Below are 62,555 nucleotides of genomic sequence, written 5' to 3' on the forward strand. Positions count from 1 at the left end.
TAAAGAAAATTGTTCTTTTTTCAAATTGATCTGACTGAAAAGCATTGATGCTTGAGTCAATGAAAATAAAGGATTTATTAAGAGCATCTGATACAGGCAGATGCCTGACATATTCTTTTAAACTTGGAGAAATGTGATAAATCAATTTTATGGATGAAATTTGTTTTCATTTAGCATAGCTTGTAAGTTCTAATACCACATAAAAAAGAGTTTAGTATCAAAATATAAATTCCAGAAGGAAGAGTACAAAAGGGGAGACAATAAAGTCTAGGAGAAATTCAATAAAGAGGATGAGAGATGAAAGAAAAGAAACAAAACAAATATTTGGTCAACAGGGTAGAGCTTGGTTATGCAAAAAAATCTAGAGATAGATTATTTTGTAAATGAAAATAAGAGAAGAAAAAGAAATAACAAAATCAATTTGATAGAGAATTATGTTTGATGAATTTTAGATTTGTTGGGATATCTTGAGTTCAAGGTCAAAGGATAATAGGAACTAAAAGATGATAGAGGAAAACTCATTAAATCAACAGAATCAATAAAAATATTATTTTTAAACCCAAGAGAATCTATTAGGGAATGGTTTTCTGATATCTGTATCCGATAGCTGACATCCGATATTCGATATCCGGAAAAAATAGGACGGTGTTTGATACCGGATACTGGATATCGAAGGGATATCGATAGTCATGTGTAAAACAGATATCTGACAGATATCAAATAGGTAAGGACGCGGTGGATATCAGATACTGGATATCGGCTTTGTATATCCGGATATCAAAACTGGTATCTGCATATCGATATCCGGTAGGCATTTTAGATGTTTAATGTTAACAACCCCCAAATCTTTGGCTAATATTATTACCTCATTCCATATATACGATTCCAATTTTTCATTTTCTTCCATATGGGGTAATAGGATTTGCAGTTGAAACTCCGAGTCCTATTATCCCATATGGAAGAAAATGAAAATTCTGAAGCGTATAATAAGATAATAATTAAAAAAATTATCTTCTTGCCTCGAAATATTATTCTCCCATATGGAAGAAATTTGTTTTTTGAATTGTATATATTAAATGAGCTGATAACATATTAAAAACATTCTCTCCAAACCATTCCACGATGGCAGATTCAAAGAATAAATGTAATTTTACAACCATTCCATGTTGGATATCGAAATCGATATCCAACTTTGATATCTGATATCGTCATCCTTCCCGAGAGACGAAGGTGGATGACAACATTGATATGGATAACGATATCGGATATCCATACTGTAGCAACCGATATCTGATATCGTTATCCGATATCCAGGTATTGGTAAAAATGGATATCAAAAATGTGATTTCCAATATTCGATTCAGCATACGTCCCGATACTATAATCCGATGTCGGTACTGGGACGAGCGAACACTAAAATCTATGGATTTGATTTTTCTTATTTTTTTAATTTTTAGGATGGGGATAGATTTTGACATAATTTCTGGTAAATTTAAGGATAATGGATAAAATTAAACTGGATAAAAATAAGGAATCAAACTTAACTATATTTGTGATGCTAATCCACGAAATGGTGAAGCTTTAGGATCCTCTCCTAGATTGTGTTGAGGTTGGATTTGGATGAATTAGCATGAAGCTTCTTGTTGTCTTTATATATATTCCATTTTAGACATGGCACACTGTGCTGCAATCTCTTGCATCCATTTTGGCCCAGCCTAACAACATCTATAATACAAATATGTTAACTTCATATGAAAAAATCAGAATAGTGGTTGTTGGATGCTTGAGTGTTGTGCTTGCTGACCATGACTACTTTAGCATTTTTTCTGCCAACCGTAGTAGCTAGAGCACTTCACTTGGTCACTATGGTTGCTAGAGCAATGTGGCTACTGGCCTTAGCTGCTTTGGCATTGTACCTATTAGTCACGGCTGCATAAGTGATGTGTGTGCTGACCACTGTTGCATGGACATCATGACTACTGGTCATGGTTACTTGAGCATCATGACTGCCGGCCACAGTTAAAAACCTGTTTTCAAACTTTTTGTTTTCCTCATACCTGAAAATCTATAAATTTCTAGAAGAAAATTATTAAATAATGTAATTAACCTGAAGAATCAGTCATTACCATTGAATCTGCTGCTATTAGAAGTAAGCTGTAATGTTCTTTAAAATATTGAGACTGTGTAAAAGTAGTTGATTATGAAATTTTAATGGTCGCGTTAAAAAATATTTATGTATAAAAACATGCAAACAATATATTGAAATAATGCCTAAATCTTGATACATCAAAATGTGACTGGGTAGAAGGGAGGAAAGGCCTTTAGTGGCATCTCACAATTCCTTGCACCTTAAAATGATAAAATACTCAAATTATTTGTCCTTATCTTTTCTTATCTTTTTTTTTCTCAGCAGATTTGTTGAGGACAAATAATATAACGTGAATGTCAGCTGACTGATCAGATAGTGTCATTTAAAATTAATCATAAGGCCCAATACAATCCAGTTAGCTATGAGGAGGAGAGAGAAATTGATGGAGAATCCGAAGGCTCAGATTATGTCTTATCAAAGTGGTGATATCCATTGATATGGCCTTCTCATTGGGCCAAAGTATAAGGACATTTTTGCATTTGCACTCAGTATTCAGAAAGCTATAAAAAACCAAGGAAGCTCAGCCCAATTTACTTGGCCAAGAAGGACATGGTCTGCTTGTGGGTTCAAAATTTATTATATCTTGAGCTCAAATTTGTAAGTCCCTTCTTTATTTTAGTAATTTATTTATCGATTGTTACAAAAAATCAAATGAATGGAAGGATTTTAACTTCATTAAAACTAGTCTACCATGTTTATTTCCTGCAATAATAGCTTAGATTCTTAGATATGTTACTCATTCCCCATAAAACCATTTCCCCCATGTTTTCTACTTTTTCTCTACATTAACTTATAAATTCTCTCTCTAGATTAATTCCTTGTATTTTTTTTTCTATTTTCCATGTTCAAATTTTTCCTATATTAAATCACATGAATTACTAGTTTAATACTATGCAATTAACATATTTCATATAAATAAATAGTTATATGTCTGTGTTCTTAACCCTAAAATGATAAAACCTATTTTTTGAGCGGATTTATTAGTATTCTTAAGAAAAATTTCAAGCTTGTATTTCTTAATGAAAGTAATTTTCGGATTGAACATATATTTTTGATTTTTTTGACATTACATACAAACATAAAGTCATTATATGTATTATAATTTTATGAACTAGTATTTATTCAATGGGAATTATTTGATATTTATTTCTTATTTTTCAGCATGTATTTATTGTGACTGATCATAAATTTAAATAATGATTAGGGAAGATAATCATTGTGAAAATTTTTCACTATAGATCACAGATCTGTTTGAAGCAAAAATTGGCTTATGCAAAACTAACTTTTAAATCTGTTTGATGAAATGGACCATTAAAAAAAGAAGCAATTAAATCACAATAAATGCATCGAGAGCTCCATAGAATAACTATTTAATTTTGATGCATTTTTTAAGTTGAAAAGGCAATGAAAACAATGTGTGTATGTGTGATCATGGGACTGAGTAAAAAAAGTGAAACACGTTTACATAGCATTATAGTCATCATCGCCAAATTAGACAATAACTGTGATCTTCTTTGTACCTTTAAATGAGAATGACACACGTCAGCATCTCATTTAATAAAAGAAATGTGTACTTATTTATCTTTTTCTTTCGTGCAATGCATGTGGGACTCTCGAAGTTGTCATTCGTTGAAGATGACGAAAATGAGCCAGGTGTGCTTGCATGGCAAATGGCATCCATGGAATCGGGTGGCCAATCGGGTCAAGTCAGTCAGCTCAAACTAGCTTTGGTTGTATATGGGAGATAACCATCCAGATTTTAATTTGGTGATGTGGGACTTATATGCATGGACTTACTACTGTAGGATGTTTTTGTGAGATAACCATGCAAAAGATTGAATGATTTTTTTGTTAGAGTTCAACAATGTAGCTTCCCTGTTGACTTCGTTATGGAAGATATTAAAATTACAATAACTTTGTCTTTAATACAAATATAACTTGGTTTTTAACACAAGTTATTTTAATAAACATATAAATCACTTTTTTAAGTTGGCCAAACATATCTCAACTGAATTACCAAAACCCAAATAGCCATCCATAAAAATCTCAAGGAAATCACCAACTAAATCAGAAATAATTTCATTTATGGATCTTTAAATGTACCAGGGGCATTATATAAACTATATGGCATTATTTTAAAAGAAAATGTACCTATTGGACATGTAAATATATTTTACTCTGAATCATTATGATGAATGTTTTCTTGATTATAATCTGAACCATTAATAAATATAAATAAATTCTCACCTGAAAGTGTCTCCCAAATCTAATCAATAAAAAAAGGACATTGTTCTTTCTTGGTCACTCAAATTAACTTTATATAATATAAGCAAAATCTCACACTAGTGATTATTAATTTCAATACTCAAGACAGGCATTTTTAGGAACCATATGAACAGGACTAACCCAAGATTTGTCAGAAATACGGTTAATCATTCCACCATCCGACCATTTCAAATTTTCCTTTCTTTAAAATTCAAGCATACGAAGGTTTAGCCTGCATTCAGTATGCTTGCATGGTTTTTTATCATTCATCAAGAAAAAATATATGTTCACACATATGAGAAGGAATATTAGTTATGTCATTGAAGGTCCAACCTATGGTTTGTTTATGATCTCTAAGATCTTTTAAAATATCACATTATTGTTTACTGGTTTATTTCGAAGATATGATGACAGTATGTGTTTTGTTACAATCCAAAAAGACATATTTCTGTGAAGAAGGCAATGATTTGGGTTCAAGGCCTAATGATAGGCATTTCCCTCAAGTCCAAAAGAATCATTTGGGTCTTCGCTGGAATGAAAACATACACAACTGATTAGTTACTATCATCATCAAATAGATCATATGTACCAAGCTCTTCCTGAGATCCCTTAAGGTTTTGCAATAACTTAGTCATATTTAATTCAACTTTCTTCTCTCCAACCTTGAACCCAACCAATTACTTTTTCTGTGGCCAGGAATCCCAAAATATAGTAGATTGACTCAAATTTCTAGTCGTATTAATATTTTCCATGATGAAGTCAACAGGTAAGGTAAATTTTTGAACTCTAAACCAAAACAACATTCACTCTTCTGCATGGTTTTCTCACGTATACATCCTAAAGTTGTAAGCCCATGCATATAAGTCCCACATCACCAAATTAAAATCTACCAGATATAAATTTTTTCATATTATTCACACCTAACAAATTAGGAACAATCATGATATTAATTTTACATTTAATAAATTAACCTTTCAGCCCATCCTTGAGATGAAACGTCACAGTTGCACCTTTAAATGCTTCAATCATTTTTGTTTTGTGATCTGAAGAGGGCTTAGAAGATTTCACCACACTTGGAAAAGGAATAGGAGGCTGACTTTCTATCCCTTTAGTTTCAACCTTTTCATCTTCATTTTCTCCTGGTTCCTTTTCCATTGTCTCCTCATTTGTATTTTTCTTATGAGGATCAGGAGTTTCTTGGTATTTTGTAGCTTAGAAAGGCCATGAAACTTCTCCTTTTTGTATGAGTCTAGTTCATCACAAATCATGTCACAACAGTTTTCACTCACATTAAATGAAGGATATTCTCATAGGGTTCATAAGAGGTTGGGTTGGGGATCAACCTTTAGAGAAGTTTAGTTCAACCTTTTTTACTTCATCCTTGATCAGCATGTCATTTCTTTAAGCTCTCAATTTGACCCTTTATTTCTTACATAAAGCTCACAAGCATACTTTTTGCCTTTGTGGCATCTTCTAGATAAGATAATTTTGATTAAACTCATAATTGAGTGAAGATTGAGAAGGTAAAGATTGATAGGTTGGGGTAGCTTGATAGTATTGCTGATGTTGCAACTGCATAAAAATCATTTTTGGTAGGACGGGAGCTTGTGTCCTATTGTATCTTGAAACTTGTTAATTTCCTTGTTCTTGACATTCTCTCCTATTCTTTTTTGAATAATAAGGGCATTGACTTCCTCTTCCCTTCAGCATTTCCCTCCCTCATGATCTCATTAATAAAAAAATGAACATAAATAATGCTCCATATTAGAAATACTAACCTTTGAATCCATCTTCTCAATCTTTTCCACTATTCTTTCAAGGCCTTTCTTGGTGAAGTTCATTCTATTTCTCAAGGCTTCATGCCTGACTTCTTCTTCTTTTCCTTTAAATCCCTCTTTTTTTTCTCTGATTCTCTACCATTGTTACGCAACCCATTGCGGTGAAGGTCGGTTTCAGCCCGGTTTTTTCTTTACCTCAAATAATTCTTCATCATAAAAATCAGGGATGGTCACTCCACAATATAAATCAACCCTGCTCTTAAAAACATCATTCGCACCTTTGTAAAAAGAAAAAATAGGTTTACTCTAGTATGACCATGATAAGGACATTTCCCAAGAAGAACTTTGCACTTTTTATGTGCTTCACTAAAATCCTCATATCCTTGATTAAAAATGATATAATTTATCTCATATAAATATTAGTTTAGTATTTATTCCATGATTTAAATGTCTTACCCAAATTTTCTGTACCATATTTTTCTTTGTCCATCAATGTGTAAGAATGTTTATTTTCGTGACCTCTTGGAAGATCCCTAGATTGTGATTCATAGAGAAAATATATGTAAGTGCTTCAAAATAAATGTAAGAATCTTGAACGGCTGGACCTCTAAAATTATGTAATTTTTTAAGGATAACATTATCAATTTGAAAAACTACTCCATCAGTGAAGGAGCATAAATTTTATTGTTAGTCTTATTCCCCCTAGGTCCTTACAAAACCCTAACTTTTTTACCTCTTTTCTTGAGGAAATTGTTGGGTTCTAGGGGCCTTGACTTGGATGAATAAATCTAAAACGATGCGCATCGGAAGTCTTTTGCGAATCGAACGGCATCAACAAAAACATTGAAACGGCGTACCTTGCACGAATCTCATTCGTGATTTCTTCGATCCCGGAGCGAGACGAGTCGAGCTGCTCAAGTGTGCAGCCTCTAGACGTATCCACGTGGTCCTCGGCGCGTTGGATCTCCTCCTTCTCCTTGACGAGCCCCATTCTTTCTCCGTCGGTGTCGTTACGTCATCCTAATCACATCAGGGATGGAGAGGGGGTGTGGGGAGAGTGGAGAAGAAGGGGAAAGGCCCCTGAACAATTCTGGCCTGGGTGAATTTCGTTCAGGGTCTTCCCCTATTTATACTAAGTGGGTATTTTTCATAAAAACCCCCAAAACTTAAGTATATCTTCCAACGTCCAAAAGACCATTTGCGTGTGACCCTCTAGGCCCATGTATCAGTCTAGTTAACGACTCCAGCGGTCCAATAACCTTTATTGGCCTTCCAAATTAATTAACTATATCATCATGTAGATTAATTAATGTCGGATCGATTTAACCCAATCGATAGGTCGAGACTCCGACACGTGGGGTGCCAAGCTACACCTCGTGTACTAGAAGATACAAAGGAGTGTGTATCTACTCACTCATGGAACCTGTTCATCATCGGTTACCGTGTATGTATAATCCCTCATCCACTTGACGCTCCTTGGACGACTTAGGGTATGGTCAACTTTCAAACCCTAATCGGTCATCCGAGTTAGTACTGATGCATTCGGAAATCATCAGAGAACTCTTCTCCGATATTTCACTGCCTTGGCCAAGGACTTCATTGCATCGTCTTCCTTGAGTTGTCGCCTCTTATACCGAGGGTGGATGATCCCATCTTGACCACTCCATCGCCTTCGTGTACTTCTTGATGCACCCGAACTAAGACCGTTTAGAATCCCATGATTAGAGACTCGTTGGCCATAGCCAAAGTACAACTGTCCGTCCACAAGACGTCTTTGATGTCTCAGGTCTAAGGACCACTTACACAACCGTGACGTGAATCATCCTGATTGACAGTTCGGTATAATACCATTTAGGGATTCGTACGGATCAATTTAGTGAACTCTTTCCACTAAAGAGCACCCACTATCTATCCTTAGTGTCGCCACACTAATGGCTACGGGACCGGCCATACTCATCATATGAGTGAGGCTAAATAGTGCTATTCTATCCGGATACTTTGATGTCCTTCTCCCGTATCCTTCGAATACGAATGTTTAGAACATATGCTTAAAGACTAGTGATCTCCGTATTACGATCTCATCATAATTCACTAAGTCTGATCATGTATTCATGGACTTCATTATACGCATCACACGTGTACTATAATGAATATGTTCTATTAATGAATATGGAACGAAATGTGGAATGTGTGATTGGCTTGTCGGCCACATATATTTCCATCAGAAATATCAAAGGATTCGATGTTGTGGGTAGAAAATGATGAGCATGAGAGTAGATAGGAACCTTTTCCAATCAAATGGCAGATATCTGATCATGCTCATTTATCTAGATCATTCATTAAATGGAATCTACAGTGGGGTAGCTACTTTCTATTTATCCTCTACACACAATTATCTGATACCTACACGTCACCCCCTTACACTACATATTTTATCAGTTATAAGAACCTTATGAGTCTTCCCTTGTTACTATCGATGTCGTTATTGTGATGTGAATCTTCTTTTATTTGATCTATCAGATTTCACTCTTGATCTTCTTACCTAATTATTATGTATTTTACACTTTTGTATGAACATCTTCTCGTGTTCTCATCTAATCATATTCTTGTCCTCTCATTTTATAATCAGATATTATGTATATTTATTTTGATTCAAGATTCCTTGATTTTCATGATTATTGATTCATTTTTATCATCATGTCCTATCATGACAAAAGAGGCCTCTTCTGTGATACATATTCATCCTTTCAGCAATATATCTTTTGGTTTCACATCTTTTGTTGAATTAGTATTTCTTTAAGTTCATCGTACCCATCAAAAAAATATTATGGACATTCTCAACATCAAGAAAAAATCCAAGGAGCAAAACAATCTTAAATTACAAATAACAAAATAAATAATGAAATGCAATGATAGGGACGCTTTAATGTTATTTATTCTTTTTTGCTTTCTTGAGAATGATGTTGAACTCTTCTTTATTTTTCTTTTACCTCCCCCAACTTTGATTTAAATTTTCGGGAGTAGTCTATTGATCGTAATATTTTCGCTCACATGTGTTTATCCTATATCTAACCTCACACATTCTTTTGGGCCATCCTTCCATTCCCTTTTCTCTTTATCCTTAGAGTGTGTAGGTGGCCTACACCCTTGTATCTTTGTTACACAAATTGATATTATATGATTATACATGGAGATAAAAATTTCCCCCCTAGTTTCAACTTGGAGTACAGATATTGAAGATGTCTAGTGCTAAGTAACAATGTGATGTCAGTTTACCTATGCCCATAGCATCCTACATATATATATAAGTAGAATTCTCCTTCTCAACACCAGGAATTCTTTCCAAACAAAGAGGAATCAACTTACATGCCATCAAGGATCTAAGTATTCAAAGCGAAGTAGGTACCCCCTTTAAGATTGTGATGATATCTTTCCTAACTAAGAGGAATTGACTTACATGCCTTCAAAGAGAAGGGCTCAAGGGGTAGTAGGTGCCCGCTTTTAAGATGGTGATGGTACCTGTTCAAACTAAAAGGAATTGAATAACATGCCTTCAAAGAGCAAAGTGCTCAAAGGGGTAGTAGGTGCTCAAAGAGCAAGATGGTGATGGTATTTTTAGCACTTCACTCATACCTCCCTTGTGTGCAGGAACATTTTGGATTCTCAAGTATAACTAGATTGCATTACTAAGGAGCAAGCAATTATTTAAGTTGGGGGCATTTGATGACTCTCACATAGAGTGCAAGATGTGTGCTTTACAAATTATTTTAGAATTTATATGCATAATTGGAACATAAATTATCACTTATTTATGTTTAAATGAAATTAATATCAATTTTTTAATTTGGCCCTCATTATTGGAGTTTAATAAATTATGAACTAGCTTCACTTGATCTCTTGAATCAAGTGGCTTTTTCTCATCATTTCCATGGGAGTTCATTGGATTACGGAATTTAGGGAATTAGAATAGTAATTTTATACTAGTAAAGGAGGAGAGAGTGAGCCAAATCACAATTAATCCCACTATGGAGCAGGCCTAATTCTGATCCAAAAAGGAGCTTATGACCAATCAAAGGGGGGCTATTTTCAAATAGAAATTCAACTGGGCCGTAGATTCTTTTTCGTAAAGAGGGGCACAGAATTTGGCTGGCCAGATTGCCAAATCCTGGTCTCACATTGTTGGTTATCATATTGAGGATTGGGGGTCCTATTTGTGCCCCTCTGCATCCTCATTATAAACATCCCTAAACTTCTATCCCAGATTTTGTTTTGGGAACCCTAAGTGCATCAGTTTTTTCTTGAATCCACTCTGATTGTATGTCACGTTGAGTAAAAAAGGGGAATATATCATACGCTTTGGAGGAAATTGGACATGATAGTCAACACCTTCTATTCCAAACTATATTTCCCTTCCATTCCATCTGATATAATGTTATTTATACGACATATTTTTTAGAACAAAGGTTCATGCGTTCTGTGAAGTTCCGGCCCTCCACTCTTGACTATTCTGACTTTGCTATGATTAGACATGATAGCCAAGACCCAACTCTTTCTCACGCACAAATGGCTCTAAAAAATATGTTGTATAAATAGTGTTATCTCATTTTATGCGACATATTTCTGTACTAGAGACCCGATGTGCATTTTCTGGCACCGCCACAACAAGTAAGGGTGATAACACCCTAATTTCGGTCTTTATTTCATGTTATTCGCATGATTTATGCATTTAAAAGGCTTAAAATTGGGTTGTTATCATATATTTACACGAAAATAATGTTTTCAAGTAATTTCTGATTTTTCCCTAATTTTCTGTTAATTATATGAATTTGTAAGGATTTATTGAAGCTCGAAATAATTATTTTTGGATGAAAATGGCACATTAAAAATTTTATTTTGACATTTATCAACATGGGAATGAATCAGGGAATTTTCTAGAATTTTCTAGAATTTTTTACAAATTTTTAGGAATTTTCTGGGATTTATTTCAAGAAGAAATGCATTTATTCTATTAAAAAAGGGCATATTTATAAGAGAAAAAATGTATTTATGCAATTTATAGACTTTCCGGGGCCTTTTGCAACGTTTCGTTGCAAAAAGACCCTAAAAACAGCTCTCGGTCGCCATGGCAGGCGTAAAGATCCAATTTAAAATCATTCAGGGTTTATTTGCAATTGCATTATTAATTTTAGAGAAAATCGGAGGAGAGAGAGTGTCGAAAGGACATATATACAAATACCTCTGGGCGGCGTCAGATATCAATAATCTGTTTTATGAAGGGCTTCGTTGAAAAAGCGCGCCGGTGCCTTTCGTCGCGTCGACGTGGCGAAATCATAGTCGTTGGATTAAAATCCAACGGATATGAGATGTGCGCTACACGCAGGAGGTAAGTACGCAGGAGGCAGCGCATACAACGCACGTGCACGGGTGGTGACGTGGTGACAGTTTAATGGATAAGGTATAAAGAAATGCACTGGTATGTACGTAGCGATGCATATGCAAATCCCATTTTTCGATTTTTCTTTTGTTTTTCTTTTTTTCACAGGTGGGGTACGTGGCGCGATGAGAGAGAGCCCGCCAAAGATATTTGAAATGCGGCAACCAATAGGCTGCCGACACGTCATTGCATGAATTAAGAAATAAATCAATTTTAATCCAATGGTTAAAATTGGTTAAAATTGATTTATTAATAACTTTTGATCCTGAAGTCCGATTGAGATAATTTTTTATGGATTTGCTCGTCTTGATCCCCTCTTTCTATATGTATGGTTGGATCATTCAGATATAGCATACATTGATAGATAAATATTAATTACTAAATGAGGGTAAAATGGTGATTTTCACCATGTAACCTAGGTATAAAAGCTGAATTTCGAGAGGAGGGGCTCATTCTTGATGGTTCTCTATCACAGCTGCAAGACAGAGAGGAGTCCCACCCTAGATCAAGTTATCTGGTACTTTTTCCTTGATTGTATTTGGATTTGTGCATTTTGAATGAGATTAGTTCAATTTCTTGTTTCTTCTTCTTGGTTTTGATCTGAAATTCTAAATCGCTTGGCTTGAGCGGCATGTACAAGCCCTGATTAGGATTGAGAGGATAATTTGAGGGATTCAACTAAGCATTCAACTGCATTCCAAAGAAAAACTCTAAAAAAATTTAGTTTTAATTCTTAGGAGATTAAATTACCCCTATTTCAGTTCTAAATTATCAAAGTTGCAAAAAACAAACCAAACTCAAATTAAAAATTCCCTTTTAACCTCTCTAATTGACCTCTTGGATCCTTTTATTAGGATCAAAGAAGCCAATTTAGAGCTCCATATTTCTTCTATTCATCTCAACTCTTCTACCCCCCTTTCTAAATTCTCGTCTAATTAGGGTGACTTGATCTTCATTGAAGATCAAATTCAGTTTAATCAGAGTGAAACGACCCATATAATCACCAAATCGAATTCCTTACTAGCTTCCCTTGGACGACACTCGTACTTATCACTATACGTCTTAAGTGGAGTTCTTATAAATTTTATTGCATAAGCCAAAATCCACAACGACAAGGGCTAAAAGTTGCATAGTTTTTACTCCTATTTTCGGCTTATCAAAGGGGTTCTCCCACTTTTATCAAGAATCGCCATAAGAATTTTTAATTGACTTTACTATGGTTTTATTAGCATTAAAATATTACAAAAGCTCTTCAAATATTCTACTCAGCAGAATTTATGTTTTCCTTCATTCCAGTGGTTTAGGAAAAAAATTTCTCTTGGAATTTGTTTTTATTTTTATCTATATAAAATTGAAAATATATACAGTTCTACCCACTTTTAAAAATTATCTATTTGATTTATGGATCTTTCTGGTTTGACCCTTACACAAGTTTATACTTAGTATTGTTAATTTGAACTTTCATCCAATAATTAACAGCCATTGATACCTTATTTTCTAGCTTAGATATGTAATTCAAGTCATGAATTATTTACTGCATATTTTCCTGTATTCATTGATATATATGCCTACCCTCACTTGACTTGTTCTATTAAAGTAGAAGTATTCCCACATTTTTTGAGTCTATTTGAATTACAGAACCTACATTAATCAAATGTTAGTTTGTGGTTGTAAACTGGTGACGATGTAGGCACCACCCCACAATCTGGATCATAATTGGTGGTCCTATACTTGAAGTTAAGAAAAGGGTGAAATAAACCACTTTATAGACCATATATAACAGCCACTTTTTTGTAAAACTAACTCCATAATTTCACTTTGGAGCTGCTTTATTATTAGAGTGTGAACCTAGATCAAGGCTAAATTCAAGACATATCAGTCTTCTAATTCCCTGGAATCATATAAAAAGGTTTATAATTATATTTATTTTATATTTAAACTTTTCTCTCACCTCTTTGTATTTCATCCTGAGATTTTTCTTCATCATTCACTCGTTTAGTGAAATAGTATTCTTCTCAAGGTCCTATTTCATTATACTGTGAACTACATACTGATAATCTCAATTTTAGGGTTAAAATTCATCGTTGGTGATTGAGATTATTCAATAAAATATATTTGACCGTACTTGAAAATACTTAGTTAGTGATGAGTACGGATCGTCTCCACAGGGAACGATGATTAAGGAATTACTTTCTTAAGCTAATGATGATCAATGAGTGATCGACAAAAGCACAATTCAAGGATATGAGCGAGTGATATCGATTAAGAAGTACTTAATTTATATGTTAATTTAACTTTAATAAAAGAGTAAGTGATTGTGACAGACACGATAACGAACAATGGTATGAACGAGGATAGTGGTTGGATATGGAATGGTACGATGGTAAGGATGGAGAGATGAGAGAGTGGGGAGGTAAGTAAGTGAAGTGATAAATGAAAAGTTGATAAAAAGACTATAACTATGATAACGATGATGTTGGGAGAGAAACAACGTAAGGCGAAGACACTTACCTTAGATCCTTACGTTCCACCAGGATCACGGCGATTTGCAAGTGCCGGAAAGCTCCCCCTCTACTCTTTTGTCTCTTCCCATACACCAAGGCACCAAGAACACTCTTGATGGATCTCAAAACTCACTCTCTTTCAATCAGCCCACAAAAGTGTGAAGCAAGTTCAAGATTATTTTTACAATGATCCAGGCTTCTATTGATGGAGGACCATCCTGGAGACGGCACGACGGGACGACATCAGCCACGCTGAGCAGCTCGCGTCGACGCTCGCCACCCGGGGTTTAAGTACCCCACGTAAGCATCTCTATCTTCCCTTGTGTTTGTTTATGTTTTGGTTGTGTGTTTGGATTTCATGGACTGGGCCAATGTTGGGCCTCGCCTTGTTATCTTTTACTTTTGAAATTTTAGTTTTATTTTCAAATTGTAAGGAGAGGCCGAACCACGTCTCACGACGGTTCGTCCTCTCCCTCACGTTCACTTGGCACCTATCCTCACTATATAAGGGGATAGCATGCCCAAGGAACATTTGAGTCATTTGTTGAAAGAATTTTTACAACTCTTGTCTCCACCTATCGTAGTGAGTAGAGTAGATGGAATTGGCTATTCCCGTCCACGTCAAGACCACTCCGTGGAGTAGAGCCCGCGTCCCCCACGTCGAGACCACTCCGTGGGAATGCGTTCAACGTCTTCGTCGAGATCACTCCGAAGAAGCTAAAAGATTCAAGAATTCCTCCCTTCTTGAAGCCAAGAAGCCCTCCGTCGAGATCACTCTGAAGGGTCTCAAGGATTCAAGAAAGCGTCACCAAGGGAGAAGCATCGTCAACCGTCACCATCGAGATCACTCCGGGTACGCGTTCGTCGTTGTCCTCCTTAATATTTCACCAACCTCCTCCAAGAACGCCCTCTCCTTGGGAATCTTGGGTTGTTAGTCCCCAAGAAACGTCCAAGAAACCTCTTCTTGGAGGTTATCATCCCCGCTGCCGCCGTCGTCCACCGCCACCATCGCTCTCCTCCAAGATCCATCCAAGAAGATCAAGAAACGCCCCTCTATCACAGACTTCTTGGGTGGTTATTTTCAAGAACCCTCTTCTTGGAGGCTATCTTCCCCGTCGCCGCCATCGTCCACCGCCGCCATCGCCATCCACAAAGAACCACCAAGATTTCAAGAAACCGCCACCCTCTTGGCATTCTTGATCAACTATCGCTCAAGAACCCCAAGGTTTCAAGAAACCACCACCTTCTTGGCATTCTTCATCTACTACCGCTCAAGAACGATCAAGACTTCAAGAAATCGTCACCTTCTTGGCGTTCCTGATCAACTACTGCGCAAGAAATTCAAGAATCGACACCAGCCACCATCCAGAGGCATTCTTGGGGTGATTACAAGCCAAGAACCCCATCCTCTGCCCTTGTTGTGCCTCACACACGCGCACCGGCTCCTCTCCATTGTTGTCTCTCCGTCAGTGAAATCTCCCATCGCCTTTGATTACGTCAAGACACCATTTCCCACGCTGTGGACTATCGACATACAAGGTACCCTCTCGTCTCCCCTCCGTCATTTCCAGTATTATTACCGCCTTCAGTGTCGTCTTCCCCTATCTCGTCCGCTGCCCTCTTTTAATATCATCTATGGATAGGGTTAGCCACATTCGTCGAGAGATAGGATCTTATTTTTGTGGTTTAAAGGATATTCATTGATTTGAACGCCGAACATCTTAGGGCCGTCACACGCCCCTTACCTCGTAGTCGTCTAGTCGGTCAAGAGGGTCATTGGGAGTTTGATCTAGGATCAATATCTTCCCCTTGATCGGCGAGGTCTTCTTCCCTGCTTGTAAACGACCGAGTCTTGCTCATTCGACGTTTTCTTCATCGTCATATATTCATATCATTCACGAAATTATTCATCGAATTCTTGTGGCGTAATACGAGCCGATCGATCCTGGCTGATTGTTTTACATCATCTATTTATAGATAAGAGGGTATGGATAGAGAGAGGGGAAGATCAAAAGTTATGGCTGTTGGAAGTTAAGAAGTCAAATCACTTGGTATTCTGTGGCTTTTCGTATTCCGTGGCTTTTCATATTCTGTGGCTTTTCGTATTCCGTGGCTTTTCATATTCTATGGCTTTTCGTATTCCATGGCTTTTCATATTCCTTGGCTTTTCATATTCCATGACTTTTTGTATTCCTTGGCTTTTTCAGTTCCTTTCCACATGTACATGACAAAAGGACAAAAAAAACAAAGAAAAACTCTCTTTCTTGACGCTGACGTGGCGGCGCATCAGTGTGCCACGTCACCCTATGCCATAAAAACCCAAATACTTAAACTTTCATATTAAATCAAATAAAAGCCCAAAAAATACGTATAAACATATATTTTGACTCAGAAAAATCATATCTTTCCAAATTTAATACAAATTCCAGAAAAATCATATTCTCTCTCAAAAGTTATATTCTTTTAGAATATACTGATAGAAAAATCCTAAAAAAAACAGAAAATTCAGAATTTTTTTCTAAAAATAGATTTAATCATTTTAAGCTTGATAACATGAAAATATGAGTAATTTAATGCATAAAGACACATAAATATAATAATATAAGGCACTAGAAATACATGTTATCACATACTTCGGCATGCGTGTTCAGGAAGTTGAATAAGATCCAATGAACATGCCTTAATTGGGAGTGATAATAAGGTTGGTTTGGTATTTTCTGTTGTTTCTCCTTTTGAGAGGTTTTCGAACAAAACAATAGACAAGAACTGGAGCTCTCCAATGATATAGTCTTCTTGCATGTAATCTAGGGTGTCACATGCATCATATCACCCACCACATGAACACCCACTGGAATCCATGAAATACATGCTAGCACATATCACTGCCCCTAGACGTGCAATGACCACATGTAATCTGCAATTTCCCACTTTTGCAAGGTCAACTAAACCCAATTGAACCATAGATGTGGTTAACTTTTTTTTATTGTTCTTCTGTAAGAATCAACAGTTAAACAATTTCAATAGTACCATTGGGTAAGGGAAAAACCACAAAGAAGAGGTATGAAGGCCATCAAGTTTTTTGATTTTTTTTACATTTTAAGAAATTGTGTATATTTTTGGGATTTTGGATATTTTCATAAAATTAATTTTGACTAAAGGAAATAAAACTAGTACAAATTATGTAAAATTATTTACAAACTGTTTATTTTAAGTTTTAGACTATCTATTAGGATAAATCCTATTTTATGGACTTCAACCAAGAGAAAGAAATTAAAAGAATATTTAGAAATTCTTATTTAAGGTGTTTGGCAATACCACATGGGAATTTTGCCTCACTTATGGAAGCAATAGTGAGAAACATGCCCACATCTGTTAATAGATTGGGGATAGGTGAAATTTGAGTAAGTTTGGTGAGGTTTGGTAACTTTTCTACCTAGACTTAGTAGCCACCGAAAACAAACTTATTGTTCATTTTGGGAGCAATGATTGTAAGTGAACCAAAATGAACCATGCTTTTTGCATGAGAAAAAAAGGTTGGTGGTGGCCAACGAGTTAATCTTGTTGGTGTGATGTTAACCATAAATTATGGGTATATAATATGTTTTTGAGGTTCGAAGACCAGTCAATAAATGAGAGTTTTAAATTAAATTTTAACTTTGTTTTTAAATAATTTCAAATCTCTTTATATTTATCAATTTTGATAGTTGGAAGACAATTAGTAAAACTGGTATTTTATAATTAAATATTAATGCAATGTATGTTTTAAATATTATAATAATTCATTTTAACTTCATAAAAAATTTTTCTAGATTATTAAAATAAAATAGTTAGAAATAATTGGTCCATTTTGGAATAGTTTTGTACTAAGCTGAGTCAACTGGGGTTGAACCAATTTTTTGAACATCAAAAATCAACAGTAGTGGCAAGCGAATGACAAATTTGGCAGAGGGTGTGGTGTACAAAAATTAAGTAAATTTTACTTGAGTTGTGTTGGAAGTTATTCAAGGCAAAGGGAAGAAAGCGGATCAAGGATATTCATATTTTATATCAAAAAGGAAAATTAATCTGAATGATGAAGATATAAGACAACACAAACTAAAGTGGGGGCAATATCCTGATTAACTTATGCACTTTTCCTCCAGATCTCCTTATCCATGCTACAAACCATTTCATGTCTCACCCTTGATGACTCAATAATTGACCCGAATGATACTAGGATGAGGTTTTTCACTCCCACAATAAGAATTGGGAACAAAATTCAAGGGCCAATTACACAAGGGGGAAAGAGGGATTTGAAATAGAAATATTCAAAGACACTTGATCATAGGTTAATCAAAATATTAAGGTTTTTAGTGGTCAGTATTGCTTAACATCCATCTTTTCACTGTCCTTCAGAAGGCAGGTGACTTTCCTTTAAAATTAATGCAATCCATCAAAATAGGGAGGCATGTTAGACCAAGTCTTGAATTTGAGCTTTTATTTGTTATTCAATTGCTTCGAATGTGCAAAGCCCTGATATTTGAAGTAAAATGCAATGAAATGTGACAATAGATCCAGTTGACCTGTTCAATCAAATGAGGTTTATTCTTTTAAACCTATACTAAGCACAATAAATAAGATAATTCAAGAATTAGTAATATTTATAATATTCACGTGATGAACACAAAAAATAATTTATACATAGCATTATTATTTTCATATGATAAATTAGATTAATTGCGGACATAATTATCATAAACCTTTTGATGTTATCAGGTTTGACGAATTCAACTTATTCAGTAAAGTATTATTCCACTCCTTTGATGCCCTTGTGTCAAAATTGCCTCAATTTTATGGTTATTCATAGTATATGAAGTAAAATTTTACATCATCATATAAATCTATAACATTACCTCTAAAATTACTTGTACAATTACCTCTAAAACCCTTCACAAAATATTTATAATTCACCAAATTATTTTATACTCTCAATGGATTGATCGTAATTCATTTTTATGTAGCAATAAGAAATCATTATAAATATTTTAGCGTAAATGCAAAAAAATATTTTAACCTCAAATTCTGGTGTATCTTCACTAGAATTTAAATTTAGCTTTTTTATAAACTATATTTATTTTCTGTCATTGAGGCTGAGATGCGATGTCATCTTTAGGGGGTATAGTTGAAGGCTCACAGACTGGTTCATCAGAAACGTTAGACTTTATTTTGTCCATCTAATCAGAGAAATTGTTAGATTTAAGTAAAATAGTAATAAAATCGAATCAATCTTAAATTAGTTTATCTGATATAGTGGTGCATCAATTAACTTTCGTTACAAGTAATGATAAGCTGTCAACATTAATCATCTATTTCATTAATCAATTGTCTCATTGTATGTAATCCAATTTAACTAGTCATGTTATTGGAGACACAAGTCAGATATGTGATATTATCTCCATTTTAAAGAGGCTTTTAACTGGTTGACTATCGGTAAATTTTGTTTTCTTTATTCGTCGCTTATCAGGAACGTTATCTGTCAGATCCAAGACCCCTTTCACCAACCATTAGTTTTTTTATTAATGGATATAATTCTCTATTTAATATATTGTTGTTATTATAACATAGATTACATTGCTTCCTCTAATGTTATTATTTGGATTTTTTTATTCTATGAATGATTAAAAGATTGAGCTTGATTGGTGTAATCCACAGTTGACCTTAAATGAATCACAAAGTATTCCAAATTCCAGAAATAAATATTTCATGAATAATTAATATTAAGAAATATTTTTTACCACCACTAAAGATTTTTCAAAATATCTCCATAATTAGTTAAATTTTATTTTCACATATCTGTCATACAGTATTATAAAATATTTGAGGCACACACGAGTACATATCTGGTGGGTTATGCCAAAGTGGAGCTTCATACAATACATGAGCCAACATAATAAAATTAATTGATTCATGATATACATTCCACGTGTCTCGCTCCAATAGGCCATGTTAAATGTGATCCTTATGGGGCTAGGATTTGACGATCCCATTCTGATTTGGGTTTTTAGCAAAGACCTTAACCTTGCCTAAAGTTCAGTCTTGTTCTGGTTCATTCTTCTCAGTCTTGGTCCAATTTAGACTGGTCCTATTTTGATCAGATTTAGTAGTCAATGTCAAAAAGAAGTAAAAAAGTTATGTTGAATCCACAGTATGAGATTTAGGACTGTTGGTAATGAATGCCCTTTCACCTACCTTCCCTTCTTCCCCCCTCTCAATTTACCTCATTAGATCTTTCTCCTCCCCACCTCCCTTTCTTCATGGAGAACTATCGGGGTTAAAAGAGAAGGAAGAAACTTTCAACTGAGAGATAAGTTTTAATGGGTTCTTGCAGCGCACCTTCAAAGAAGAACTCTTCTACAACAAGTGGGTACCTACAAATGGACAAATATATAGCAGCTACATCAAGTGGGTACGTACAAATGGACAAATATATAGCAGCTACATCAAGTGGGTACCTACAAATGGACAAAAACCTCTCTAATGAGTTGTCCTCGATATTTTTTAGAATTTGACAGAAAATATTAAATAAATGTTTAATAATTTACTTCCGGTTCAGGCGGTTTGACCCTTGGACCTAAACCTGCCCAACCAACTGGTCCACCCTCATATGGAGTACCAACTGTCCTTGTTCCGTCCGGTCAAACGGGTCCTCCGTCCTAAATGTCCAACGCTAGATGGGGCCATGCCTGAGCACCACACCAAATTGAAGCAATGTTGCCAATGGTAACCTTATTCCTCTAATACCATTCGATGGATCAAGAGCATACCTTAAGTGCCAGAACAGCAGAAAGAGGCGTCTTGCTCCTTGGATTGTCTTTCACAACGGTGAAATGGTTCCGGCAAGGCTAGAAGCTCCATCAGTGGCTCAGGGACCATATCTCTAGAGTGCAGTCATTGACCTTATCCATGGAACCGAGAGGTTACCGTGATAAGAAAGAAAGGAAATAGACAGAACATCAAGTTTTACTTATGGAAAGAAAATGATTGGCTGGAGTCGTGCGATACTGGTGAGTCAAACCATATTTTGCCAGTGTTTCTCTGGCCGAGCTTGTTCTTAGGGAGGCCCTTGTGGGCTCCATACATCGACAATAAATTAGCACATAAGAAAGCATAATGAAATAAATGGGGTCCATTCAAGTTGAGTACTTTGGTTCTGTACCGGTTGTCAATGAGGCAGTTTAATTATTTGTAATTAGTGGCAATGAATTCGGGGCGAAGTGAACTCGAGCTACGCCTTTCTAACGGCGAGAGTAAGAACAAGCAAAATTTAGAGGTGACAACAGGTGACGCATAAGAAAATGTACAGGTCGTTAGATATTAGGAGGTCATAAAGTTTAATATTCATTTTCCGAGGAAGGAAGAAAATGGGTGCAACTTTCTCCTCGAGCAGGAAGAAGAAAGCACAAGAGTAGGCAAGAACTTATTCCCCATAAACGAGAGTTGCCCAGAAACAAATAACTCGATCATTCGCTCACGAGGCTCGATCTTTCATTTCAATGACGAAAACTCGCCTACTCCAACTCCAAGCGGATGTATGGATGTTCCATGCTGGAACGTACACTCCATTGCCGTGATCACACCCATTCTTCTACGGAGACTGACAGATGAACGTCGCAAGACATCGGAGAGATTTGGTATCGCGGGAGATGGAATCGACTGTCCACTGTTCTTGTAGGTGGAAACTGCAAGATAGGAACTGAAGCGTGTCAGTGGCCATCCCGAGATCCTCTTGCTGCAAAATCCAACTTCCTCTTTGGGTCCCATAACCCGAACTTGGCAGAAAGTTAATTGATCATGCCCAGCGTTGGAGAACCACTGCGTCTCTGAAACCCACGCAGAGACAAGCATTTCGAGCGGTGTATTGACAGGTGTTGCGCACGGGCGGTACCACGGCCCGGAGCTACTGTAAGATCAATGACCTCACAGAGAACTTGCTGTACATTCGGTGCTTTGATTTGCGACTTCTTGTAGGGTACTATTCACCTCTCCCGATCTATCGCTTTAACAGATATTAAACTAGCCCATCCGCCACAATGCCGTGACTTGGGTACCGATTCTTCTTTCCGTTAATACTGGTAACATTACTCCATGAATTGATTATTAACTCTAGATGTGAATAATTTAAGTTTGAAGTGGGGACATCCTCTAGATCCTCGGTTAGATTAATGTTCTTTATGACAGTAATGAAGCTATGAACTTATAAATGTTATGAATTATTTAACTGATCCTGTATCACGCGTCAGCGTCAAAAAATGCATCAGAAGCCTTATAAGGGGCGAAAAAGACCTGTCCCAAGACCAACTGTCAGTGCCAAGACGACTATTCAAGTGCATTTAATGCCGCTTCCAATGTAGATACCCGAGAACTTTGGGTTGCGTTAACGTCAAATGTGAGGAAAACGTCAAGTAGATGATAACCGATACGTTGAGCCGGATGATTCTGTTCAATTAGAAGAATCCTTGAAACCATTGCACCTCCTCAACCAGTCGAATCATTTTCGAAGAACAAGCAGGCTATCCTGAGTTCTGGACGCTTCCAACTTTGCGTGTGTGACGGCGTCTTCCATTTATTTTGTGAGAGGTGGCGAAGGGGCATGCACACTAGTTGCTCTGCTGCGTGTTATTGCAGGAAGTAGTCATGTGCCGTAGACAGCAGGCATTAAATGACCAAGGCATGTCGGGGAGGGCTGCCAGAGAAGCGGGAAGATTAGAGAGCGGCGGGTCGGACTACTCCCATGTATAATGCCTCTCCACTTTGAGAGCCGTTGTAGAAGGTCATCCAGTACCTTTGGTCGATGCGACATTGAATATAGTACCCGGAGAACGGAGCGTGCGAAAGGATTAAGACCATAATGATGAGGTATAAAAGATTATTAGTCGCCTCCTCAACCGCCACCTACCCGTTTTTTCTCTTCCGGGAAACTCTTGATGGATCAATCAATTTGTTCTTCAGTCTCTATCTGTGCAGCCGCCTCCTCTGCTCAGTGCGAAAATCTTCTCTTACCGTATTTACCCGCCGGGGTGAAGGCATTAGTAGAGAGAACACACGTGAAGGGACGCGCAGGGCTTTGATCTGATGAACCTTTATTACGGGTATCTCATCTAAAGGCTCCTCCCCTTAGTCGCGTCACCCTCGTCTCCCCGTTTGTTTCTTTTTTCGGCCAGCAACCATCAAAGGAGCTGGATTAGTCCCATCGAGAAAGGCAAGGGAGGAAGCGAGGAAGACGGCCGAGGAACAGCATAAACTGTGAAAAGCTCCACTCTTGGAAAGCAGCGTCTGCGAGTATCTATGCTTCCTTAGCCCCGGCCTGCGCTTGGGGGTCTCAGATGGGTTCGGGCGGCAAATCAGCAGCGAGAGCAGCCCTTTTTCTCGTTGCCAGGGTCGTCAACGATGTTCTAAGCTTCTTCGTGTTCTGCATTCTCGACGTGGTGGACGCCATTCTCTGCGTCATCTTCAAGCTGGTAGACTACGCCGTGGAGGCAGAGTGGAAGCCGTGTTACTGTTCGTCCGCCACGGACAAGGTCACCAGCAGTGGGAAGATTCTAGTTTCCGAGAACGGCGGTTCCAAGGTGGTCAGCCTCTTCTCCAAAAAGGTCGAGCTCGATGATATCTCCGATACTCTCTTCTCCCGACCATCGCTCGTCTCGGAGGTGTCTAAAAGAACGCGGCTGAAGATGGAGCGTGCGGCTGGTATTGTGGCGGTGGCGCGCCGGTCTACGTCGGCGGCGGTGAACGGGGCCGCCACGACGACTTTCACGATAAACTCCACCATTGTGGAGATGCTCCAAGGGAAGATCGGAAAGCAACAGTCGCTGCCGGTGCCTCGGTGGTCCGACTGCGATTGTTGCACCTGTAATGCTTGGGCCTCCTCCAAAGACTCTCTCTTTGTCCGCGCCGAGGGCCCTAAAGGTTTTCATCCACGTTTACGATAGCGAACTCGGGTTAATCTTCTTTTATTCTGATGTTTTTCCTTCTCTATTATTTTGGTGGCGCAAAGCAGATCGAGAAGCGGAGGAAGACGTTGTGTTTATCCATGGTTTCATCTCCTGCTCTCTGTTCTGGACGGAGACCGTGTTCGCCAACTTCTCGGAAGAGGCCAAGTCTCGTTACCGCTTATTCGCCGTCGACCTGTTAGGGTTTGGACGTAGCCCGAAGCCCGCGGACTCGTTGTACACGCTGCGCGAGCACGTCGAGATGATCGAGCGGTCTGTTCTCGAGCCCCACAACGTCAAACAGTTCCACATTGTGGCGCACTCTCTTGGCTGCATCCTCGCGCTCGCGCTCGCCGTCAAGTATCCCGGCGCCGTCAAGTCCCTCACCCTACTCGCGCCGGTAAGTGCCGTCAGAGGCCTTCCCTGTCACCATCTATTTATCCAGACATATTTTTATCGCCCTTCAATCTTCTGTCCCTTTCTGGTGTTGTCTATTATTTTATCTCCCCTCTCTTGTGCAATATCTATCTGTCCACCAATCTTTGTTTATGTTATAATCATATGACGATGGATGATGCAGCCATACTTCCCGGTGCCTAAAGGGGTGAAGGGAACTCAGTTCGTGCTGAGGAAGGTGGCGCCGAGGAGACTTTGGCCTCTGATCTCGTTCGGCGCGTCTGTGGCTTGTTGGTATGAGCACATCAGCCGACTGGTCTGCGTTCTGCTCAGCAAGAACCACCGCCGCTGGGAGTCCGCCGTCAAGCAAATCACAAGAAACAGGTGCGCTGGGCCGCCGCCCGAACCTCCCACCCTGCTTTCATTCAATGCCAGCGCCACCATTAATTCGCTCTGCTACACGGGGAATCAGTCAATTTCGTTGACAGATTTGACCCACATCGCGAAGATGTTGACTTCGCAAAGGCAGCAGAATAAGGCAGAGGCGTCCAGGGTCTATTTTGTGTTCGAGATATCTGGCTGGCGTATCTAATGGTCGTAATAAATACCCTTCTCCTGACCGCGTGCTCTTGTCCGTCGGATCGGAATCGCAGGATCAGGACGTTTCTGATGGATGGATTTCTCTGCCATACCCACAACGCTGCGTGGCACACCCTCCACAACATCATCTGCGGCAGCGCAGACAAGATGGACGGCTACCTCGACGCGGTTCGGAGCCAGTCGAGCTGCGACGTGACCGTCTTCCATGGCCGGGACGACGATCTTCTACCGGTGGAGTGCAGCCTCGCCGTCCTGGCGAAGATTCCTCGCGCCAAGGTGAAGGTGATTGAGAAGAAAGATCATCTTACGATTGTCGTTGGGCGGCAGAAGGCCTTTGCCGGAGAGCTCGAGGAGATTTGGCGTTGTGCGGAGCGCAGAATCGCCACATAGTCTCCCGCCGATAATCTAAGTTTTCTCTCTTGTTTGTAAACAGACCAGAGAAAATTGACGAAGCCAGTCGCACGCTGAGAAAAACCCGTTTGTGAGTTCGAGCCGGGTATCGGAACTCTCTTTTACCCGGTCTTCGCTGCCTCTGATCAAGCTCCACCGGTCTTGAAAATCCATTAATCTTTCAAGCTTATCTTACGTCCCATATGAACAGAAATATCTTAGTGGACGGCTGGCAGTCCACTTCTTTCGTGATTATTCTTCCCCTTCTGCTCGAATAAAGTCTACGCGAGGGTGTACCAGTACTATCCTTGTTGACGAGATCCGGCGCGATATGTGCTCCTAACATTGGCCAACTGTTGTGGCCCCCTCCCCGTCAGTGACGACTTAAATGAAGGACCCCATGAGAGGCACTGTACATATGAGAGAGATTTATCTCTCTACCGTCGACTTGCGTCATGTACGACGCCGGATGTACAGATGGCGCAGTGAGGATGGCTTTCGCATGAACTTAAGGACAGTGTCCCGCCCACAGTAATTGGGTTTTCACCACTGATCAAGAGGATTGCGACTTGGGTAGTAGTCAACATAGGGTTGGTGAACCCAAGAATAGATAGGCCCACACAGGACTCCGAGAATAGTCGATCATGAAATGACGTTTCGTCGGTTTCGTGGGAGGTAATGGCGTAGATGGTTTCTTACGGTTTCTTATGGTATACTTCATAAGTGGGAGGTAATGGCGTAGTTGGTTTCTTACGGTTTCTTATGGTATACTTCATAAGTGGGAGGTAATGGCGTAGTTGGTTTCTTACGGTTTCTTATGGTATACTTCATAAGTGGGAGGTAATGGCGTAGTTGGTTTCTTACGGTTTCTTATGGTATACTTCATAAGTGGGAGGTAATGGCGTAGTTGGTTTCTTACGGTTTCTTATGGTATACTTCATAAGTGGGAGGTAATGGCGTTTTCTTACGGTTTGCAAGTTGGGGTTAATGGCAAGGGATGCGGAAAAGACAGCGTAAAGGTATAGCTGTAAGGTCGGGTTAATGGCCGGCGACGTCGGTGGCTCGCCTCGGTTGATGTCTACAGTCATTGTCTCGTCGGTAATAGCTGGGCCATTGAGTGGCAGCCTTTTCTTACGGTTTGAAAGCATTGAAATCATGTGAAGAAAAAGTCCACGTGGCAGGTGAACCAAGTCTCCTCGAGGAGACTAATTCATGAACCGGCGTCCCTCTCATCCCACGGAGTCACTCTCCGCCATCGCCATCATCCTCTCTTGACCGAGTTGCTCGCGTCAAGTACAAGAAAGATGCAGAAAATATCATCGACAGGGTAGAGAGAGAGTTGGAAAAAAAAGGGACTGAGAGAGCGACAGGAAAATAAAATAAAATGAAGACTGAGAGAGACAGACAGGAAAAAAAATTAAAATGAAGACTGAGAGAGACAGACAGGAAAAAAAATTAAAATGAAGACTGAGAGAGACAGACAGGAAAAAAAAATTAAAATGAAGACTGAGAGAGACAGACAGGAAAAAAAAATGAAAACTGCGAGAGAGAGACGGGATAAATAAGTAAAAGAAAGACAGAGAGAGAGAGGAAAAAAAACAAAAGAAAGACTGAGAGAGAGAGGAAAAGAACAAAAGAAAGACAGAGAGAGAAGAAAAAGAACAAAAGAAAGACAGAGAGAGAAAGAGAGAGAATTAAAGGAGAGCGCGTGAGAGAGAAAGAAAGGGCGGAGAGGGAAGGATAGAAAGAGAGTGGGGGACAGAGCAAGAAAGATAGGGGGGGCGAGAGAGGATGGAGAGAAAGGAGAGAGGGGGAGAGAAATAAAGAAGCGAGAAAGAAGAGGGAATGAGAGAGACAGAAAAATTAGAGAGGGTGAGAGAGAGAAAAAAAGATGGGTGAGTGTGATGTGCAGATATATTGGAGAAAAATAAGAGAGATAGAGAGGGAGAAAGAAAGATAGGATTGTGAGTGAGGGAGAATAAAGAGAGAGAGAGAGAGAGAGATTGAGAAAATAAGAATGTTAGAGAGAGAGAAAAAGAAAGATTGAAATTGAGGAAAATGAAAGAAAGAGAAGTTGCAAGGGAAGGAAGAAAGAGAGAGTAAGTGAGATCGACAAAAGAGATAGAGAGTGAGTAAGAGACAAGAAAGAAAGAGAGTTAGATTAAGAAAAACGAGAGTGTGTGGGTGAAAGATCTAGAAAAATAAGGGAGAGAAAGGAGAAAAAAAGATAAAGTAAATAAGAGTAATATTAAGAAGGGAATTTAGCACCCTGCAGGCTAGAACTTTCAAAGTTTGGCAGATACATGCCAAACTTTGAATTTGACATCTTACAGTCCAGATATTTTTAAACTGCCAGATCCAGGACGCGCCCGCTTACGTGGACACCGCCTGCCTGCCAGGTAGAATCCGGAGGGTCCACGTAAGACGGGATTCCACCTGGAAGCCAGGCGGTGTCCACGTCAGATACACGATTTCTTACGGGGATCGAAGGGAGAAGGGAGAAGGGAAAGGGGAAGGGGAAAGGCCTCCGGCGGGGAAGATTTCTGAGGCTGCCGGAGGCCTTCCCGGAGACATCCGACACCAGGCCTCCGGAAAGGCCTCCGCGACCTGGGAGGGCCTCCGGCACCAGGCCTCCGGGGGGCCGTCTTGGGTTTAAAAGTTTGCAAGAAGAGGAGAACGACGAAGGCCAGTACGCACTTCTCGACCCCGCTTCGTTTTACCCCACTCCTCTTAGCGCCTTTATGGCGGGTATGCACATCTTCTCTCACCCGAGATCGTAGAAGAACAGAGAAGAAGAGAGATGAAGACGAGAAGAGAATAGGAAAAAGATTGAGGAGTGGAGAGGAGGGAAGAAGATGAGAAGGGGAGAGAAGAAGTAAGAAGAAAAGAGAAGAAGCAAAAGAGGAGAAAAAGTCAGAAGAGAAGAGATGAAGAAATAGGAAGACGGGAAAGAGAATAGGAAGAAAGATTGAGAAATGAAGAGGAGGGAAGAAGATTAGAGGAGAGCAGAAATTTAGAAGAAAAGAGAAGAAGACGAAGTGAGAAGAAAAAGAGGAGAAAATTTGAAAACAGAAGAGAAGAAGAAATGGGAAGACGAGAAGAGAATAAGAAGAAATGTTGAGGATTGGAGAGGAGAGGATTGAGCTTTAACCGTAGGAGGCCACGCAGGCTGCCGACGGCCACCGGAGGCCTCCTTGCATGGCCTCCAGCAGCAGGCCTCCGGAGGCCATCGGAGGCCATGCTGCCAGGAGATCACCCAGAGGTGGTCTCCGGTGACCGCCGGAGGTCTCCCGGCGTCCTGCGTGGCCTCTGACGGCCCCCCGGTCAGCCTACCTCAAAATCTGAAGAAAAAAACCTAAAAATCAAGAAAAAAACCAACCTTCGGCTCCCCATCGACCCCTCTTCCGGTTAAAGCTCTTGAATCCTCGCCTGAAATCTTCGCCCGAATCCGGCAGCCTCAGAAATCTTCCCCGTCGGAAGCCTTTCCCCTTCCCCTTTCCCCTTCCCCTTTCCCTTCTCCCTTCGATCCCTGTAAGAAATCGGGTATCTGACGTGGACACCGCCTGGCTTCCAGGTGGAATCCCGTCTTACGTGGACTCTCCGGATTCCGCCTGGCAGGCAGGCCGTGTCCACGTAACTAATTACTGACAGGCAGGAGGTGTCCACGTAACTAGTTACTCCCAAGTTGGATGCGTCGCCGACGCATCCAACTTGGGAGTAACTAGTAAGTTTGGAGCGAGATTCAACTACGTGAAGTTCAGCAGTAGATTCGATTGACTGGCGGACTGAGGCAACTTTTCCCCGCTTGACGCTCGTGACCGAGATGATGAGACTCGCCTATGGAGATACAAGATTACAGCTATCCTGAGAACGATGTTGAAAGTTGGATTAACGGGGAGAGCGATAGAGACAGAGAGACAGAGCCGGAGTCTCATCTACCCATGTTTAATTAAAACTTGATAAAGAATTCACCTCCATGACGTTATCATGGCCTTGATATTATGTATAGTGCAGGGAGAGGACGGGACGATTTTAGTCCCTTGGGACGAAAAAATCGTCCGCCCAGACGTTTGGGACGGTGGACGTACTATTTTGGACGAAAAAATTAATAGAATTAATTAATTAAAATGCCAAAATAATCTATGGATTTAAAATAAAACGTGGTGAAGGCAGTATTTAATCCCTCATTAATTAAGATTATTTTTATACATGTAGTTATCATCTTATTTTAGTATTGTCACGCTTAAATGTAAATTTTAAGAGATAATTATGGGTAAAATAAGAATTTCATATTATGTTTCTCCTTAGATTAAATCCACAGAAAATGCAATAAAAATTCATTATTTAATCTCTAGCATTATACAGTTAATTTTATTTCAATTGTGTCCTTTTGCTAATTAATTAAAATAGGCAACAATAAATTTGAATAATACATCTCTAAAGTAAATATTTATCTGTTTACTGTTTTGTGACGATATACTATGTCATGGTTTTATGTTTCATCGGTCAATGGGTAAAAAGGTAGCTACTGATCTCCATTTGGAAAGATAATTTTTAAGTTTTTAATAATATAAAATATCGTGCTTTTAGATTTCATAGTACATTGGGTAAAAAGTAGCCTCCGCTCGAAATTCTAAGTGAGTAATATTTTTTTTCCAATTTGAAAAAGAGTCAACAATCCATCAGAATTCACACGCACCTTAAACCCATCTAGATTTCTCTAGCTTGTCTCTAAGATACGGCATTTTTACTATCATACACCAACCAAAACATGAAATTTAATGCAGAGATTAAGAAAATCTCATGGCTTGGCAGGTGAATTACAATAAAAAAGAATCAAAATGGAAGAAAAATAGCATGGTAAATCAGTAGGCTTTGGATCCTGATTCGGTTGTTCTTCGTCTCAGAGTTGGCATCTCTAGGTGAATGAATCTGCTCTTTGTCTCTCTAGAAGAAGAGAGAAAATGCCCTATTTTTATTACAATCATGTCCTGCAATTTAACTATTAAAATATTCCTCAAACTAATTTCTGAAATACGTATAAAAACGAGAACCTGAGTGTAAATGCATGGGTGAAAAAATATTAGGCATTAATAATTTTGAATGCATCTCTAATAGTTCAACAAAACAGCAACATTGTAAGGGAAGATGTTTGAACGAGGGAGAGGTACAAGACGATGTGAGGTTGGGAGAGGCCAGCACATTGTCCGAAGAGTGTTAAATCCTGCCATAGACAACAACTGAAGATTAGATTTGTACAGCAAAAAAAAGAATTGTAATGGACAAAAAAAACAAAAAGAATCAGATATTCTTGCAGGGAATCAAATTTGCCATCATTTGGCTACTTGATCTAGATGTCTCAAGCTTCATAGAAATGTGAGATAGTTATATATGGTCATGGTATGCTAACATGGTATCCATTAGCTTACAAATAAATATAAGTGAAAGAGTTTTTACGAAGTATGTGCCCGGACATACTTATCGACTAAAGATACAATCAACTTAGATAAAAGGTTTCATCAACATAACTAATGAATCATCAAATCAATTTGACACACAAATGATTAGCCTTGAGATCTGACATGAATAAACAGATTGGAAACATAGCTTTAGCCAAGAAGAGAACCAGAGTAATATTAAAATAGAGATATCATTACATAGAGAAATACGTTAATTTTTTGTGATAAATGAAATCATCAAGTTCTTGTTGTTCACAACTGCATAGAGAAGGTCGTGTGGTGCAGTGCAAAAATTCATACCGAGTGTGCAAATTTTTGCACGCACAAAAGGGCATGTGCGATGTGCGGGGCAGTTAAGTGCGAAAATCGCACCGCACAGCGCACTAATTCGCACAATCCGCGGGAAGCCGCCCGCTCAAGCTGTTCCCGTGGAGGCAACGGTCGGCGAGCCGGTTTCCGTAGAGCTCAATCGCGGCTACGGAGGAGAGCCCGCGAGGGCGGCGGGGACCGGCCCGCGGAGGTTGTTCCGGCCAAGGTCGAGCCACTCAGCCCGCGGCGCTGCCCATGGAAGGGGGGAGGGGGGGCGGTCATTAAAGAGAGAGGGAGGCAGGGCAGCGGGTGGCGGAGAGGGTGAGCGCGGTGGTGGGAGGGGGTGGGCTGCGGGAAGGGGGTGGTGGCAGGAGGAAGCGGCGGCCGGGGAGGGGGCGGCGGCAGGGAGGGGTGCGGGAGGCTGGGGAGGAGGAGGGACGGCGACAGGGAGGGGGCGCGGGTGGCCTGGGGAAGGGGAGCGCGGGCGGCTGAGGATGGGGGGCCAGGTGCTGTGGGCGAAGGAGGGGGCGCACCCTTCAAAAACAAATCACACAGTCGCACATAACTGCACTGCACATACGAGTGTGCAGTGTGCGGTGCGGCGTGCAAATATTGTGTGTGGTGCGTTGTGCGAAATTCGCACCGCACCACACAAACACACGAAAAAAAGATGCTTGCACGTTTGGACCTTCCCTACATCTTTGCATTCGGAGGGTAGCTAATTTTCCATTTCTTGCATATTTGAAGGGTGTTTTAAGGGGGACGAAAATTTTCTATTATTAATTGCATTCGAAGGGTGTTTTAAAGGTATGAAAGCCATTGAGAGATAATTATGAGAATAGGAAGTGCACAAAAGGTCAGTTTCATAGGTAGGATTTAAATTGATAATTTTGTCTTAAATGAGTGGAATTTTGCAATCATCTAAAACCCAAAGGATATAATGTAAAATGATTGTGTACTAGCAAGACTTATAGTGAAATGGTAGAACGTAGCAACGACGTAAAGCCATCCACTGCCTTCCTGTTGTTTCCCCCTTACTCTGTTACATGGAATAGAGAGAGTTAAAAAAAAGAATCATGAATACACAGAGGTCAGAAAGCTTTAGAACATAACGCACCAGCACCCGAGCTGTCACTGTCGTCAAAGGCATCATCAGAGTCGGAGGAGTCCCGATCTACACGACGAAACCATGTTCGAAGAATCATCATCATCTAAATGCTCTCTACATCCAGGCTTGATCTTTGATACATGGTGATGCCTCAGCCAACTGAAAAAAGCCTCTCCACCGGTGCACTGGTCAGCCTCACGGCAAGAAATTGGCAAGCAATTTTTTGTCAAATTTGAAAAGTATCGCGTCCTGACATCCTTCCACCAGTTTAGAGGATTATCCTCCTCCTCGTTGCATGGGATGTTTAGATACGTATCCAGCTCTTTCTTGGGCGTTGAGCGTGGTCGCTGACAACTGTGTCGGATGAAACATACTGTGCCGTTGCATGGGATGTTTAGATACGGCCAAATATATTGCTGCTTGGATGAAACATACTGTGCCGGATGACGACTTTCTAACGGTTCTCCCTCTTTTTAGTCACAGTCAGGTGCTTTTGTAATAGATGCATAATCCATGAGACTTCTGAGATAGGAAATGACGCAGCTTTAGCAAAGAACGATGTAGGAACACGACTTGAATCCACAAGCCTTGCTCTACTGGAAGGAGCCAAGTCCTGAATCCACAGAACTAGCTTCTCCAACCCTTGAGTCCACAAGGGGTTGTACTTGAATCCACAAGCACAGAAGCACTCTCTAACAAAGAGAACACTCAAAGGGGAGAAACAACAGTTTCAACAAGACAATAGATTTCAATAATGCTCATTCAGGGGTACATGGGGGCCTTATATAGGCCACAAGAAGTGCAGGGTCGTCCATAATGATTGTACCCATGATAAGACAACTCAAAACATTGAGAAAAACAAATATGACAAGCTAAAACAGAGGATATGCAGCCTGTCAAGCCTGAGCAGAGATATCCTGCAGATTCTAGGGCCTGTAGAAGCTATCAAGAGATATTTGTGTGGCTCAAGAAGATCCTGATGGGACAAAACATAAGATATGCAGATCTGACAATTTAGAGCAGAGATCTTGGCAAAAGAAGAATCTGGCAGAGGATTCTGTCAGAAGATCTTGCCAGACGAAATCCTGTTAGAGATAATCCTGTTAGAAGATCTTGTCAGGGAAAATCCTGTCAAAGGATTTTGAGGGGCTCTAGGTATATTTCTATAGATTCTGTCAGTTCTAGAAGAATCTCCTTCTTGGGCCACAACTTGCTAATGGGCCTCATAAAATGGGCTTCTAGGTCACATCAGGAAAGCACACTTCGGCGACATGACAGATGCACAACCTCTATTTTAGATAATGGATCTAATGTCGTTGCTGTAGCAACGGTATTATTGCCCCAAAGTACCAATGAATACTGCATCAACTTGTTATGCATAACACCACACGCCGACCGCAATGCATCCCTCCGCTCAGCATCCAACGCTGTCCCTGCAAGAACATAGCCTGCTCAAGGTGATTCGTTAGCTCCGCAACCAATGACGTTACTTCAGTTATTGGTAATTTCATTGCCGAACACACAAAATCAGTACCGTGGCACAATGGACCAAGGAGGCCCAGGTATTCATCAATCAACACCCAGTCCTCTTGACATAGGCAGTAATCTCTAGTCGATGTCGAAAGGACCCTCAAAGCCATATGGTCCAAAACCTTTCTCTTGGCAAGAGCGCGCTCTAACATAGTGAAAGTGGAGTTCCATTGCGTTGGGCAGTCGACCTTTATCTTGTTCGAATCTGGGAGCTCAAACATTTTGCACATACCTGATTATGAAAATAATTTCCCACCCAAAAGAGGCCAAAAGGACGAGGAGCCGAGACCAGTTAGTTAGGTAAAAAATTTAACCACGTACCAGCAGTACCCGCGGAAGGGGAAGACTTCATAAGACAGATTGAATAATAATTTGAATTATAACAATATCATTACTTTAAATTTCATGGAAGAAGTTCATTCTAAATGGTCGAATTTAAAAATGATTGGTCCATTCTATGTTAAAAATCAAAATGAATTCACGCATTGTTGAAACACATTCAGGTTTGTAAATAATTTAAAGTTTTAATAATCCAAGATCAAATTCAATTAGCTTACTTAAGCATATGCCTTCATACTGTCTTCTAGATTCCTTTCCATGAAAAATAAACTCATAAGCATCCTTATTCCTAAAGTAGATTAATACATGAAACTCAAAATTTCAAAACACCACAAACATTAAAAAACTAAGAGTATGAAGAAATAAACAATATCTAAGAGTAGTCAACCCTACGTCCGTGAATTCAGACACTTGTATTTAGAATATATGTCTGAATATTCTAAAACAACCGAGCAATGTGGAAAAACAATTTTTTAAGTATATCACACACATCATTGTCAGTAACTTTATGAAAAACATTATACATATTTTTTCCTGGGTCTGTGGAGAAACAAATATGTTAAAATGGTGGCATACGATCATTATTTAATTTTACAAAGACTGAAATAGAACCTTGAGATAAGATATATATTTCAATCCGTGAGTAAAAGCGGGCAGATGCAATTCAATCGGTGAAATCACAATTTTTTTCTAGTGGTTGGAATACCATTGGAATTATAGACATCAATCGACCCATCCAAAATGCTAGGATCCTGGTTGAGAATTCTCCGCAGGCCCTTTTGAACTAAACCATAGAAGATAAGGTCACTCCTCATCTACACTGCACTTCCATCTCAGCATAGATATTGACTCAAGATAACTCTCACAGTATCAATAATATCCATGAAGTTGCCCATCAGAACTACAACGTTATATAGAATTGATATAGAAATAAAGATGTTTGCCCATCAAGAATTGAATTAATGACCATCAAAAATAGATTTGATATAGAAATTTCCCGTCAAAAAATAATGTCCAATTTTCTAATAAAAATAAAGAAGTTTAAATATCACGTCACCATCTATCTGACCGCCTGCACTTACATTGTGGTTGTCAAGGTAAAGTAGCAATCCCTGAGGCTAGATTTGTATCAGTGAAAAAATATGAAGAACAACCCCTAGGACTCATGATCTCAAATTTCATCGACAATTCTGAGACAGATCAAGATATTGAATTGATATAGGCTGGGGTTTTGATAAAAGAGAGCCACATTGCAAAATCACTCAAAAATTCTTCGGAATTATACGTCTATATGGAATTAACATTGAAATAAATAGAGATAAGAAAGAACAAACACTATTTCTTGGAAACATTTATATAATCAACTCCTTGAGTTTTCTGGTCAATAAGCACTAAATACCCAAATTAAATTAACAGAGAAAGAAAAAAAGGGAAAGACACTCTTTCCTTGGTGATGGAAAGATCGGTTCGTCAAGCATAATTCCCAAACAGAATGCAGAAGCAGAACAGAAGCGAATGAAAAATATAGAGAGCAGAACGGATGCGAACATACCTCGACGTCGGGGAAGCAAACTCCAACGATGCGAACGGGCACAGAGGGCATCGGGAGCACGAATGCTACCTGCCACTAATCTGGTTGCTTTGGGGAGGGGGTGGAGGATCGCCATGCACCGGAGGGGGGTGGTCTTCTTCTTCCTTCCAAATTCAAAAAGGACCAAAACTAAACCAGTAAACATAGGTTTTGGGCGTGGGTTGAGTCATGTTTGAAAATATTAAATTTCATTGTATTAGGTTTTTTCATCTGGGACGAAATATGGTATGGTTTTTAGCCTGGACGAGACGAAAAACCATCCCGAGATTTTTGGACAGAACGGTTTTTTATTGTTAGACATCAAAACATTCCGTTCTTCGTCCCTGAACTTACAACGGATGTAGGAAGGGACGAATTTTGTCCCATCCCGTCCTTCGTCCACGTTCGGGATGATCCGGAACTATAATATTATGTCCCAAATTCTGTGAATAAGAGCATATTTGCCATTCAAGAACAATGGTTTTTGAGCGCCTATCAATCATGAAGCAAATATTGTCAGTTCTTGATTTGATTTTTCATTTGAACAACAAAATAGTTATTTTTACCTTTAAACATTGTACATAAAGCTAAATGTGAGCAGGGAAAGAACTGCATTCTACTTATGCCAGCTACAAAATAATCTAAACTAGGTTAAATTCTAGGAGCAAATACGCGACATGGGGGAATAAAAAAGTATTTGAAAAAAATAAATCTGTTCTTTTTTAGTCAATTTCTGATAGTAAAAGAAATTGTTGGTCATCTGCATGTGGTGCCTAAGAAAACAGGGATAATCATGACCACACATGATCAAGGAGAACAGATTCAAACTAGACTGCCATCTAGTTGGAGAAAGGCATCGATTATCAGAACCTCAATACGGTTTCTAATAAAGGATCATTAGCTTTTGCCTTTTTCTTTCTCAACGATAAATTAAAAATTGCTAAAATTATTTTTGTTTTCCATATGGATATTCAGAATGTAATAAAATCGAAATCACCCTACGACCAATAAAAAATGATTAAAATGTTTTTTACTTGTTCATTTAGAATCTTTGTATTAAGAGGAATAATCTTTTTATTATGTAACGCTCCAGCCATGGCTCAGTATTGCATGGCGCTTGGTTATTTTTGTTCAAAATCTTTATGGATCTCTATTTTTATTTAGAAATCTTTATGGATGGCATCTCTATTTGTGTTCAAATTATTTATGCATACTTGGTAAATTTGGAAAAGATTCTACCAACATGCAGTTATAAAGGGCTGGTGCTCAATTGGCAAAAGTCTCATCTTTTATGGTTAGAGAGAGGTTGGCCCAAGGGCATCCAGTCAATAGCCATGGATTATAATTGATACAAAGTGGAGGTGATTTAGTTAGTCTAAACCCTGAAAATATTAAGGAACCTAGCAGGTTCCTCAACCACAAAGGCTTCAATAGAAAAAATATTAAGATTTTATTAAAATTTTCTAAACTATTGAGAAATGAATTGTCTAAATATGTAAACTTAAATTAATGACGCAGGGAAATAGGCTTTATGCAGATTAAGGAGGATTGTGTGAAAGCACTGGTTCTACAAGCTCTATAATGGAGTCCACATTATGAACTTACATGCGATGCGTCTGACTTACAGTAGAAAAAGTGCATGGTCAACGTAGTAAAAAGATAGTGGGGACCATTTATTACGCTGGAAACTTATTTTTTAATCGTGGGAAATTTATTTCATAGGACCTTTTCCACCATAATCTGGATATGAATGCATATGGATTGCTATTGATTATGAGTCCAAGTGGGTTGAGTCAATCCCTACTCAGATAAATGATCAAAAAGTGACATTCATGTATTGGAATCCGTATTTTCATATTTGGATGTCAAATAATTTTTTAAATATAATTGGTGACGTTGGATTGTATTTTAATCACTCAGATTTTGGGCCTCGATTAAGAAGTATGGGATTCACCATAAGATGAGAACCCCATAAAATCCTCAATCAAATGGAAGAATTAATGTTACCAGTCAACAAATCATGAATATATTTCAAGATATTGTGGCCCAATTATAACAGCTTGTTGTTTTATGGGCTTATAAAACAGCCTATACAATATCCATCATGATGTCCCCTTATAGACAAATATTTAGAAAAATATGATATCTCATAGTCTGGAGCCTGTTATGGCATTCATAACTTGTTTCTCCCACTAGAAGATCCAAAAAACACTATATAATGTGATCCTAATAACTTAAGTTATCAAGAAATGAAATTTATAAAAATTTAGTGACTTATGAAGCTAGATGAAGGTTTATTGTGACAAAAAATTGAACAGAAATAATATTCATGAAATCCGCAGATCGGTAATATTAACATAATTTCTAATAAAGATAACATGCAATTTAAAATAATAATATCATGTATTTTTATGATTATTTTCCTTAGAGTGATCATTTATAGGTGTTATTAAGTCTTAAAATAGTTTTTTACATTTTTAGAATGAAGTTCCCACTTTTCTGGATTCTATCATATTCCAACAGAATTTTATAAAATTTATTTAATAGATAAAATATCTTAATAAATTATAAAATTATATCTGCATTTATTTAAATACGTCAGGGGCTAATCATATTTTTTAAATCAAATAATGATTTTCTCTGATTTTTATAGTTTTATTTTAATGTTATGACTTTACTTTCAAAACTAGTTAATTGAAACAACTATATATATGCATGTGTGTGAGTTTATTTAATAATTATAGGGTTTTAGCTTATGCTGAAAATGATATTATGATTTCTAGCCATTTTTGGTAGTTTACGGAGTTTTCTAAATTTAATTCGGTAAAGACAAATATTATATAATTTAGAAATATAAATTTTAATTTATTTTAATAGTTTTTATGAGTTTTCACTAATCATGATTTTCAAAATTTTGTGTCACGCTAGAAATGAGCCACTTAGATCAAGGGAGAGAGAACATCAAATGGTATAATAGGATTCAGCTTCAAATTATGATATCTAAAAAGACACAAGCTTTGGGCAGAAATTTTGAGAGCGTTTCAATCATTTCCTCCTTTATCCATCCCCTGTCTTTGTTTGAAACATATATCCACGAATATAAAAGGCACCCTGTCTTTGTTTGAAACATATATCCACGAATGTGAACGTGGGTAAATATAATATATAGGTTTCAAAGATACTTTTAAATAGCTCAAATAATGATAATTCATTGATTTTGGGCTCAAAGAAATGAATACCAATCGCCCATAATGAGGTTCACCAAGTGTGTAACCAAGTCACATAAGTAGGGTTGGCTAATTGAACGTGGAGTGAAGTCTGAGTTCTCACAAATCACTCATCCCACCATGCAGGACTATAGTACTTCAAACCTATTATTTTCATGTCTTTTATGTTACCCTTGTATTTTGGTGCTTTGATCGAAAACTAGAAAATAGTTTTCTATGCAGCATAAGAAATGATGAATTCCAAATTTATATCTAAAACATAACTAATGATATGTACCTTGCGGGGAACTTGTTCCACCCTTTCCTTTCTCCCTTCAAGATTTTTTTGAAGCCATTCACATGTCTGACATTTAAAATCTCAAGCCAGTTACATGTCCATGCATTCAAGGTGCACACTGGATCTCCATTTCCCCTTCTCTAAGTCTTCTTGTAGCAATAAAGATCTTCTCAGCATGAAGACATTCTTCTTGGTTGACGGAGAATATGGCGGCCATCTATGGATGGCTTAGGCACCTAAAGTATGTGCCCCTTCCCTATTTATAATTCACTAGAGATTTTACACAAAATTCTTTGTAGTAAAAGTATACGCACCAATGCCCCTATAATCTAATTGGTGTGACCCTTGATAACACACACTTTTGTAGGTTAATACGGCCATTTTAGCATGTTTATTTGCATTGAATTTATTACGTGTGCTATCAAACCTAAAATGATTAAATTTTTTTAGATTGATATTTTAAATTTTATGAACTATTAAGTATTTGCAATGGTTTTTATGACACCATATTCAGAAAGAGCATGATTATTTGAGTTGGAATGAATTTTTCCTGAATTTCTTTGCACTATATTAGAAGAGATATCATTTTTAAAATTCTAAATATATATTTCTAATATTTTATGAATTAACACCTATTTTTGAATCTTTAATGGCTATTTGACTTTTGCGATCTTTGAAAATTAGAGAGAAAATTAAAGGGCTGAGAATGATCCAAATTAAAATCATGATTACAGAAGATCTAGAAGGAGTTTCAGGTTTAACATTTTGAGCTTTTCTTTTTCTTGCCCCTTTCCAACCATAGATATAGATCTTTGCACTCAATTTCTTTGCACTCGATTTCTCCAAGAGAGTCTGATGGAAAGAAAGTGAGGATTTTGAATAGACATTGATAAGCCAAAAATAGGGGTGAATTTTACAGTTTCTAAACCCCTTGTCGTTGTTAATTCTAGCTTGTACAATAAAATTTATAAAAACCCCACTTAAGATGTGTAGTGATAAGTAAAGGGTATTGTCCAAGGGAAGCTAGTAAGTTAATTCAATTGATGATCTACTTGAATAATTTGACTGTAATTAAAGTTAATTTGATCTTCAATGAAGATCAAATCACCCTAATTAAATGAGGAATTTAGAAAGGGAGATAGGAGAGATGAGAGGAATAGAAGAACATGGGGCTCTAAATTGAATCAATTGATCCAATTGAAAGGATCAAAGAATTCAATTAGAGATATTAAGAAGAAAATTTTGATTTGTTTTGGTTGGTTTTTCAGGTTTGATAATTCAGGAATAATTACACTATTGGATAATAAAATGGGAAATCAAATCTCCTAGAAAGTTAACCCTTTTTATAAGCTTTTTTTATAGTTTTCTTGATATGCACTTGGAATAGCTAGGTAAATCTTTTAATTTCTACTCTTAATCCTAGTCAGGGCTTGTACATCCCACTCAAGTCAAGAGATTTAGAAGTTCAGACAACGATCAAGAAGAACGATTAACAAATTCAACTAACAACATCCAAAATACACCAAAAGTTCAAATACAAAAAAGAAAAAGGTACCAGATAGGTTGATCCAAGCTGGAGCTCCTCTCTGTCTTGCAGCTGTGATAGAGCACCATCAAGAATGAGCTCCCCCTCTCAAAATCTAGCTTTTATACTTAGGTCACATGGTGAAAATCACCATTTTACCCCCATTCAGTAATTAATTTTTATCTATCAATGTAGGCTTGATCTAAATGATCCTCGTACATATAGAAAGAGGGGATCAACATGAGAAAATTCATAAAAAAATCATCTCAATCGAACTTCAAGATCAAAAGTTATTAATAAATAAATTTTAAACCAATTTAAGCCATTGGATTTAAATTCATTTATTTATTAATTTATTTTTTAACACGCCATGATGTGTCGTCCTCTCATTGGCGGGTGCATTTTGAATTCTTTTCTTGCACAAAAGTCCTTTAGAAAACGTGGAATTGCTGCTAAACGCCACCCAAAAGTAATTGTGAATATGCCCCTTGCGCATTCTCTCTCCTCTAATTTTTTTCCTGAAATCACAAAAATACCAAGCATATTTTCAATTAAATCCCTGCAACTTTTACAGAATGTATCTATGCCACTACCGAGAGATATTTTAAAGGATATAATTGTAACTCGTAATTACAAAAAGCCCCTAAAAGAGTAAAAAGTATTTTAAAGCTCGTTTTCTCCTTATAAATATACACTTTTCCTCTTAAAAAATTCATTTCTCACTTAAATAAATCTCAGAAAAATCCAATAAAATCCTAAAAAATCTAGAAAATTCCAGAAAATTCTAAAAAAATTTAGTAATTCATCTCCATACTAATTAACCTCGAAATTAAATATTAAAACTGCCATTTTCATTTAAAAATAATTATTTAAAGCTCAAATAAATCCCTAAAAATTCATAAAATTAACAGAAACCTAGGAAAAAATCAGAAATCACTTGAAAACATTAATTTCATGTAAATATATGGTAACAAACCCTTTTAATCTCATTAAATGTATAAAATTATGCAAAATTTCTTGAAATAAAGACCCAATTTAGGGTGTTATCATACATCTAGGTATTCTTGGTGTTTTCAGTGATTGTCGAAGATCAACAAAGAAGAGGACAGGTTGATCTGCATCATGAAAATGCATTTATCTGGGCAGAACATAGGGATCTAAGGTAGCCTCTTGCCTTACAATGGTTCATCTCCTTTGCATCCCTTTAGTTAGATCTACATCTTTATTTTTATCATCTCACCACACCACATCCATCTTTGATCTCCATCTCTACTTTGTCGCCTTCATCTTATATAAATATCCTAAATCTTCTAGTCCATCATCTCTAATTTTTCACCTTCCTCTCATATAAATATCCTAAATCATCTAGTCCATCATCTTCTTCTTCATCTCACAATCACCTATCTAATCTTCCACCACATCCATTAGTTAGATCATTATTATTATTATTATTATTATTATTATTATTATTATTATTATTATTATTATTATTTCTTCGACTATTCTATTTCACCATCATCCATCAACATCAACTCACGTCCATTCACCCATATCATTCGCATATCTTCTCATTCATCTTCTACATCCATCATCATTTCACGTCTTCATCTATTTCATTCTCTAATTTCCATTTGATCTATCTACATCCTCCTAGATATTCATCAAATAATTATTTACATATTATTTATAGCATAGTTATTATGACCCTCTCACCGCCTCCTATTCATTACATCATAATGTCTTTTTTTTATGTGCATCTCCTTTGGTCCCTCTTGAATCGTCATTTAAAGAGTATTTGGATCATAATATTTGTTCCTTCTGGTGATGACCATTGTTCGTCACTAACTAGTAAAATTATTTAGTAGCAGAGGGCTGTAATTATTATTAATTAACTCAAATATCAATTACAAATATGAGTTTATTAACCCTCTAGGCCCACATATCATTCTAGTTAATAGCCCAATAATAATTATTGGCCAACCTTATTTACCCAATCGATAGGTTAAGTTTCCTGCTTATGGGGACTCAGGCTACATTTTGTGCTTTAGGAATAAAGTACATGAATACATGCTATAGGAATGATCTCGTCTTGACTTCTCAATCACCTGTGTGTGCTTGTTACTATATTTGAGGTAAGACTTCTTTGATTCCCATTTCTATAGACTCATAAGCCATAGTTAAAACATAGTCGTCCATCCATGATATTTCCTTGGTGTATGAGGTCAACATATTACTTATACTACTGTATTTGGTATCTTCAAAGAACACCCATTATCCTAAGTGTCTCCACACTAGGGTCACAAGATCAACTACACCAATCATATAAATAGCATCAGAGAATGCATATTGAATAAAGTGCATGAATACCTGCTATGACCTAGTGAATTGTGATGACATTATAATACAACGGTGACTAGTCCCTAAATATTCCTATTCGACAAAGATTCGAGATGGAAAATGCATGTGAATTTCTAAATATCCAGGTAGAATAATACTCTTCTGTTCAAAGGTAAATGGGCTTCCTAAGATGGGATTATACTATTACTCACATTCATTAAAATAACATTTACCCCCGTAATGGATTGGTGCATGAAACTTGAATTTTTTTTATATTTTATTGAATACCTCCCCCTCCCATTTTTGCATACACCTAAATGCATACGAAATGAGTAAAATAAAATATATAAATTGAAGGGTAGTTCTTCTCTATGCATCATGCTTGTTTTGATTTTTTGTTAGCCTCCAAATGATTTTCTGTCATTTAAAAGTTGAATTCCTGAAAATAAAAAAATAAGAAAATCTATGGGAAAACAAAGAATAAAAATACTATAAATTTTACTACTACCTTTATTGAAAGGAAAATGCTAAAAGAAAAGAATAGCTGATGTCTTCAAAGTACCTGTAAGAGATGATCAACAGCCAAATGAAGATATTTATATTTTAAAGCTGATATGAAAACTTTATTAGTCCAATAATTTTAAATGCAAAAATTCAGACTTGAAGATAGACACATTATATAATAATTATTATTTACTTTAAGGCACAAAGCAACTTCAAATATAATTTTTTAATTGGTAAGTAATACCATGCTATGCTATATATATTTCATTTTTGAAGCATTTTAGTTAGTTTCATAACTAAGCACACGTGTTTTTACTAAATGTATGGGCCAAAGAGTTAAAAGAAGCTTCTTTAATGGTAAGATTAAACTCTAAAGGTGCAATAGATCTAATCAAATTCTCATCCATTTCTGAATCAAATAAAGGATAATGACAGTCAGTAAAAATAATTTCTTCAAATTTATAAGCATAAATCATTTCCTTTTAATCCAAATGCTTGAGATTCTATCATATCATTACTCGAAAAAACTTTTCATGCAAATAGGTATCATTATCCATACAGAAATGAGGAATAGTTTTATGACAGTCAACTAAATATTTATCCACTTCATTTCGTCCATTATTTCCTTCGTTCATAAATAACAAATGAATCTCCAAGAGAATGTCATCATGTTCTTCAAAAAAATCATCAATTAAAAATTAAGAATGATTTTGAAGATGTTATGGTCATGAATATTCTTTACTTGGTTGTTATACCAGAACTTCATCATGCTAATTCTCATATCCTTGAACCTCATTCTCATGATTATTCTTAAAAAATATAAATAATATTTTGAAATTTTACTCTATGCATTAATGCATTCCTCATTTTTTCCCAAATATTTTTGAGTTCATAAATGCTTCAAAACAGAACTTAATAGGTGTGCATGTTGGAAATTATAAATATAATACTATTACTACTAGTATTTTCATGTATTTTATGTGCTTTTCTCATTAAAGTGATCATAAATGCGTGTAGTTTGTTATATATCTATTTTATGGTATTTTAACATAATTATGTGGCATTAATTTCATGAATAAAATATTTTAACAAACCATAAATATCTATTCAGATTTATATAAAATAATTTAGGTGTTTATCATAATTTTAGAATGATATTCTGATTTTTCTGATTTTTCTGGTATTATATGGAATTTTATAGCATTGACTTCATAAATAATTCAATTTGATAAGTCAGGAAATATCTTTATTCCAGAATTTTTTGCCGCTCTTGCAATCCACCACACATATCGGAGAACATAGACAATTGGAGAGGAAAAAATCGGATACCTTTTGGGCTCGAATTTTAAGGATAGTTCCATCTTTACCTCCTTGATCTATAAACCCTTTGGAAATATAAATATACACCCCCTCAATCCTTGTAGAAAGGGAACTTTAGGATTTTGTTCCTAATTAGGATTAACAAACCAATTTGCTCATTCAAAATCTTGCTCGGGTCCGTTCTTGTATTCCAAGCAAAGGATTGAAGGAGTGACATTCATATCAAGACATGTGAAGAAAAAGCATCACTCAGTGATAACGCACAAATTATTGGCTTGTTTTTGTAAATTTTACATATTTGTATGCATTAAAATAATTATAAATGAGTGTTTTGAAGTAATCTTAAAATGACGAAATTTATTTTTAGAGTGATATTATGATTTTTTTGGATTTAAAGTTTTTCTAACATCATATTCTTCAAGAAATTAATTTTAAGATTATAAATATATTTTTATGACTTTTGGGACATTATGTTTATGGATATATTAATTTCCTGAGTCAAAAAATATATTTATGACTCGGTATTCATTCATAATGATTTATTGATGTATTTTTACTTTAAAATTGTGCTAATATTTGCAAAAAGGTGCAACTGTGGCATTGCCAGTTGAAGTTTTAATTTTTTTGTTCGTAGAGGTGATGTGAACACATAGGAAAAAATGCAAGATTTAAATCGCCAGAATTGCAATTCATAGAAGTTGTGGTGCAGAGAGAAACAATGCAGAGTTGCAGTGCTTCAAGTGTCATGCACGCATACATTGCTATAGGTTAAAAGAGCAATGATATTGATGTGGTGGGCAAAAATGTGTTGCCACGTCACAAATTAATTTATTATTATTATTTGTGGTGAAAATGACAAGCATCAAAGTGCAATTTAACATAAAAAAATGAAAAAGGAAAAAGAAAGAGAGGGATAGTGAATGGCATGTGGTGATGCGCCATCACATCACTATGCTTAAACATTACTAAGTTGTCTTTTTCTTCCACATGTACATGTGGTACTCTCGGAGTTGCGAGTTGTGGAATACAAGAAGATGAGGAATATTTTGGGACTTTCAACAACCAATAGAAAATAACGAAGTGTGAGCACTCATTTTTTTTAGTAATAAGACACAAAATCAAAATAATAGTTTTTGAGAGCCGTAGAATGTCACACAAACCAAATAAAAATAGGACTCCTTTGAGTTCTTGTACATCATTATCTGTTTCAGATTCCATTATCTCATCATTTACATGGACCTCACGAGTGCAACATCTCATAGTCATCAAAATTGATATTGTTTTGACCGCTAACCTTCCTCTCGAAAACGACAGGACTCCTCTCCCTGCAGAAAAATACGCTCCAATGGAGCCCTTGATGCACTGATTAATAATATTTTATTGTAAGGATAGCAAGACATGGGTATTGGTACCATTATAGTGTTTTTACTTTGGCTCCATCAATGCAATCGTTACTTTTGATCATTTCGCGCTTGGAACACACCTATCTTGATTAACTGAATGAGGATTTGAAGTCAACAAATTAGGTGTACTTTCAAGAAAAAAACTACATATTGAATGATAGAATTATGTTCGCTCATTGGAATAAACACAAACTTTATTCTTGGGTCCAGAATTGTAACAATATTTAGCATAGACTTAGACTTTGAGAGAACCTCATACTCTAATAAGTTATCCTTCATGGCAGCATATGCACTTTAAGTAACCTTGATTTTTCAAAGCTAGGGGTACCCTTAATTCACTTTGAAGAGGGTTGTCTAGACCTTCAACCGTTTAGAGAGCTTATGAATTTATATCAAGAAAATATCATAAAAGACTTTTAAATTATCTAGTTATGTCATGAAAAGCTTGAAGTTCACATGAAAAGACTGATATATGTTTTTTGTCTTTTTTGTTCTACTTTTGGTCTGGTTTATTGTCCAGACTGAAACCTGTACCAAACTTTCAATAAAGACATGAAACCTGAACCGAAGGTATCGGTTTGCTCCACTTTTACCAAAATTGAGTAAAAATAGTGAAATCTAATCATAAATCACCGTGATCTTGGTGGAATATAAGGATCTAGTGTAAGCAGCATCGCCTTACATTAATTATTCTCAGCATTATCATTAGCTGAGATCGCTTTAACTGTAACCCTCTACCATTGCATTACATTCATACACCCCTTGATCATGTCCTACCCTTTTTACATCACTGTTTCATCATCATCACTCATCATTCTCCTTGGGACTCGCTCTATATGTCGCTCCCATAGATTCTCAACATTATTGCCATTACATCCTCACTCTCATTCAATCTTATAAAATTGTGATAATCAATCTCTACTGTCAATTATAATTATATTAGTTTTATCTCCCTATAGCCTTACATTTTCTCATCTCTCAACCCTAGACTTTATGCGTATCTCATCTCATCTTATTAATAACTATTTAAATAATATTAAATCCTTAATTACAGGTCCTTGTGGGTATGATTCATACTGATCACTAGCTAATTTGCATAACGGATCACAAACTTGTATTTTTATGGATTAAACTCAAAAATAACAATGACAAATAAAAACCCTCAGATTTTGAGTTTATCCCTAGGCCCATTAGGCAGGTGACAACAAGGACAGTGTGATCTTTGTCTTTTCCCAGCTTGTGTAGTCATCCTTTTTTCTAGGTTATTGTCACTTATATCCTAGGTTTTCACCATCATGCTCGCCACCTCCAACTCTGTTGCTTCTTCGGCGCGTATTTATTTCCCTCCTCATTCCACCATCAACAACAAAATCATCACTTGCCCTGCTCCGTCGCTTGTTGGCGTGAATCCTCAATCATCTTCCTCAAAATCACTGGTGATATCTCTACCATCTTCTACACTCCACTCATGTCCATCACCGTCAATAGTCAACTATCACCCGTCATTCCAAAAGTAGTGGCTGATGTACTTTATTTAAAGTTAATTTATATTTTAAATTATAAAATTCAATAAAATTCCAAAATTATTTTATTAATTTCACATAAGTCAGGTTAAATAGTATTCGTATTTTATTGCTTTCATAGAGTTATTTAATTATATTCCACTAGTTTTGTTTCGTTCAATCAAAGATAATTCCTTAAATACATATTAATATAAATATTAAAATTAAAATTCACTTTTTCAATATTTCTCCCTGCATTTTATACCCTTACATGCCCATTGCTCATAAAGAAAATTATAAATATTATTGCATCAAACATAATCCTAAAATGATATTTCTAATCCTAATTATTGGTTCATCACCAACTCACTTTGATTATTTCATTACAACATAATGAGTTCATATTTTAATCAAATAATTTGAAAATATTATGATATTACATCTTAGAGAAATATTGAACCTTATCATGCATGTCAATAGAAATACATTTCCACAAAATTATCCGAAACTTTTTTTGTTTAATTTTCTCATGATTGGTTTTTACTTTCATTTTATTATGATGCGATTCAATGTTAAATTTATTGTATTGATGATTATTTAGAAAGTGATGAATATTTGAATATTTATTTTATACCATGAGGAGAAACTCAAGTATAAATTTCTGGCCTACATGCAATCAATGAACATAATAAGGACTCATATCCTCAAAGTAATGGTCTATGCACTAGAACTTCTACAAATCCAAAAGCAATGAAATTAAAGAGAAATTATTTATTGTATTATTGAAATTGTCCAATAAATGTAGTCGTGTTGAGAAATGTTATTTTTAAAAAATGAGGATTGTAATAAACTAAAATATATAAATTACTTATGAGTAAAAATTAAATAAGAAGAATGAAGAAGTAAATCCAATACAATATTTTCCTATTTGTTTTGCTTATGATCACAAAGATGGAGAAAGCCAGGGGATTGAATAAGTGAATGCATGCATTTTGACCAAGATGAAAACCAGTAAAATGCAAGAGGTTTGATCCGTATTTACATCCTCTATCAATCAACTATCTCGAATCTTTAAATAGAACCCGTCCTTGTAAAAATGACACCTTTGTATTTTGTTCCTAATTATCATAAGCAGAGTGATTTGCTAATTTAAAACGCCTCAATGACTCTTCCTCTTCCTCATTATATTTTATCTTCTCCCTCTCTCTATAATTAAATAAACTCTTATAAAGTTAGCTAATACCTATTCTCCTGCCTATCTCTCACCATCTTAGACACTAATTATATATAAATATTTCTCTGTTTCATGAATCTAAAGATTATCATGATAACTATTATTCTCATATTCTCATTATTATTCTTAATATGCTTTAATAAAAATACATAGATATATATTCAGTAATTTCCTTAAGCTTAATCTACTGTAGTCACTATATCTATCTCTCCTTTCGTACATGTAATTTAAATCTTAATTAAAACTCTAAAAACAATTCTTCCACTACCTATCTTCACATCCTCCATTATTTTAATACTATAAATCCATTTCAGTATCCTACTACCTTAATATATAATATATATAAGTATTGCACTTAACTATACTATAAAAATATATTTTATTATCTCTTTCTTTCCCTACTTCTCCCTAACAACATCTACTTTTACATAATATTACATATCATCTTAAATTATTTTTTATTAAATACTTCCTCCCAATAACTATTTAATTATCTTCCATCCTTTTACTATCTTTAAATCCCAATCCATGTGGATAAAACCTCACTCTCATTATACATTCTCGAGTGAGTTTCTATAAAACCAAATTTCGCTCCATTCAGGCAAATTAAATGTAAAATAAAACTAGACGCTCAATCTGCCTCCGTCGCATTTTGCCTCCAACTCTCCTACTCGTCGCCCATATCCGTTGCCAACGATGATGGTAAAGGTGTCATCACTTTCCCCCCTATGTTGGTCACTAGTGCGTATCCACCACCATCTACATCACAACCAGTGGCATTACTCTTTCATCTGCTCCACTCTACTCACATTCACCACCGTCCACTGCCACCCGTTGCTGAGGAAGAGCTGGCTAAGGTATTTATTTAGTATTTTTTATCTATTATAAAATTATATTAAAAGTCTTTGAATTATTTCATAAATTCTGAATAAATTAGGTTAATTAGGAAAAATATTTTCTCGCCATTTTATTTCAATTTTTTGCACTATTATGCTTTTAATAAGTCATAGGTGAAAAAATATTAAAATCTCTATATATATATCTAAAGCTAAATTTTACTTATTCAAAACTTGTTCCCTGTGGATTCCACCCCTTCTTGCTCTGCGTTCATAAGGAAAACTATAAATATTATTCTACAAACCAGAAACCTTAATTATTATATTCAACCTTAAGTGTTGGTTCATCATGGGTGTCTGAAGAGAGCAATCGAGAAGGTACATATTGGGGAGGTGAAGGCCACAGTGGAAAACAACATCAGGGAAGCGGCGGAGGCGCAGTCAAGATCGCTGGTCCTGTTTGATTTATTCATTTTATTACCTATTATAAATGAACAATAAATTTAAATTACTGAACCTATTATTCATATTTGGTCGATCGGCTTCCAACTGTTCTAACCAAGTTGGTACAGATTATTAGATTAGAACATTGGGTCAGATCTTTTAATTAGATCCGACCCAGTGGGTGTCTCTAGTCCAGACCGAATTATGGACCTAAATGATCAAGGTTTGTATTCAATCAATCTAATGCTAGATCAGAACTTTTGGGGGGATGAAGCTTGAAAGATGCAATATAACATTTCTTTTCCAATAGGAAATTCGGCACATTAGCTCGGAAACCCAAATAAGAAATTCAACTACATTAATGTTATGAAGACTTCTTTTAAACAAAAAGGCATCCCTTTCAGCTCTTCGTTGACTTTGTGCTCAGTACTGTTAACTCTGTTATCTATTTAGATATTTTCTTCGATTTCTTCCCTTCTTCCCTCAGGCCTCTCGGGTCTTACCTGCGGGCGACAAAACGAGAGAAACTCGTCCGAATCCTCGGGAATTTGCAGAGGAGAGCAGGGGATCGCGACTTCCGCGACAATCATAGATGAAAATCGTTAATTTTTTCTTCCTTCTGCTCGCCGGGAGCTCGATCGCGCCTTCTCTAGCGGAGATCAGGTTCTCCAAGCACCGATCGGACGGCAATTCCATCATCCCCATCGATGACTTCGGCTTCGCGGCGAACGGCTCGCTGGAACTCAACGTCTCGAGCATCAAAATCTACCCCCCAAAACCCAACCTAGACTACACCCAACTCGGATTTCTCCTCACCACGCGACAAACCTGGCTCTCAGCAATCCGGGAGAACGAGGGGAAAGAAGGAATCTGCGCTCTCCGAATCCCGGAATTCGACATCGTCTTCACCTTCGACAAGCTCCCCGGAAACCCTAAAACTCGCTCCTTCAACCTCGTCCACCGAGTCAAAAAACCCGGTCAGTACACCCTCCTCTTCGCCAATTGCATCGCTCCGACGGAGATATCAATGGACGTGGCCTCCGCCATGTACAACATCGACCCCGACAGCGGCGCCCGCGACTATCTCCCCTTGGGAAGCGATATTCTACCGAAAGTCTACTTCTTCTTCTTCCTCGCCTATCTCGCGCTATCCGCCGTGTGGATTATCGTCCTGTACAAGAAGAGATTCACCGTCTTCCGTATACACTATTGCATGCTCGCGCTGGTCGTGCTCAAAGCCGTTAACCTCCTCTGCGAGGCCGAGGATAAAGCCCACGTCAAGCTCAGCGGCTACGCCCACGGCTGGGACGTGCCCTTCTACATCTTCAGCTTTCTCAAGGGAATTACTCTCTTCACCGTTATCGTTCTTATCGGAACTGGGTGGTCGTTTCTCAAGCCTTATCTTCAGGACAGAGAGAAGAAGGTGCTCGTCGTGGTTATTCCGCTGCAGATTATCGCTAATATCGCTCAGGTTATCCTCGACGAAGGCCCTCACGCTACGAGAGATTTCATCACTTGGAAGCAGATCTTCATGCTAGTCGACGTTATCTGCTGCTGCGCGGTTCTCTTTCCGATAGTCTGGTCGATCAAGAAACTTAGAGAGGCCGCGCAGACGGATGGAAAGGCCGCGGTGAATCTTATGAAGCTGACCTTGTTCCGACATTACTACATTGTTGTTATCTGCTACATTTATTTTACTCGGATTGGGGTTTACGCGTTGACTCTTATCGTCTCTTATCGTTATCTGTGGACGACTGAGGTTGCCATGGAGCTGGGGACGCTTGCATTCTTCGTATTCACTGGGTACAAGTTCAGGCCCGAGGTGCATAATCCGTATTTTGCGATCGAGGATGATGAAGAAGAAGGAGAAGCTCTGAAGCAAGACGACGAGTTTGAGCTGTGAAGTTTGGCATTGATGAGCGACTGATATTCAAGTATTATATGCATATTTTGTAAAAAGCGTGTGGGATTTGATGAAGGATAATATATATTTTGGAGGATTTGTTTGAAAAAACATCGGTTCGTCTGTTGCCCTCGTCTTCTGAAGTTTTCTGTTTTGTACTTGATTATTTCTTTTCCGGGCCATTATATAAAAGTGCGGTAGAAGCTTGTTTTCATAAATTTCTCCAAAAGAGTGACGAACTAGCATATATTTATGATTATTTGAAGAACCCATGAACGAGGGACAAAAATTATTATTTGTCCCTACCATCAGAGAAAGGTGTGGTAGAAGCTTGTTCTCATGAATTTCTTCAAAAGGGCGACAAACTAGCACAAATTTATGATTATTTGAAGAACCCTTGAACGAGGGACAAGAATTATTACTTGTCTGGACCATCATATAAAAGTATGGTAGAGGCTTGTTCTGCTGAATTCCTTCAAAAGGGTGACAAACTAGCACAAATTTATGATTATTTGAAGAACCCATGAACGAGGGACAAAAATTATTACTTGTCTGGACCATCAGATAAAAGTATAGCAGAGGCTTGTTCTCCTGAATACCTCGAAAAGGGTGACTAAATAGCGCAAAATTTATGATTGTTTGAAGAACCCGTGAACGATTGTCAAAAATTATTACTTCCAATAAAACGACCGGAGCATTTGATTCACAACTCTCTCTGATTCAGCGATGCCCGACCGCGAATTCATCAATTAATCCATAGCCAGCATCATTAATCCAATCGTATGAACCTCAGAGTTGGCGCGATAGCACCGACTTCGACGGATACTAACTTAACCGGCGAAAATTAACCCTGAATCTTCTTCTCTGGAATGGAAAACGTGTTCATGGAGGCTCTTCGAGACGATATCGATTTATGAACAGTAAAGGCCCGGGTAAGAGCAAGGCGGGCCGGGCCAGGGCCAGTCTGCGCGTCACCTCTCTGGCTATCTCCTATCGCGCGTATGGGGAGCGATTAAAGCGCCTGCAGCGACGAGACCGAGGACTCAACCAAGCATTTAAGAAAAGAGAAATGGAGCTGTCATTTGGGGGAAAGCCGACCACCCACCGTGTTTATGAGGAGAAGCAGGACAGTTGTCTTCTTCGTCGCCGCGGAGAGATGGAGGGAAGGAGGGAGGAGACGGCTTCGACAAGCTGGAAGCTTTACGACAACCCGTTCTACGAGGAGCGGCGGCGCCGCCGTCACCGGCGGCGCTCCGGCGGAGACGAGGCGGCGGCGGCGGAGCTCCGCCGGGCGCGCGCGCAGATCGAGGAGATGAAGGCGGAGCTGGAGATGGAGCGGGCGCTGAGGAAGAGGGCGGAGGAGCTTTTGGAACGGACGGCTGAGATTTCTCGCCGGAAGGAGGAAGCAGCGGCGGCGATCACGCCGTGGGGGCTACGGCGGAGCCCCTGCCAGAAGAGAGAGTCGCCGGAGAATCCGCATATCAAGAGGGCGATGAAGGGGTACGTGGAGTTTCCTCGGGGGCTGCGGGGGCGGTCGTCGTCGTCGCCGTGCTCGCGCAACGGCGAGGAAGGCGGCGCCGCCCGAGTCGACTGCCAGTTGGCTCAGCTCAGGGTGCTCTTGAAAGGCCGCGCGCCGCCCGGCTCCGCCCCTTCCCGGCTCGATCCCCTTCTCGCTTGATGTTCTTCCTCTGTGCATGAAATCCGAGACCTTTGCCATGAAAAATATATCCCCGCTTTATCATCGCATTTACCATGTTTCTCGATGATGATCTTGGGAAACGATGATGAATTGGGTTGACTTCGAACCCCATGATTTTTTTTTTCCAGAAATCTACTCTTTTCCGCAGCGGTCATCACGTTTACTATGTTTCTTGATGATGATCTTGGAAAACGATGATGAATTGGGTTGACTTCGAACCCCATGATTCTCTTACTACGTGTTTTTTCCAGATATTTACTCTTTTCCGCAGTGATCATCGCGTTTACCATGTTTCTCGATGATGATCTTGGAAAACGATGATGAATTGGGTTGACTTCGAAACCCGTAATTTTTTTCAGAAATTTACTCTTTTCCGCTGTGGGCTAGCCATTATCTTGAGAACAAAGCGATAGACTCGAAGAATAGTACAGAAGAGATCAAGGAAAAATACATGGGCAGATAGCTTGGTCGATGTTGATGAACAGATGAAAGTCGAGTTTGCATTCAATGCGAATCCCAGGAAGTATCAGCGGGAAAATCTCTTCTCGCGCTGCCACGACACTGTGTTAACGGTGCGTCCCGTCCGTCCCATCACTGTCGTTGAGCAGGATATGACGGGACGGGACGGGACGGGACGGGACGTGAACACGTCCATTCTAGTGTTTATTTTCAAAGTTTCCAATGAAGACGATAACGATGACGGCCAATACCATGTAGTAGAAAGGGAGGATGAAGAATTTCATATCCTTTTAATTATGTGACATTCGTGGAATAAGAGAGGACAGTTGGGATTCATGAAAACATAGGGATAATAGCACAGTACATCCCAAACTGTTACGAAAATCTGACATCTACCCTTTAACTTTTTTTTTCGCACCGTATATCCCCAACTCATGATATTGAAAAGTGGCTATCTCGGTGACGTCATGGATCTCCACGTCGCCTGCCAGGTGGAATCATGGCCAGGTGGAATCCACCTGGCTGCCAGGTGGATATCCATGTCATCACCGGGATAGCCACTTTGAGATTAATTAAAGGGAAGGGGGAGAGAGAGAGAGACGCGTTTGAGTGGGAGAAGAGAAGGAAATAGCACGAAGGAGAGTGAAGAATTTGAACGGAAGAAGGCACTGCCTCGACCTCCTCTCCAACGCAGACGCAGGCGCAGGAAGAAGGCGCCGGAAGATTCCGACCGCCTAACGCCGCTTGAGGGAGCTCGTCGTCTTCCTACTTCTTCCTACTCCTGAGGAGCCCTATGTTGATGATCGCACCCATCGCGAGGCGGTGCCCCTTACAACCCTCCGACAGCGCCGCCCATCTCTAACCCCTCTCGATCTCCTCTCGATCTTAGGTGAGTTCATCCGTCAATTCAGGGCGAAGCGTTGGATCCCTCTTCTCGAAGTCCCTCCGATTTGGGCTTTTTTCCCCCCGAAATTAACCGATTTCGCTTAGAGATTGAAGAAATTTTGTTTGATATATTCGATTTCCGTCGCGTTCGCGCAGAGATGCTTGGGAATTCGTCTTATTGCCGGACTTTTAACGTTTATTTTTTCCCAGTTTTCTTATTGACGTTTGATCAGGAGTGCTGCCAGTATCATCCGGCGAGTAATGGAGATGGGTGGGTTGAGTTGGGGAGCTCCCCATTTGATTCAGGACATGGAAAGGTAAGGCCTTTCCTCACTCAATTTATATTCCATAGTCGAATACTATTTTTCACCCGATTTTTCAAGACTTTAATCTCTGTTGTTATTGAGTTGAATCAAATTTCTTGCTCCGGGGATTTTTTTTCCATTTATGCCTTTGTTTGACATTAAAAGCCGAAAATCCATTCTTTTTTGTCACTTTTGCTGAAATTTCTTAATTTTATATTTTGCACACTCAATTCATATTCCGTAGTGGAATATTTTTTTTCACCAGAAAATCCATCCCTTTTTTGTCACTTTTGACATTAAAAGCTGAATATTCCAGTCTGGAAGGATTCTTCACTGCCCATGGAATTATTACAAATCATATTGCGAATTGTTTATTTAATTTCTTTAAGATAGGCGCTGTTACCTTTGAGTATCGTTCAAATTTCCCTCACAATGTTTTTCCTAAGAATTTCCTTTCATGCGCTCTGATCAAAATTCCTCATTTTTTTGAATTCTTTCATTTGCTTCGCCATTCCTCTTGTTCTTAAAAGTTGATTCAATCCTACTTTAAATTTCAAATGACTTTTGTAAGTTGAGTTTAGGATCTATGTTTCTATTCTGTGTTTAAGCACCGAAAATTTTCTGCTTGGATATTCAAGATCCTATTAATATGGTCCATTCATCTCCAACACCATGCACCATGTCATACTCCGTTTGATCCTGTTTGTATTTGTGCATATAAGTTCTGGATGCTTTTGGAAAATCATTACACCTTACTATTGTCCATTTTTATTTAAAAGGGCTGTTTCTGATAATGATGGTGATTCTGAATATAATCCATGTGGAGAATACGAAGAATGTGACACGTATTCAAGTGAGCTCAGTGGATACTCAAGTGAGGAATGGAATGATGGATTTACTGACGGCCAGAGAAATAGTGAGTATGCTGATTCGGATGAGGACATCTTAACTGATGATGAGGGGGAGAATAGAAGGAACGTAGACAATGGCGCAACGTATGATCAAAGATGCCCCTTTGAGGATATTAAATTTCGAGTCGGCGAACAATTTGTATCGCCCTCTCAATTTAGGACAGCTGTGAAGAACCATGCTATATGGAATGGGTTCAACATTAAATTTTTGAAGTCTGGTGAGCAAAAAATGGAAGTGATTTGTAACAAAGATTGCCCGTGGAGGATATATGCTAGTTGGGATAGTAGGAAGGAGCACTTTGTTGTCAATACACTAAATGATAATCATACATGCAGTAGGGATCTGAGGAATAGACAAGCCGATTACCATTGGATTGCAAACCACTTCTTAGAGCGGTTTCGAATGAATATGAACTGGCAGGTGGTAGATATAATGCGAGAAATAAACGAACAGTTTGGAATCACAGTTTCGAAGCATACTTGTTATAGAGCTAGATATGCGGCGCGCAAGACGCTTCGAGGTTCCTTGATTGACCATTATCACTTGCTTCCTTCTTTTATTCAAATTTTATGAATCTCGACTAAATCCTGCATGTCCACACATTAGCTCAAAGGGAAGGTTCAGGTAGGGATCTTGCAAACTGGGGGCCTTAAAAATCTGTCCCAGGTTAGTCTCTCTCGTCAACATGGTGCAAGTGTGTTAATTAATCAATCGATTAAAATTGCAGAAAGCAAAACCTGACATTTTTAGGGGCCTCTCTCCCTCAGTCATGGCTATTCAACATGACGTGAGGAGGCTGGCAAACCTTTGGCATTATTGTTTGTAGGAATGCTCCTACAAACTTTATTGTTTCCGTGATAGAATTTGAAAAATTGTGAGCTTGCTTTCACCAAAAATATCAAAGAGTGTTGTGGTCTCATTAACAAACTTTAATTCATTGACATCAGAATCTGCTCGTAAACTCACCCTCCAGGAACATATCTAAAATGCTATTAAATGGAGCCACATATGGGATGAAACAAAGTTTTTTACTGCACTTTCTCAAAATCACCAATCAAACTCTTGGCTACTGTTCTATGTAGCAAGGCCCTTTCAGCTACACTTCGATGACAACATAGTCATCCTTCCACATCATGATTATGAAATAAATGAAGTTTTCTCTTTCAGGATTTTACTTTTAACTATCTGTCCATCACGCCTCACAAACAATGACAACAATGTTGTTTTTAAGAAACATAATTCAAAAATCTGTTTGTCTCATATTTATAACAAATAGATCTGGTCTGGACGGTCTGAATTGAAATGGAAACCAACGCTGGAAAATTAAATTTGCAGCTTCAATTGAATGACATGCAATTTGTAATTGGATATTGTGACGATTCATACTACTTTCTTGCAGTTTGAAATTTCTTCATTCCCCTCAGTCAAGTTATCATGCACAAGTTTTATGACTCTGCTTTCATTGTGACGTGTGGTTGGATTTGACTCCAGCTCCCCATATCATTTGGTCTTTTTCAGTGCCTAAGAGGGAGTACTTTGAGCACATGGTTCTAAAATGAAATCTAATGACAAATCTTGTTCCTCTGGAATGGTTGGTGCTACCACAAGGAAATATGTACCATATATTTCTTGATCAGTGCCATTTCTGGAGTGATTGAAGGATAGAGAAATAGAGACTATGATGAAATAAATAAGTACTGAAAGATAGTTATAGCAAAAGAGACTATCATTCCACCTCATGAACAACAGTTAAACACCTCACAACAACCGAGTATGCAGAAGATTTGTGCAGAATTTTTTCTAGCTGCCCTTTTATTTTTGAAGAAAAAAAAACGTGGCAAATTTTGATGAATGGAATGCTAACAATCTAAATATAGCCCAGATGAAAACATCGTTTTATTCACGTAAAATAATATAATGAATCTAGAACGGGATTTTAGTAAACCAGATGGGATTTAACATCACAAATAGCCGCACATCTGAACACTATAAATAAAGTCAACGAACATTACAGATTATATAATTTGTGGCTAGAATTTTCAAAGAAACTCTTTTCACAACATCTGGTGCTCATTCCTCTCCTCAATAAAATTCTTTTTTTGCGCCTAGAGAGAATCAAAGAGGACGAACAGCCATGGGGGACCAAGCCAAATCTCCCATCAAACCACTGTACAGACGATCTCGTAGATTCCCAGCCAAAGTGAAGATGGAAGAAATCAATGAGCGCGGTTATGGCTGTGAGACAACGTTTGTGATGAAGCAAGCTGGTTACCACTCTATCTGCGTCTATTCCAATTCTGAACAGGCAACTGTTGCCAGAAGGAACAAGACATGGCTAGAGAGGAAGGTCTTGGCCCACGTTGAAGGAGATCGAGAGAAGGAGAGAAGAGCCGTAGAGATCGTCGAGGCCGGCGCCGAGGGAAGTATCTTGGCGCTGTCGTTGTCGTCGTCGTCGTCTCCACGCCCGCCGGATTCGATGTTCAACCCTAGAATTCCCTCTGCAACTCTTTCCCTTTCCCTTGCCCTAGAAACATCCTGCTCCTTCTCCTTCTCCTTCCCCTTGTTCGCCGAATCCTTCCCCTTGCCAGAGCCCCGGCGCCGGCCCTCGATCTCTCTGCGACCGGCGGAAGACTCTGTGTTGTCCATGGCCCTCGCCACCCCTGAAGAAGCGCCTTCTTCCTGCGCCTGCTTCTGCGTCGGAGAGGAGGTCGAGGCAGCGCCCTCTTCTCTCCTTCTCTTGATCTCCTTCTCTTCTCCCACTCAAACGCGTCTCTCTCTCTCCCCCTTCCCTTTAATTAATCTCAAAGTGGCTATCCCGGTGATGACATGGATATCCACGTGGCAGCCAGGTGGATTCCACCTGGCCATGATTCCACCTGGCAGGCGACGTGGAGATCCATGACGTCACCGGGATAGCCACTTTTCAATATCATGAGTTGGGGATATACGGTGCTAAAAAAAAAGTTAAGGGTAGATCTCAGATTTTCGTAACAGTTTGGGATGTACCGTGCTATTATCCCTGAAAACATATGTCAATAGTTTATTATGTGTATTTTAGTGCTCTATTTTATTTTAAGTAATAAAGAAAGCAACAGCAACGTCAACATCATCTGACATTCTGTCATCGTCAACCATTGTTCTTGCTAACATTTTTCATACGTGAAAGCTAGTAATAGCTTATAATTAACATCCAAACCCCATCATCGTCAATCATCACTCTTGCTAAACAAATTCGCCATCACGAACCCTAGCCCGACATCCACTGTGATATGGGTTTCGGCACACGTCAACCACACGTCAACGTCATCTATTCTGATACTCTGTCACCATCAACCCTCTTTCCTGCTAACCCTAGTAATAACTTATGATTAACTTCCAAAACCATAGTAATAAATTGGAATGATACAGAGAAGACCTCCATGGCCCCAGCGCAAGGATGACACTCACAAATTGAGAAGTGGTCTTAAACGCGTCATCGTCAACCATTACTCTTGCTAAAAAAATCCTTGCTACTGATCAACGTCTTCGTCATCCGGATGTGACATAGCCTAGTAAAAACTAAGATGAATTCTGCCCATTCTGGGTTGTCACAGAGAGGTGATTCGTCTTATACGCTGGCCTTAGCGGTGGGAGCTCCCACCCCAATCTTGCCATTTTGTCGTGTGTAGAATGGAATATAATAAGAAAAACTTTATATGCATGTTGGTACGAATACCAAGGTGTGAAAATTGAAATGACTCCACCAAAATGTCCTCTGAACACATTAATAAACAAAGCAGTTCGGTGTGAACAGAGGACGTGAACACATGGGTTTGCATCTTTGAATTATGTTCCTCTACTGGTTAAATGGTTTATCTTTACCCTCGAAATTTACTCTCTGAACTCATTCTTGACTTTCTGGTCCGTATTGGCTTAATCTGAGAGAGCTTTAATGGCGACCATGCTGATTAAATCCATCGCTCGAGGTCTTCGGTTTAACCAACCAACAAGAACTAACGATGAATTCCATAAGTTGTGATTGATTTTATATGATTAATTTCTTGAGTGCATCATATCGCGCGTGATCTCTATACATAGTTGGCAACCCAGATTTTTTAATGATGCCTAAGTGGATAATAATTAAATAACGCACGTCAAGATTAATTATTTGCATTGTGCACTCATGAATAATTATTTATGTTATTCCAACGACAATTGGATATTTACGTTGATGTTTTGAGGATACTCCTTTTCACGCTTCGTTGTGTTTTACTAAATCCTTTTATACACCTCCCATATTCTATGGTCGAATCATCTTAACTTGAAATGATTGTTATAAGATTTTAGCCATAATGATATATAACTAGATATTTAAAATATATGTTGCCGTGCTTCCATGTTCTAAGTATTTTGTATTAATGTAAGGTTTATTGTACATTGATGAGTCACCCAGCCGCTTGGTCAGTGGAATTTAACATCTATGACAATGCACGAATAAAGGATTATTAAGACTCTTATATTTGGAAACTACCTTATTATTGTGTAACAATAAAGCACCTTGAAATTATTAACATGATTGCTTTATTTTATTAATAAAATTATAATTATTTATCAATAGCTCCAAATTAAATTATCTTTTAATGTAATAAATAGAGTTAAAGTCATGTGACTTTATTGTAAGATTTAGAGATTTTTATATATTTTTGTGCCTAAAATTAACTGTTGATGTTTTAGTGTGATGAGGATACATCCGATAGCCATTTGATATAAACCTTACAAATACCTCAGGATAAACTATTTGTCAAGTGTTTTTTTAATAAAATATAATATTCTATATCAAAAATTTTGATACAAATTTTATGTAAAAAGAATTGTGAACGTTTTGCTGGGGTCGCAGCCCAGATCCTAGTTTTAAGGTAAGACCAACAAATTACCTAAAGTTCAGTCCAATATCCTACTTTTTAGGTGCAGTACTGTATCGTTCGGGTCCTGGCCGACTTTGGTCGACTAATCAGCATCAAAGTTAGCGTAGGAAATTGAGTACATCTGTATTTTTTTACATTGACATCCCCTGATTGAAATATATATTGGCTTCTAATCAATCAACCAGCTTGTACTTGATAGAAAAGTTGTTTGGTTTTTGGAACTTGTTAAAAAAATATCACTCGACTTTTTTCTCAATCAGATACCAATCGATTTGTTCAATCCTTATTCAGATCAGCTTCTTTTTTTTTTTTTTTTTTCAGATCAGCTTCTTTGTTGCCAAGTATAAATTCAACTTTAGGGTAGGTTTTTAAGTCTTGCCTGGTTGTTGCATCCTTATTGGAGATTTTTTGTCTCTCAGTTTATTGAATGTCAAAATTATTCAATACACAAGTGGATAGATTATGATTTTTTTTTCAGACACCTAGTAGGATCTCCTTCCTCATAATGGACACACCTGGTGATTATATTATTACTTACCGTGCCTCTATGTGTATGTTGTACATATATGAAAAAGTCATATATAGATGGCAGAGTACAAAATGAAATGAACGCAATCTAAAATACAAAATCTAAAACAACCCATCTTCCAGTCATTTAATTTTGAACAAGGATGGCAAACACGACACATGGCATGAAAAAATACATGTTTAAAGTCTTAGATTTTAAACATATATTTCTAAAACAAAACTATTTTTAAAAATACTGAGACACTTTTTTTCTGAAGAAATGGGCATCATAATTTGATATTAAAGATAGCTTATTCATTTTATATCTATGCAAACCACGCGACAACGAGGATATGTCAAAATAATATAACGAGAAAGAACAAAAGGCTTTACTCAATAATATGAACAACAGCAATAATATAATAGAGCGATTAAAATCTCAAAAGGACGAATAATATTTAAAACAAAAAAAGAATACTAGAAGGGAAATCATTTCCCAAGGGAAGACGAATCACACTAAATGTGGAGAAAATAGTATAATTTGGTAATAATAAATATGACGATGGCACATCA

The 62,555-nt window shown here is 37.9% G+C and overlaps 2 protein-coding genes, 1 long non-coding RNA gene, 1 other non-coding gene and 1 pseudogene across 5 annotated transcripts; 4 read left to right on the plus strand and 1 right to left on the minus strand.

Moving 5' to 3' along the window:
- The first annotated feature begins 22,872 nt into the window (after positions 1-22,872).
- Positions 22,873-25,789, plus strand: LOC144716965 (putative lysophospholipase BODYGUARD 3). The gene is made up of 5 exons (XM_078592259.1): positions 22,873-23,025; positions 23,119-24,075; positions 24,167-24,498; positions 24,679-24,878; positions 25,148-25,789. The coding sequence occupies exons 2-5, from the start codon at positions 23,493-23,495 to the stop codon at positions 25,482-25,484; spliced, it is 1,452 nt and encodes a 483-aa protein (XP_078448385.1). The 5' UTR covers positions 22,873-23,025; positions 23,119-23,492; the 3' UTR covers positions 25,485-25,789.
- A 4,776-nt stretch (positions 25,790-30,565) lies between these two features.
- On the minus strand, positions 30,566-35,942 carry LOC144716966 (uncharacterized). Of its 2 annotated transcripts, XR_013585033.1 has the most exons (4): positions 33,895-35,942; positions 32,370-33,808; positions 32,212-32,291; positions 30,566-30,708 (listed from the first exon to the last, which is right to left on the minus strand). It is a non-coding gene; the product is annotated as an uncharacterized LOC144716966 (long non-coding RNA). The 2 variants fall into 2 exon arrangements; XR_013585032.1 differs by lacking the exon at positions 30,566-30,708 and having other exon boundaries at positions 31,783-32,291.
- A 14,935-nt stretch (positions 35,943-50,877) lies between these two features.
- LOC144716967 (protein CANDIDATE G-PROTEIN COUPLED RECEPTOR 7 pseudogene) lies at positions 50,878-52,529 on the plus strand (annotated as a pseudogene).
- Positions 52,530-53,224: 695 nt separating this feature from the next.
- Positions 53,225-54,167, plus strand: LOC144716371 (uncharacterized). Its single transcript, XM_078591489.1, has one exon. The coding sequence runs from the start codon at positions 53,225-53,227 to the stop codon at positions 53,987-53,989; it is 765 nt and encodes a 254-aa protein (XP_078447615.1). The 3' UTR covers positions 53,990-54,167.
- Positions 54,168-59,937: 5,770 nt separating this feature from the next.
- On the plus strand, positions 59,938-60,036 carry LOC144700350 (U6 spliceosomal RNA). Its single transcript, XR_013580721.1, has one exon. It is a non-coding gene; the product is annotated as a U6 spliceosomal RNA (small nuclear RNA).
- Positions 60,037-62,555: the final 2,519 nt, after the last annotated feature.

The sequence above is a fragment of the Wolffia australiana genome, chromosome 2 (assembly GCF_029677425.1).
Source record: "Wolffia australiana isolate 7733 chromosome 2, ASM2967742v1".
Lineage (NCBI taxonomy): Eukaryota > Viridiplantae > Streptophyta > Magnoliopsida > Alismatales > Araceae > Wolffia > Wolffia australiana.

Excerpts from the sequence above, each read along its gene's own strand:
- LOC144716965 (XM_078592259.1), top strand. The coding sequence starts at position 23,493 with ATGGGTTCGGGCGGCAAATCAGCAGCGAGAGCAGCCCTTTTTCTCGTT. Across the intron at positions 24,076-24,166 it reads CCGCGCCGAGGGCCCTAAAG|ATCGAGAAGCGGAGGAAGAC; the intron begins GTTTTCATCCAC and ends GGCGCAAAGCAG. Across the intron at positions 24,879-25,147 it reads AAGCAAATCACAAGAAACAG|GATCAGGACGTTTCTGATGG; the intron begins GTGCGCTGGGCC and ends TCGGAATCGCAG.
- LOC144716371 (XM_078591489.1), top strand. The coding sequence starts at position 53,225 with ATGAACAGTAAAGGCCCGGGTAAGAGCAAGGCGGGCCGGGCCAGGGCC.